General features: G+C 40.0%; 1 long non-coding RNA gene across 1 annotated transcript; it reads left to right on the top strand.

Moving 5' to 3' along the window:
- The first annotated feature begins 24,882 nt into the window (after positions 1–24,882).
- LOC120795026 lies at positions 24,883–35,587 on the top strand. The gene is made up of 3 exons (XR_005708191.1): positions 24,883–25,049; positions 30,711–30,932; positions 31,226–35,587. It is a non-coding gene; the product is annotated as an uncharacterized LOC120795026 (long non-coding RNA).
- The last annotated feature ends 36,502 nt before the right edge of the window (positions 35,588–72,089 follow it).

The following is a 72,089-nucleotide window of genomic DNA, read 5'->3' as shown; positions in this document are numbered from 1 at the left end:
TGGGCAGAGCAAATAGACTGAGTGTATGAGCCTACAGTATGAAAGAAAAGAAAAGGAGGAAATATGAGAAATTGAGAAAGACGAAAGAAAGTTGAGTTGGGAAAAGACCTTTGATTACTGAAGAAAGAGACTAAGGCTGCACATGTAACAACTTATTTCCACCAATTTGCTCAGATTTGTTTGCTTGGATAGTAAGGACGTATATATACAGGCAGCAACACACCAAACAATGGGTAGATTTGATCGGTCTTGTCACTGGACACGGCTTTCTTTTTATACCGCACTAAGTGCAAAAATGGTGAAAGAAATGGAAGAATAAAGGCAATTTTGGATGAAATGCTAGACGGAAAGATGTGGGCAACAAGGACAGTAACCTCTGCAGAAAGCTCTAGAGGTAAGTGAACTTTATAAATGGGAGGAACTTTAGCTGAACTTCCCCTCTACAGTGCATGATTATGAATTAATATTGCACTGCACGGCGCCGGATAATGAAATTACACACTAAAAGCCACTTTGGGTTTTGGACCTTTTTTTTAGGCTTCTTTTGGCAATTTCTAGCCATGCTACCTGTACGGGTCTAGGGATGGCAATGTCAGTTGGTTGATTAGTTTATCACTTTGGTCTAGACTGAAAATATCTCAATAACTAATGGATAGATTACCATGAAATTTGGTCGAGACAGTCATAGTCCCCAGAGGATGAAGTTTGCTGACTTTGGTGATCCCCTGACTTTTCCTCTACCACCACCAGCGGGTCAAATGCACAAAATTCTGTAAAGACATTCTTGATTCCTAGAAGGTGGAACTTTTCACCTAGCGCATTAGGTCCAAAGTTCTGTTACTAAATACCTGCAAAACTAATGACTTTCTTATCAGCCTCAGTCATTCTTTGTGTTTAGTGCTTATTAGCAAATCTTAGCATGCCAACACACTAAACTAAGATTGTTAACATGGTTGATATAATAGCTGCGAGTAAAAATCAGCTAGCTAGGAATGTCATGACAGCCTGCTGACGTTAGCATTTAGCTCAAAGCGCTGAGCTGCTGGCATCATGAGCTTAATCAGAGGGCAGAGAAACTCCCACTAATTCGATCCAATCACCTGTAATGCACAATTCTGAGTAACGATCGGCCCAAAAATCTTACTATGTCTCCACGCTGCCAGTTTGGAAACGAGAAAAGGTGTGATGAAAAAAACAAAAACAAAGAGAAGGCTGAGTCCTCAGATTTATGCATAAAGGACTGTAGTGGAAGGTCGTTAATGCCAACACCGCCAGGCTACTCTCAGAATTGCCTCTGATGTGATGGATGAGGTTGTCAATACTAGAATTTATGGCTGGAAATATAAGTGTCTGGGAAGCATGTGTGTGGTGTGGGAGTGGCTGTTAATCTGCAACAGTTCATCTCTGACAGGTTACATTTTTCCCCCTAGTCCTCCGATTCATCACTTCATCACCAAAAGAAATCACATGATCCCGATGCTTCTGTTACAACACAGCGTCAAAGGGACATCAAGAAATCTGAAGCTAATTACCTCTGTCGTCACTGCTCTGACAGAACTCGTCCTCCTAAAACTACAGAGGTGGTGTGTTCTGTGACATCTGCTAGGCCTGTGGAAAGTTCATGTTATTATGCTCTACTCAGTAATACACCCAAGAGACGCACTTGATAGGGTCCTTCCGAGAGCGCCAAGAGATACTGAATGAACAAAAAGGTGGGGCCGCTTTGGAGGCACCCAAAAAGGTGGAAAGAGGGAACAGCGGCATTGCTGGTGAGAAGAAAGGGCTTTGACAAAGAGCTGGAATAGGAGGTAATTGCTGTGGGTCAGAGACAAAGATTTAGGGAGAGAAAGAGTGTGAGAAAGAACATGAGAATCAAAGACAAGCTGTGAACGGAGCACTGAACACTAATAATTTAACAATGCACATGAACAGCTCCTTAATGTTCAGATTTATAGACTATGTTTATTACAGGTAATGCACTGGGCCTCTGCGCTGTATTCGGGCTGCAACTGCATTTGTTTATGTCACTTAGTTCATCTAATTAGGTTCGACTCAATATCATGCAAGCGTGAACCACAGACATGGAATCTGTAAGGCCTTACGGAGAAATAAAGATGGGGAAGGAAGGTTGTTGCTGTAAGAAAGACAGTGTTAGAAAGAGAAAATATACAGTGCATTCAGAAAGTATTCAGACCCCTTCACTTTTTTTCACATTTTCTTATGTTGCAGCCTTAGGCTAAAATCATTTAAATTAATTTTTTACCTCATCGATCTACACCTAATACCCCATGACGACAAAGCGGAAACAAAATTTTTTAGAAATGTTTGCAAATCTTTTAAAAAGGAGACTGAAACCACATTGACGGTGACAAGTATTCGGACCCTTTGCTATGACACTTGAAATGTAGCTCAGGTGTCTCAGATTTCTCTGGATAATCTTTGAGACATTAGTGCACCTTGATTGGAGTCAACCTGTGGTAATTTCAATTGATTGGACGTGATTTGGAAAGGCGCACGCACCTGTCTACATAAGGTCTAACAGCTAAAATTGTATATCAGAGCAAAAACCAAGAGATGTGGACGAAGGAACTCCCTGCGGAGCTCAGACACAGGACTGTGTGGAGGCACAGATCTGGAGAAGGATGCAAAAAAAAATTCTGATGCACTGAAGGTTCCCCAGAGCACAGTAGCCTCCATGATTCTTAAATGGAAGAAGTGTGGAACAATCAGGACTCCTGCTAGAGCTGGCCGCCTGGCCTGTCTGTCTAGGGCTACCTTGCTTACCCTGCTAAATTTGCAACCCAACGCCAGAGAGGCAGTAGAAGATGGATACATACAAAGCCGGATGAACGGTTAGAAAATTAATTTTGCAGTGTTTTTAGTAAGATATATATCAAAGCAATCCTTTGCATTTTATGAGGTCTGGTGTGCATTTGTTTTTGTCACCAGTCTCACCTAATTAAGTATCACTCGATAACTTGCAAACAAGGACTATAATGTCCTTTGGAGGGGGGGCTAAGAGGCATGAAAAGGGAAGTGGAGGTGTCGAGCAGGGAGGCGAATAGAGATGAAGAAGGAAGTTTACTTTACTACAGGAAGGAAGGCAAAGAAAGCAGAGAAAATATTGACTGCCTGCTCACATAAGTGACATATTGAACAATGGTCTTGCACTCTGTTTTGCACTGTATGTGAGATCACGCTACATTTGTTCACAACTCTCATCTAATTGTGCTCGACTCTCAACTTTTCAAGGTAACACCGAAGAGACCGACTCCTCCGGGTCCTTCAGAGAAGAACCAGGAGGCACTGAGTGAGGCAGAAAGTGGAGCTGCGTTGTAAGGGTCAAAGAGAGACAAAGAGGGAGGGAAGGGTTACCGCTGAAAGAAGAGACCTTCAGCAAAGGGCTGCAAAGCATCTAGTTGCCTTAGCCAGACTGAAAGAGAAGGAAGAGGAGGAAAAAGGATATGAGAAAACAGAGAAATGAGGTCAAATTGTCATCTGGCACATGAAACTGTTGACACAATTTAAATTTATGGAGTTATATGTCATTACTATTTTTATTGTCCTTTTGCACTGCATGTGAGGCCCCACTGCATTTGTTGGTGTCACAAGCTTCATCTAATTAAGACCCACTCAATACATCCTGCAAGCGATGAACTCCACTGGGTCGTTTCGAGGAGGCCAAGTGGGATAACGGGGGGGAAGGGGAATCTCGCTTCCGACAAGGAAAGGCCTTTAGTTGGAAGCTAGGAAGCATATAATTGCCTCGGCCAGACAGAAAGGCGGAAAAGGAGACCGAAAAGGGACAGGAAGACAAGGAAAGGGTGGGAGGACCAGAGAGGGGGAGATAAAGAGGAAGAGGTACAGAAAGAAATTAAAGAATGAGAGATCCACTGTATTTATTGAACTTGGAGGATAAAGTGATTCTGATTGTGAAAGAAAAGAGACGAGAGAGGTGGGAGACAGAGATACAGATAGAAAGAGCGGGAGAAAGAAGATAGAAAAGAGGCATGTCAAAGACAATAGGAGCCAGATGAAAGACAGCAAGACAGTTCCATTTCCAGGTCCTCTCTAACAGGAGGGGAGGGAAGGCTGGAACAAATGGACTGTAATTGCACACAATCTGTCTTCAGAGCTCAATCACTTTGCCCTGTGGGAGCCATTGGTGAAACACTTCTCTCCCACTAATCTAATAACCTTTTCACTCACCTTCCTCCCCATGGAGACGTTACCTTTCACCTCCAACACCAATGCTACCTAGTTGGAGAAGGGAGATGTTAATGCGATCGCTGGTGATCATTAATTGGCCACATAATAAACCTTGCATATATTTGCAAGCAATATCAATCACAGCGTGCTGTAACTGCAAAGTGGAGCCGTTTACTGAATCTGGAATTCACGTCTTCCAAGATATTTTTAGTGACAGACTTTTTAAGTAATCTTGTTGCTCTAATTGTTTGTTTTTGTTTCATCATGAACCCGGTGAATAATGAACATCGCATACATTTACATACAATTTATCAATCAAACCCCCTTCTAATTGCACTGGGGAGTTGTTTTCCAAGTCTGGGAATCACCTCCTATAGTATAGTTCTCCACACAGATATTTCTATATTTTTGCCTTTTAAGGTGCCCTGTGTTTGCTTGTTTTTCATTATGTATCTAAGAGCTTTTTTCATTTATTAATGCTTTATTGTCTGCAAGGCACTTAAATTTCACTATGAATTTTTAACAGTTTAACTATTATTGTCTGGCTGCAGATAATAATGTATTGAGAATGAGAACACCCTGTTCAGAAATAATGATACTTTCACAGCAATTGCTTATGTGAAACAGAAACCCATTATGGAAAAACTTATGAGTTGCAATGTATTTCAAGACTTTTCCTCCACGAATGATAATATTTTTGAAGACAGTGACAAGACTCTGTTACCATAGGTCAATTAATTGTAAGTAGGTAGGTGGAAAAAGTTTTAAAGTATCTATTTTAAAAACATCATCTTTAAAATTTGTAATTCCAGAAAATAGCAACCTGAATTTCATTAGTTTCTAATGAATGGAAGTTTTCTTCCTCAATAGTGTGGCTTTTTTGAGAAGCATCAGCTTTATTTAGCTAATAAATTCACTGTAACTCATTTTGGAATCAGTTCTTCATATATTAATGAATTAGTTTTGCAGTGCACACTCATCTGAAAAACATTCTGTCTTACCAGTGTATTAAGTCTTTTACTGAATCCTAAAAATGTTCTCATTAAGAGTGTTCATGTTCTTATTAACACTGTTTGTTTTGTAGTTTGGTGAAGGCATCTGGATTTTAACTAGATAATAACAAATCAATATACATCAATGTTAAAAACGTGTGTAAACATATGCCAAAATGAGGGAGGAGGCGACATCTGTAGCCTTTCACAGCCGTTACCCGCTGCAGCATTTTGTGAAATTGGAACTTTGTCGTCATTTTGATTTCAATTTAATTGAATTTGTTGATATAATTTATTAAGTGTCAGCATTTTGTGTGGATGTTTTCTGGTGTTAAACTTGACCACCTGCTGTGCATCACTGTCAACTGCTTGCTGGGTGGGTTGATATACTGTATGTGGGTGTACATCCATCTGTCCCTTTTTGCCTGTCTCTGAGCATGCATGCGAATATGATTTCCATTTGCCTGTCTGTGCCTGCGTGTGTGTGTGTGCCTGCGTGTGTGTGTGTGTGTGTGTGTGTATGTGTGTGCTTAAACCCATTTTTATGCATGCCTGCCGGTATAATCATGTGACTGTTTGTTTATATGCCGACTGGTGTGTGTATCAGGTTTTATGTGCACGTGTGCCTGCCTGTGTAAGAGACAAGCACATTTCACAACACAGTGTGTCTTTGTGTCTCTGTTTATGTGGTTGTTTGTGTGTCTGTGTGTCTGCCCGTTGTCTGCTTTTCCGCTCATGTCATTTCCCATCGTCTAGCAAGGGAAAAGGTCTTAGTAGCGTCTCCACGAAGCCCAGGTACTTGGGATATTAGGAGCAGTGAACCAGCAAGGGCCAGTCATGCGTTCTGACTACAGACACAAACATACATAGTGCTCCAATAACAATGTTAGTTCCTCCAATCTAGTGAAAATCCCTTGATGTTGTTTTCTTTGAGGGGCTGAGCTGAGCTGTGTCTTTGGTTACGGACCAAACCAGTCTCTGGTGCAAACCAGTGCATCAAATATGCACAGTTTTTAGTGCGTGCACTGGGAGACTGTATGGGTACATTCAGTGCAGACAGAAAACATGTGGAAGGTGAGACATTTTTGTTTATTTCGTTGTGTACTCAATAAAGGAATTAGTGCCAACCTGTTCTTCACACTACCTGCAAATACATATGTATATATTTGTCTTACATTACATACATGTATGTTTTTATTCTGTGTGTACCTGTGTGAGCCACGTCAAGGACAAATTTCCATTGCTTTGCAACAGACAATAAAGCTTATCTAATTCTGATACTGGATTTAAGATTATTTGGTAACTGAGATATTGCCTCGCTGACTTTTAGCTTTAATTTGAGAGTGTCTACATCCACATCCAAAAGTGGCACCAGAAATGTTTCTTGCTGGGGCTATTTAGGGATTGAGTATTTATTGGTGGGGTAATGAAAAGTGAAGTGAATACATTGCTAAACAAGACTAAAAACAGATGTGTGGGATTTGAAGGTCAGTCTCAAGTATCATATAGTACCTACTGCAAATACTTGCGATGAAAACACACTAACAATAACAATCCCAGATTTTTAACTTAAAGGTAATATTAATATTTAGTATCCTAATAGAACCAGAGCGCAGACAGGAGACGTCAGATGCAGAAATAGACATCAACTATGGAAAACTGACTGAAAAATAACAGGCAGATTAACAGAGAGACTAGAAAGCTTACGTCTTGACAAACAAGCATTACAGAAAGGGAGTGTAGGAAAAGTCTGCAAAGCTTTGCCTTTGGCGACAGAATATTCCAGTCAGGAGTCCTGCTCATACCAGCTCCGAATGAGGCTCCGTCGCTCCACTTTGTGAGGGTTACTTCCTCTAACATCGCTAATAAAACTGTCAGGAGTGAGCAGCACCAAAAAAAACCTACTACATCAGGTCACAGGTGGTCTCCCCTGCTGTTCTAACTCTCTCTCGATGCCTGCGTCCTCTTTCATTTTCACTACTTCCCAGTCGCTCTAGATGAGGTTGTTTTTACTTAAGTAAATACATCTTCCATGACGTAGGAATGTGAACTTGCCCAGGTTGACCATGGTCAGGCTATGGTGTCGAAAAAGACAATGGAAGTATAAACAAAGTAAGTCTTCATATGTGATATTTGGTGTCAAATCCTTTGCGGGTATCTTCCCTGGTGACCCTCTGCAGGGCCGTTACTGCATTAGTTTCACTTCTGGCCTGTGTTTGGGACTTTTTGCCTCCCTGGTCTGGTCTTCGGCATGTGAAACACATGATCAATTCAAGTCGTGTGACTGACAGCTGACAACAATACGTAAGTGAACACTCTCAGAAGCACTAAATTATATATGAATTTATTGTTTTCTAATGAGTAAATAAACACTTTTCCCTTTTTTGAGAAGCTCACTCGAGACTCTTGAAACCACAGGGCCGTGCGTGTCGTGTTGCTGCTCCGCTTTCATCGTTGTCATCACGTTAACGACTGCACTGCAGCTGCGGCCCATAACAGTGCATGTACATTTTTGAGCACTTACTAATGTTTTACTACATACCACTGTGCTAGAGACTCCTTTCCAGCAGTATTAATGAGGCTAACCCTCCGACCACCACCACATCGTGATCACCTAAAACACTAACACCCACACCACATATATGACACTGTTGGGACTCTTGTTGCATCTGTGAATATGCACTCGTTGTCGGGAGCACTGATGTCTTTTCATCCCAAAGTATTTTCACATCGATTTGAGAAATCCCCTTCATCTCCCCGAAGGTGGCTGTGTGGATGAATCCGTGGCAGCGCACGTCTCAGATGGAATGCTGATTAGAGACACTAATCTGCAATAAGGAATATTCATGCGTCTGTAAGAGATCGGAGGAGTGAAGCAGACATGCTGTTGTAGGTACAAATGAATAGTGAGACAGTCATTGTTTCTGCTGTTACTGATAGAAATGTACTCATTAAGATTCAGCCAGTTACCAAGTGCAGATGCCTGAGAACACTGTGTGGAGATTGAAGACTCCTGACTGTCAAATTAACTCCTGCTAAATACTGTTTGGGTTATTGCTTTGCAGGCATACCAGTATTTTTAAACAAACATGCATTACAGTAGTTTTTCCATTAGATACAAGCTAAGCGAGCAAAAATGATTATAGCTCCTAGCAAAGCACACTGGGATTTATTTTATACTGCTGAGTAGCTGTTTTGTCAATAAATTCAGTGTATTAAAAGTGTTTTAGTAAACGATTATCCACATCCATCCAACAGAAACACACTACAGTACACACACATTGTACTGGGTGTAGATTCAAGTTCCATATGTTTCACAGTACAGTAAACTGCAAGTAGGCAAAATAGTAAATGAGCTGGAAAGAAATCAAGACGAGATACAGGAGAAATAATCACACGAAAGCGGAAGAAATGCATGAGAAAAGAGAGAAGTTAAAGGATAAAGTTAGAACAAGACAGAGATGAAGATGAAGGGGAAGAGGAAGGCAGCTGATGTTGCCCTCAGGCAGTGAGACTCTTAAAGTTCACCTGGCCTCCCGTTCCCATATGTCCAGGCCCAGCCCCTCTCCTGTTGTGTTCAGGCCTATCTACCAGTCATGTAGTGCACACAGGCAAGTGGAGCTCAACAAACCTTTTCCATTACAGTAATGACCTTCATGACTGAACACCTCGGGAGCAGGAGCCAGTACAGGACTTCTTCCACGGCATGGCCATTAACTCTCTCCCCATGGATCCGCTAAGATCAGATCAGCGAAAGAAGAGGCTACAGCGACACTGTAGCCTACCATCGATCACAGCACCAGTACTAGAACAAAGAATCAACTTCGGCCAGTTTCCATTCAACTGAAATCGGGTGCTCAAAAGACCAACAGCTCCATCAGCAAAGTCACGGTGTAACAGTTTCGATTTATTTCTATCTTTCCCCAACTCCTAAAAGAAAGTAATCTTTTAATATTGCTACTATTGCTGTTCTAAACACCCCGGGTGTGGTAGGCCTTTTACTGGAAACAGACATCTGCTCTACAGGAGACGATGCAGAATTACTGGTATTTTTGAAATGAGGCAAGGAAGAAAAGGATTGTAAGCATATTTAATGATAGCCACCAGGAAAAGAGTTTCACCAGTTATGCATAAATCACTAGCTTTGTCTATAAAGTCCTTCCAAAGTTCTCAGTAAATACAAGCTAGTTTCAAACTAGTGATTTACTGAATTAGCTTTTGGGCCCCTTTTGACCACCTCACCTCCCACCCATAGATTTTGACACAGGGCCCATATCATAATAATACTGCAGGACCCCTGTAGTTAATTTTGTAATTTGTAACAATTTGCAATTAACCAAATGACCAAAATTCAACTGATACACAGTGAATCTATGGCTTTTGGGGCCCATGAGGATCTAGAGCCTCAGGGCAGTCGCCCACTTTGCCTGGTTGGTAATCTAGCCACGCAGTTAGCTGTAAATTAACAAATCTCTATATAAGAAGCCGTGTGTGTGGTGCAACCCCTTTAAATTTGTTGATGTCAAATGGATATCTCCATTTGGTACACACTTCCATTATAATGAGGTTGAGTTTGAACTAAAGAAGAGCTGCTGCAACAACCTGCAGAGTGCTACCTGCAAAAACTCCAACTCCAGCAATCACGGTAGAAATCCAGCGTTTGACTGGCAGGTGACATCTGAACAGTTCAGCGCAAAACCATCACAGCCGCGACTATTTATCATCAAGAAATCACCAAACAAAGGAAAAGGAAATGCTTGCATATTGCAACTGCATATACTGATTTAAAAGATGTCTCAATGCAATATGATACAGCAATTCTGTTAAGACAGGAAGTAAAAAAATAGTCTAATACTCAACGCATCCCAGCATCTCTTTGATCAAATCAGAAAAGAACGTAGGTGCTGTTGTGATGCCATATTTAGCACTGATCACATAAAAAACTCCTATGCAACCACAGAACTGCTGTGGGTTTTATGTTTAAATCAATTTGCTTCCTGGAGACAGAATCTGAAGCGTACTCTGTGTAAGCTCAGTAATGTTATGACACATTTTTATCCTGTTTTTTTTTTAATTCAGGAAAGGTTTGCTGAGCATGCATTCTCCTTTCAGAAATACCTTGCTTCAAATTGATAGTCACAGCACATTCATACCTGGTGGCTGCCAGCAACACCACAGCCTGCTTCTTTCCACCGTTAACAGCAAGACACCAGTACAGAAACTAACATCTGTCAGGGATTGTTGTAAAACCTAAGAGCCATGATAACAATGGCAATTATTACTAAACACATACCTAAGAAACCATCGCAAGTAAGTGATTTTTCTTCCTGTTGGACCATTTGGAAGGTTTATGAGAGGTCATCACCGTCTTATAGAGGTAAGAAGGAAAATGTTCTGAGTAGGTCCAATTTTGTCCCTATAATCTCCTAAAAAGGGAAAAGTGGGTGATATCAGTTCAGAAATTTTTGGGGAAGGAAGGAAAGTACAGTGATTTTTGCTAGAAAGATGTAGTGTTTGCCAGGCAGCAGAAAAAATATAAATTTACAAGGTTTTACTGTGGTCTCTAATAACATTCTTTTCACGTTGCTCTAACACTGATAACAAACCACCAATTAAGTACATTATCCTCATTCTTTGCCATTCGTCAGCAGTGCTTAGTCCAGACATCCTGGGGGTTGGCTTGAAATATATCCAAGTGTAAAATTATAGGTTTTTATTTTTATCCAATTGTCTAACTTACATTGAGGCAAGTTTAACAGCGAAACTAAGTCTAGCATTTACACTGTACACCAGTTAACATGAAAAATCACTACCCTCACTCAATGTAGCGTTTAAAACACTAGAACAAATGAGACATCAGATGAGCTTGGAGCCCAATAAAATGGGGTCATGTTCACCATGAACCATATGAACAGATCACTCTCTCTATCTCTCTCTCTCTCTCCCCCCTTTCTGCCAGTCATCTACATCGATTTGCCTCTCATGTTTTGATGATGATGTAGATACACAACGCGGGAGAGACAGCGTAGCCAATGCGTTGCATTAGCCCGGCAAACTAGCAGTCAGCAGTAGATGAGATAAAGCAAACACTTGCAAATAAGGACCTTCGTCAAATCCTCAATGATTTGGGGGAAGGCCATTGCACTGCGGAAACATTATGACATTGCTGTGACAACAGATAAAAAACTAAGACCTTCCTCCACAACCTTATCTATTAAAGAACGTTGTGATTGTGCCCGTGCAAAGTTCTGCTCTGGATTATAAGTGTTTGGACTCTTGTCAAGGTCATCGGGGAAAGACGTGTCTACCAGCCGCAGTTATCCTGCTTATACTAGGGAAAGCGGAGTTGATCTTCTAACTGGTAAGGCAGATAATTTATTATTTTGAGATGCTTTAGTGTTACATGCTGGTAGTTTACTACAATGTGTGCGTTGCAACTAAAAGTATCACTTATCATTCAGCAGAAGCTATATACGTTTTGTGCTGTAGGGATGCTGTTCCATATTCTGTGCTGGACTATTTGTCAGATTAGTTATTTTTTTTACGTGTGTGAGAAAGCCTTTCCAAAGCAAGCATATAACTTTTGTCTTTGAAGAAGAAATAACAAAAATATAGCCTCAGTCTCAGATCAGGTTTTGGTCTCAAAAACCAGTTGGGTGGAAAGGTGGGGATAAGGCCCAGGGTTGGGTGCCAGTTTTAGGGCCTGTGAAGAACTGTAACATGCGCGCTTGTATCCCAACAACAAACCAACATGCAACGGGGACATATCCCTTCACAGTGGCTCAAAGGAGTAAAAGGACTAACTTTGCAATATACCCAATTGACAGCTGAAGCCTCATATTAATTTCAGCTGACCGTTGGAAGGCATTTTTGCACAGAATGAGAACTGTGGATTTCGTCCTCCCCTCTTTTATAACCAAGCCTTTCTAGGAAGGGATCACTTCACAGCCAGTTCGGACAGGAGGAATGATTATAGTGGCCGGTAACTCTTTCAATACATAGCATGAGATTGTTGTATTCAAACAGAAAAAATTCAAACGTATCTTTTAAGTAATAATGTGACCGACAGGTCAAGGACAACACAGCAAAACTTACAGTTCATCGGACCATGTGTTATGAATCGGAACATTCTGCTTGTCTCATGAAAGAGCAGCATGTCGCATAACAACATGTAACTCAGCACCAAAGGTATCAATTATTTGACGAGCCGCTATTATCCCACTGCCACTGGCCTACTTTACAAATCACTGTAATGACTGAATCGTTGTATTGCCAAACGATCTCTGCAGCGTTGCCTGCTCAGACGTGCGTGGATCATGCCCAACTTTATGGATCCATTGCCAAATGTCAGTGCACCTCACCAGATAACACCTTGTAATCTGCACCTTTTCTGGGAACTTGGAACGCTAAAGTAGTACATAACATAATGCTTTGGTGTGAGCAGGCATCCTCTGTCTCCAGAGGCATTCCGATTGCTTTCAGAGCCTTGGCCTGCTGGCCACATTCAGCTGTTAGGTTGTGTTTGGAATAAAACGTCAGTTTTTGTGGAAGGCTTCATCAGCCAAGAAGCCTCTCTCCACGGTCCCCTGTGGAGCCTGATGTGCTGTTGCTCTTAACCAACACACTCACACCAAGACGGTCTCTGAGAGATGTTTTCTCTCTCTGCCGCTTTCTCACGAACCATTTCTCTCTCCCTGGCTCAACCCCTCCTCTGCCTCTCTCTCCCACTTCATTTCTATCTCTTTCCACTCCTCCCTTGATCTCTTTCCCTCTCTTGCCTCTCTTGCTTTCTGCCACACTCACCCTCTTGTCTCTTACCTTGACTTGTATCTCTTTTCTCTCTCTTTCTTCCTGCCTCCCTCTCATTCCTCCAACTCTCCAGAACACTTACATTGCAATACACTCACCATCTCACAAAGTCCAAGGGGAGGTGTTCAACTGGTACATTATGTCTCTTGAGTATTTCTCAGACTAATGGAAAACACTCAAAATGCCTTGGCATTCCATCATTCCACTGTTAGAAGAGAAACTCGCAGTCCACATATTGCCTCCGTAAGGGAAAGTTTTTACCAACAAGCTGCAGCAGTGAATAGTTTTTCAGACCGACTGTGAGCACTTTTTAAGTTTGTTTTCTCTTCTAGATTTTCGTGCGGGAAGCTTTCAAGAAAGGATGTGTTGTACGTTAACATGAAAAAAATCATTAATACGGTCATTTTGGGATATTTTTTTGCATTATCATATTATATGTGCGGTCATGCTTACCGCAAAGCATATTTTCACCTTGCTTTATTCAGGGATTTTAACTGTTTAAAATGTGTTTGTGATTAATGAACCCAGACTGCAACCCGCCAATTTATCTGTTGTACAAATGTTAGCTGTGACTACTGGTTAGCTAGCAACATTCACACTGAGCCTTTGTGATTTGTGTTTTTGTGTGGCAGGAAACATTCTTTTCGTTACCATATTTTCCTTCAGCACCTATCCTTTGTCCCCTTATTGCCTGTAGGTTCATGATGTTAGGTCAAATCTTTTGGGATTAGCCCCATGAAACTTTTTAACTTGCCTGTATGCAAATTTGAGCTAAAGGGCTCCCTTAGCCAGGTACGCTTTGCATAATGGGTTGGGGATGAGTGAAATCAACAGTTGCTAGCAGCTAGCTAGAAGTATAAATCAAGGTCTGACATGGACTAGCAAACGAAGTATGTTGCCTTCATGATATTTGAGCTTCCTTCAGGACCTTCCTCTCGTGTTTACTTTCTCGCCTTCGTCCCCAACATATATAACCAACGAGCAAAGTCAAAGCTCTCACGCGGCTTTTAGTGTTACATTTTGGTTCGCTGAAATTTTTTTCTGTGTGAAAAGAACACAAACAAAGGGGAAAATGCAACGAGTTAACAGTTCATCCACGGATTCAGACCGGAGCAAACGAACTGATGGGTCTGAAAACAACCTGAAATGTTCTTAAATGGCCAGCCTACAAATCTTTTTAGTTGTTTAAGCTTTATTCATTCAGGAAGTCTCCTTGAGATCCAGATCTCTTTTACGAGAGAGACCTGAGAACAAATTACATACGTAAAACATCACAACAAGACCCAAGGCAGAGTAATGTCATATTTGGATTTTTAGAATGAGATCTGTTGTAGATTTAGCTATGTCTTCATGGTTGGCCTGAAGGAGTATCAGCTGAGATCATTTCTCACTGCTGTCATCCATGTTTAAAATGTAATCCACTGAAGGTTCTGCAGCAACCTTTACTGCAAACAGCACCAAATAGCACATGTTATGTTATTATCTGACTCGGTGCATACATGGTTTTCACATTACTGTATGTCAATTCCACACATACACGACAGGGACAGCTGGAGTCGAAGTCACACCGGGTCCAAAGAGGACAGCCAGACACATACAAGTAAGTGATGTAAGACCTATGTGCCCTATTAACCCACCAGAAAACTGTATCCCCCTGCTGTTACAATATCTCATACTAATTATGCTGTAAAGCAGAACCACAGCTACTGCATATAGGCCACCATCTCGCTACTTCCCTTTGGGGATCATCAGAGTAAATATACCCATGTATCAGTAATTTTTTATGTGGAAGATATTCAAAAAATTAAAAGCAAAGATTTATTTTTCTATATTACACATGCGCCGATAAGCCAACATTAAAATGTTTTGGTTTTAATGTTGTGGCTGATCGTTGTACATGCAAGATTTTCTTAAAAGCAAAACACTGTGTAAGATTTTGAAATTTTCACAAACTGTGATCTCTTCCTTGATGGATATTACTACCAATTACACATTCCATTTTGTGGTTTTATTAAGTGCAATCATCTAGATTCAAATACGACATATTAAGGATAGGATTAATGTTATTTTAAAAACATTTTCATTCTCTTGTCAGATTTTAACCTGATTTCTAAACCTTTACTTGGATCAATGCTGATCAATCTGTTCTTTAGTTTGTCCTTATTTGATCATCTGCTGGAGACAGATCAAAAAGATTGGTGAGAAAAAATTTCGGGTGGATGACATGTGACAAAGGACCCGTATTCCAGATTCAAAAAAAGGACATCCTGGATACACAACTTGCATCTCAGCCAACTGAGCCACAAGGACGCCTCAGTGCATCCCTTTGAAGATTACGTTTGACTTGGAGACCATTTCTACAGGGAAAATTGAGGCTGTTTATCAGAAAGATAAAAGTGATGCTGTGGTTGGGACTTACTGTGATAAATGAAATATCCATGACAAAATGTTATTAAGATTAGGCATGTTGACAGATGTCACTTTATATTTATCTGTGAGACAGAAATTTTATTTTTTTATTTGTGCTTGGATAAACTGGAGTTGTGCGTGGTTGTTGATACTGACACTTCCATTATAACATTCCTGGTGGGATATTGATGTATTAAACTTCTTGTTCTACAATCACCCATAATAATAATAATAATAATAATAATAATAATAATAATAATAATAATAATAATAGGTTTTCAATGGGAGTTAGGTTAGAACTCATTGCTGGCCAGTTTAAAAGGTCCATCTTATCCTTTTCAACAATTCTTTTGTGCTGATGGATGTGTGCTTTGGGCCATTGTACTGCTGAAACACCCAAGACCTTCGCCTCAAACCTAGTTTCCTAAAACCGGGTAACACATTTCGCTCGAAAATGCCCTGGTAATCTTCTGATTTCAATATTCCTTTGATACATTCAATGCCTCCAATATCAGAGGCAGCAAAGCAGCCCCACAGCATGATAGAGCCTGCACCATGTCTCACTGTCGGTAGGGTGTTCTTTTCTTCATTTCTTCGCCTGTAAACAAACTGATGCACTGCATCCCCAAAGAGCTCTACTTTGGTTTCATCATTGGTCCATAGAACATTATCCCAGAAAGACTGCAGCTTATCGATGAAAGTTTTGCAAATATTGGTCCTGCCTTTTTGTGCCCTTCTTTCAATAGTGGTGTCCTCCTTGTCCTTCGTCCATGGAGCCCCACTTGGTTAAGTGTGCGGCGTATGGCACGGGCTGAAACCACCACTCCAGATTGTTCCAGTTCAGCTTGAAGCTCTTTAGATGTCAAGGGGGGGTGTTTTTTCCACAACCCTTCACAAATATCAGCAAAGGGTGCCAATAATTGGGTTTGGGGTACTTTTTGTGTTTATATTATTTCACTAGTATGCAAGTTTGTCTTTTTTGAATTAAAATGTTGATCAAACAAAATTAGTGAAGTTGCATTTCCTTCTGAAGATATTCTAAATTCTGTACTTATAATTCAGGGGTGCCAATAATTTAACCAAGACTGTACGGTAGTTTGTGAATACAATCCTTTTTGTCAGCCAACTCTTGTATTTATGATGTTGTATTTTCTAAACCACCACACAAATGTACCATCAGCTTTTAACTACAACTAATCTTGCAACTTCAACTGCGACAAATTTTCTTCGACGAATAAAAAACGTTATTATGATCATGATGAATGTATCTTGTGGTAGTTCTACCTGTGACATAATCGCAAGCACGTTTTAAGTCTGTTCAAGTTCATTTTCATGGTGTACCGACATGAACTGAAACCAATGGCTTCCTGGAAAGTACAAAAACACAGAATACACAATACTTTTGAATGTTTTGCAAACTTTTTGGGCAATAATATGAGAATGCATTTTCTGTGGGGTTCCTTGTCCAAACAAGGCAGGGATGAAAAAACTGAAACAAATGGACTTTTCTACTCCATTTGGCAAATGAGCTGTAGTTGCGATCAAACCCTAAATAGCCGATCCCTTTGGGATTTTTCTCAGTATTTCATGACATTATTTAGACTAAATCATTAATTTTCATTCTCCCTTTTATCAATAATAAAAAGTAATCATTGCATGCAGCCCTAATTTAAAGAGTAGGATTAAGGCATAAACTGAGGCATAACAGACAAAGACTCCAATATTCTATTTAATTATTGTGGTTTTATTACTTATTTTATTCAGTAAATCTTTTTTATGTTATTTTTTATTTTTTGTTTATACTGCAGCTTTACAGCTACAATCATAAAATGCTTCACAAATGACAAATGATTCTGAACTTCTGTACTGCATGAATGGACAAAGGGTACTACAAAATCAAAACACTGTCTGAAATAACCTTGGTTCAAAAGAGCAAAACATTAAAAAAAAAAAAAAAAAGTCAATGTGTATATTCTAGTATATTGTGTTTGCAAATTTCCCTTTTTCTGTCCTGCTAATGAGGCCCAATGTACACAATACCTGTTATCTCTCGGCGATTGTGCTTGCATAAGCTTTCGGTTTCACCAGGTGACTTCTCCAAAATATTAATACATCTAAAGAAGCCGAGGATGGGCAGAAAATCAGGCCAGTGCACATTTCTGCTAATGATCTCCCTCAGCGAAATCACACACACACACACACACACACACACACACACACACACACACACACACACACACACACACACACACACACACACACACACACACACACACACACATTACAGGCATACACATATACAGTGTAGGCATGAGCATTAAGACACCGAAGTAAGCACTGGCCCACAGACATATATGAGCATTTGCACACAGAAATACTCATGCACATGTGCAGACAACGCACACATGCACATACTGCTGATTAAAAATATTTAATACTTCTTCGTCACCACCTCCAGTGCATTAACATATCGTCCTCTAGCAGGGAAGCAGCAGCGTGGAGTCAGTCTTAGTTGTGTATTAATGAGGGAGGGACTGGGTCTATGATTCAAACCCAGCGGAGCTGGCTCATCACAGCCTGCTTTAATAAAGAGAATGCTCGACTATGACAAGGCTCATTTATAATCATCTGCCTGTCACAAAATGTTTTCACAGCGGTTTACAGTGGACAAGACACAATAAGAGATGGGGGACATAAATTAGGGTTGGACAATATGGCAATGTTCACTATTTGGCAATTTGTCTTTGTCTGATTCTCTACGAGTTTAACTGTTAAGCTAGTTCTTTAACATTGCTGGCCGTATTGTATTAGACAATTATAGGCGTTGCTGCAAATCACTAAGCTGCTTACTTATGCCAATATGTGATTTTTGCACCAATGCCATGAGGTTCATTTGTCAGGCATGCAATTCACTGGACTGGCAAAAGAAAGCCATTTCCAACAATTTAATTTCCTTAATAGTTAATATCTCAAGATGCATATCAAATTCACAAACATTATTACAAATTCCTCCTTCCCGACAACAAGGCAAGGGAAAGACAGTTGTCCCCTTCATAAGAAGTGCAGCTGAAGTAAGTTCCTGCATCCCCACAGTGATGGGTCTGTTGACAGATGGTGCGTGGTTAGGGTTAAGTAGTGCCACTTTCCTTGGATACCCTTGTGATAAACAAGTGGGAGAAGAAGCTTGACAGTAACATTATACAGCAAACAGGGTTAGAGTGCAGTCTTAGAAAATGTTTTACAGCAATTTTACTTATGTAGAAATGTTGTTTTTAACGTGTAAACTTGTGAAAGAGGGCTGTTGCTCCTCAATGTGTGCTGAGTATAAACAAAGGCCCAATCCTAATTCCCTGCCTTAGCCCTACCGCTAGTTTTGCAGTTCCCTTTACTGGGTAGTGGTCCTTAGGAACGGAGCTAAAAGGTGTAGGGGTTGACATCTTTATCTAGGAAATGGGACACCGCTCATTTCTCGTTTCGCAAGGCATTCACAGAATTTTCTTCTACCACTCCGTTTGGAGTCTACATCTGAAAACGCTTCATTCGGAGGTCTCCTCCTACCCACTAACCCTCGATCCCCAAAAGAGTAGGGACACCCTACCCTACCCTGGCAGCGCGCAAAATGGAGGGGTAGGGTAGCCTGAGTGAATGAATCAATTAATGAAGGAAACATAGTTTAAAGCATTGATGTCCCTAAGTACAGCTGTAAAAGTTTAAGTCTTGTTTTCATGTGTCCTCATGTTAATGATTACGCTCTTCTGGTGACAAAAAAAATGAAAAACACATCACAAAAATTTGACTGAATTGACAAAAATGTGATCAAAACTAAAGCTGTGGCAATTAAAACTCAGCTCCAAGCAGTATTTTGGAAAGAAGAAATAAAAAGCAAACCCAAATTAACCGAGGGCAAACTACAGTCACAACTGAAGAATCAATATGAAAACAAGAGAAGGAAAATTACAGCAAAGCTTGCAGAAGGGTCCATCATGCTATTGGAAGTGGAATGAAATTTGTTTCGACCACTCTGACACAGCTGCCATTAACTCCATATAATTTTTGTTTAGAAGCTAGAGTTCATTTGGACCCTTTTAAAGAAAAAAAATGCACACAAAGTCTACGTTTTTACTACGTTTCGAAAATGAGCTGTGGGTGCGATCAAACCGTAAATAGCTAAGATCAATATCAGGCATGAGACAAGATGCTCCTCCGATCAAAGCCAACTGTTGACACAGACAAAACGGGGCTTGAGCAGTTAATAAATGAGCAATACAGGAAAAGTTGCCAATCAGAAGCGGTACTTACAGGCTTTCTTTAGACAACAGCTGTGATTAATAAATAAATGAGCTCGATAGACAAAAATAATTGCTGCAATCACAGACAAAGTTCATCAGTCAGTAAAGACGCATCACGGCAAACAGAACACGCAGACTGACATGAAAGCTGAGATGACAGCCTTGTGTAGCAGCGTCTGGTCGGGATGGCTTCTCTCTTGCTGTCTTTATGTTATTAGCTTCCTGACATACCACACACACACACACACACACACGGAGAGACAGAGTTGATAAATGGAGCTCCTACTAGGGGTCTTAATCTGTCCTCTAGTGTGATCAGAGCAGAGACTTCATAAGAGCCATAGCCCCAAATGGTTTTATACTCGAAGTAACTGGAAAGAGGCAAAGTCAGATTTCAGGTTGGGGCTTATCATGAGAATATCAGCTATCTGCCACTAACACAAGCTAAGAGATCTATGAGATTCTAACTCTTTAACATTATTTAGCGTTTTCAGCTTTTATTTTATTACAGATGGAGGAAGAATGCTAATAAACTAACATTTAATCTGACTTTTAAATGCATATACATTATATCAGTGTCTCATAAGTAAAACTTAAATGCAGTTACTGTAATATTTACTTGAACAGAAGATTTAAATACTCTCCACAAATATGTCACGGCAGATAATAATAAAAAATAAATAAAAATATATTTAGGATAAATATTTACTGTAACCACAAATATAATACCCATAAGCAGCTAAAAAAGGGATATGAATGGCAAGAATGTATATCTATTTCTAAAAATGACTAATTAATTAGACACAAGTAAAAGTGTCCAACCAGGGTATAAATAGCTGTTACAAATAGTTAGCACATAGGGTCCGTGCCAACATTCAACCAGACCTGATGATTTTTAGTAGGCATGTGTATGCACAGTAGGGAGGTAAAACAGCCGCCAAAACCTTCAGTTCTCTCAGACCGTTCCAGTTAAATGGTGAGGAGAGAACAGTCAGCCACCGTTGGTGAACAATAAGGACAACCGAATTAAATAATGCAACATTTAAAGCAGCCTTCATTAGATTTGTTTAAGTATGTGCACGTTGAGTGTCGCAGCCACTCTTTCCTTTTTTTTTTTTTTTTTTTAGGAATCAGAGGGAGCATGACCTCTGTAAAGCACAGACACCACCACTAGGAGTGTGTGGGGGACAGATATTGTTGTGGGATAAGAGTACGGCCTGGCCTCTGGGTGTATGTTGGAGCCGACATTTGCTCTGTGCACTGGCAGGAGTGGGGGTTATTGGGGCTGCTGCTACTGGGGCTACTGCAGAATCATCCCCTACGTGGACAACCTCACCACGTTCTATAAAAGAGAGCGGATCTCTTTAAGAGATCGCCTCCATCCAAATTATGCATGATCTCGTCTTTTATCTATGAACATTCAACTCGCACTACATTCCTGCAAAGCATTCACCGCATGAAGGTATGAAATTGAGAATGCATCCTGTCTTCCACTTTTGATCTCTGCCCGCGTTCGACATTGCTGTACCGAACCCTACGCCACAAGCCTATTTCCTGTACAATGTATAACCCTGAAAAATAAATAATCATAAAACCCAAACCCCAAACAAGCTCTAGGTTGCAAGTAAGCCCTCCTATGTCTCTGGGCAAGTTTTATTTAACACACATGCTTTCAGATCCAGAAATGGCCTGGTGTTGATGCATTCAAATATCAGAAGTCTGTAATCAATTTAAATTTGATCACCTGAAACTTCTTGTATCACAGACTGACCTCGATATCCTGGTTCTGACAGAATCCTGGCTTAAACAGAGCATACGTGATTCTGGGGGTTCCTTGGAGGAGGGGTTGGTGTGGCTGTATATGTGAAGCCATGTTTGTCTGTTACTGCTTTAAACGCTGTCACCATACCTCATTCTTTTGAATTTATTGCTCTGAAAGTTAACCTATCTAGAAATAACTCCATAAATGTGGTGGGTGTGTACAGACCACCCTCAGCTGTCTCCGGTGCAATTAATAAATTAACAGACTTACTTGCTCGGCACAGTGACTCAGAGATGCTGTTTCTAGGAGACTTCAACCTAAATTGGCTGACGAATGATTCAACAACAGTCTACAAGAGATGCGTGGCAATCTCAATCTGTCACAGCTGACTGACGAGCCAGTACCAGACATATTTTAAAGGATCCTTCAAAATCAACATTGATAAATTCAATTCTGTGCTATAGGAGGGACAGAACTGCTGCTTCTGGGGTTTTTGTGCCCACCCTTAGTGACCACTGTCCTCTAGCCTACATTAGAATTGCTAGACTGGAAAGATCAAGCTCTAGGATTGTTATCAAAAGAAATTCAAAAGAAATTAATGAACAGGCTTCTCTCGGTGATGTTGCTAACAGTAAAATACAACTGTAAGATACCAGATGTAGAATTGGCATTGGAATATTTTACAAATTCATTACCCGCTATCATTGATAGACACGCATCCTTTAAAAAGCTTAGGGCTAAAGATAGATCAAGCCCATGGCTCTCCACAGAATTATCAATGATGTTCGAGGCGAGGGACAAAGCCTGGGCTCTAGAGAGGCATACTGGGGAAGCAGCTCATTGGCTCTTCTCCAGCTCCTTTACATAATCATCTAAATTTCGGAAAGCATTAAAAGTAAATAAAACAAAATTCCTCAACATCTATTCCTTCTTATGGTACATTTAATGACTGCTTAATAAATAAGTCATCAGAGATTTGCCAGGCTTTCAAAACACAGCTGGGAAATCAGTTTGATAGAGTGTACTCAGGTTCTGCACTTAAACGTCAGCCGTTGGCTCATGTACCCTCCGTAAACCATACGGCTCCGTTCACCCTACAGGCCTTCACTTCCTCTGCTCTTCAGGAGGCACTTCAAGCTACCAACTGCAGAAACGCAACTGGGGAGGATAAACCAGACTCTTATTTTTTAAAGCTCTATGCCCCATTTATTACTGAACAAATTACATACTGTATCTATTTAATCTCTCCAGTTCTACTGGAATTATTCCTCAGGTCTGGAAATCTGCACATGTAGTCCAATTGCATAAGGGCGGAGATAAAAATTATCTCAACAACTATCGGCCAATTTCCAAACTGTCCTGTCTCACTGAAGTCCTGGGGTCATTAGTTAATGATCAGCTCAAATCATTCCTCTCAAGAAATTCTGTGGTAAATCCACACTAATCTGGTTTCAGAGCTAAACACAGTTCTGTCACTGCTATTCCTTTTGTCAGAAATGATTTTGTATCTACTGTTGACAAAGGGAAATACTGTGCTCCCCTCTTTGTCGGTGTAAAAAAAGCATTTGATACTGTCGCTCAAGCTATGCCCCTGTAGAGGCTATGTGATCTTGGTTTTGATTTTAAGGCCTGTGAATGGATTCAGAGCTACCTTTCTCATAGACAGAAATGTTTGGTCTTGGGAAATTATATTTCTGTATTTTTTTTTCCCACTGTCAAAGGGGGTTCCACAAGGTTCAATACTCGTTCCTGTCTTGATGGCATTTTATATTAACAACATTACATCCTATAACAAATCGTAACACTCTTCTTTATGTGGATAATACAGTTCTGTATCACTTTACTAATGCACACTCAGCCACTGAAATCTTACAACAAGCCTTTGACAAATTGCAAGATGCATTTTTTTATTTGAAATTAGTCCTGAATGCAAACAAGACTAAATATATGCTATTCTCTAGGGCCAGAGATATTGTGGAAAATGATTTGCATATTACCCCTGGAAATTGCCCTAGCATTGAGATGATCTTTCAGTATAAATATCTTGGTATCTGGTTGGATCAAAAACTTAATTATAAATTTCACACTGACACATTGACAAAAAAAAAAAAAAAATGGACACAGCAGGAAGCGGATAATTGAGGCCGTCCTCTTGTCTGTCCCAGATTATGGTGATGTTATCTATAGACATGCCTCTGCCTCCAATCTTAAACCGTTAGATTCAGTTCATCACTCCACCCTAAGATTCATTACCAGTGAGAGTTATTCTACTCATGATTACATCTCATATGAAAAGGTTGAGTGGGCATTTCTAACAGCTAAATGTGTGAGGGATTGGTTTCTATTTATTTATAAGGCCCTAAATGGCAACATGCCACCATACATCACTTCCTTATTATACTGGTCCCATAGTCATTATTTGACCTGTTAAAGTGACTAGCTAATGCTCGAAGTCCTGCATGCAAACACTAACTTTAGGAAAACCGCTTTTATTGTTTTGTTTACAACACACATTAAAACTAAACACAAGTGTATCTCTTGGTCAATTTAAAACCATGATCACAAATTACGCCGCTCACTATTCTGTGTTCTGCTGTTGTTTCACACACACATATATATAATATGATATATATACATATATATCATATTATATATATGTAATATTATATATATATACATACACACTTACATACATATACATATACATACATATACATATACATACATATACATATACACATATACACATATATACACATATACACACATATACACACACACACATACACACATATACACACACACACACACATATATACACATATACACATATACACATACACACATACACACATATACACACATATATATATATATATATATATATATACACACATACATACATATACACACACACACATACACACATATACACACACACATATACATACACATACACACATATATATACACATACAGACATACACATAAATATACATACATAAATACATATACATATACATAGATACATATATATACACATATAAATGTATATATATACACACAAAGACATATGCACACATATATTATATATGCATACACATATATATAATATATACACACACATATATTACGTATACACACACATATATATTATATATGCACACATATACACACAAAAATAATAAAAAGACAGTTATAATATTATGCAAGTGGAACACAAACTCTGTCTTCACCTGAGTACACACCCACACAGTTCTTCTTTGCACTCTAAACTGAATACATTTCCAATCCTGGGGCCAGGTCAGAAGATTGCAACATCACCATTACAAAGGCCAGGTCAATATGTACTGTATGAAGCTCCTTTCCTCCTCTCTCGTACACACACACACTTCCTCTGTGTCTCTCTGCCTCTCTCTCTCTCAGCCCTCTCATCACCGCCAGCCTCAGGCGTCCTTCTTTCACCACTGCATGGACACCTCAGCAGCCATATGCCATTAGGGAAGAGCCCACAGGAGCAATACTCATAAATATTGACTTGGTTTCAACATATCCCTCAGGACGTGTTTTAAACAGCAGGTACTGCATTAGCACACCAACAGCAAACACAACCCACAGTCAATACTGACGAGCCGCTGCAGCTAAGCTAACTCTCTCGCCATTCGCTCTTGCAGAAAGAACACGAGGCCCTGCAGTAGGCCTGCGGGATGTGAGGTGTTGTTACGGAAAATATTTAATTAGCAGCTGCAATAAATGTCTCCCCGGTGAATGATCACAGTCAACAGTTAAGCATCTTGCTCATGGATTTCTTTAGAGGAACAGTGGGGTTTTTTTTGTTTTTTTTGTCTTGACACACAAGCAGGAAATTAATTGCTGTGGCACCTGGAGAAACTGGGCTCAGAGAATCAACCCTGCTTCTCCTGAGCTGTAGTGTAATGTTATCAAATGAAACACGACTTTTCATCACACCAGCACCTGAACACATCCAGTTCAGTAGATTGTATTCTCTTCTCCCCCATAGGTATGGTTAATTAAGGAGGGACTGTGTTTGCTCATTGAGTCCAAGAGATTGTGTGCAGCCCTCTTTTAATCTGTCACGGAAGTCTCTTGTTTTAGGCTTGTTAATCAATCTTATTTGGGTGTTAACTGATTACATTTTCACATTCTAGAAAATCAGGGACAGTGAATTATTCAAGGCAAAGCTGATTTCCTGAAGGTTGGGAGAGCGCTCAGGTGGAAGAATTAAGTCATTTACTAATGTGATTCGTTATTTTCACCCTGGTTCATCCGTTCCTGCTGAGCTGTGATGGATGGTTGACCTCAAAGAGTCCACAGTCCAACATGGGAATCAGGGGTTGTGCTGGTGTGTCAATGATGCTTAATCAACCAATGATATTTTTTGTGCCTGCGCAATAAATTGCTATGTGCTAACGACCCATCCACATGTAACCCTTTGTTGGCTTCAACATAGAGCAGGGAAATCTCCTTTTACTTTGAAATGCAAATACTCAGGCCATACAACCTTCTCTCTAAGAAAATACATTTCCGTAACTTGTTTAGTCAAGTACATTTTAAAGGAAACTTAAATGCACCACAAATTATGTTCAATCAGCATCAAGTCAAGGAAGTGCCACGTTCTTGTACCACACAGAGACCTTAAGGAGGTGGTGGCTATATAAAGCAAATGACGTGAAAAACAAAAGAAAGAGGTTCTCTGAGTGGAGATCAGCAACCGGCCGCGAACCAAAAAAGATTCCAACAATGGGTCATGTAGTGCATTGGGTTGGGGCTGTCTTGTTGCATCAAGCTTCGGGCTCAGGTTGGGCTCAGATTGGATTATTTTCAAATGCAACCGTGTAAAGTTCTGTTCTGGATTATAACTGTCTTTACTCTTCAGTTCATCTGGTAAAGAAGTTTTGAGTTTACCAGCCACATTCATCTGGCCCATACTGGGAAAATGCAAAGTGGAACTACTAACAAGTGAGGCAGATTTTGAGAGGTTGTAGTGTTACATACCGGTAGTTGACTGCAATTCTGTGTACTGCCACTAAACCTATGTCTTATCGGCTAGTAGAAGTTAAATATGCTTTGTAGTGGTGGGCTGCTGTGCCATATTCTGTGCTAATCTTTTGCTGGAGTCAGATTAGTTATATTAAATGTGTGGGAAAGCCCTTCCAAAGCTAGCATAAAACTTGCAGCCTCAGGTTGGGTTTGGATCTCAGATCAGCAGTACCATTCGGGTTAAGTCAGGTTGATTTGAAAGGCGCAGTTACTGGCCTGGTTTGGGTCTCAGTTTTATGCCTGTGCAGAATTCTATTTCTTACTCTGGAGTCCACATATAGTTTGGTTTAGGTTGCTTATACACTTAGTTAAGTTAGAGAATCATAGTTGTGGTTTTGGTTATATATTTGGTTAAACATTTGAAAAAGTAAACACATCCTATCTCATGATGCAAGACGGCCTCTATTTGCAGATATGTTAATTTTTAACGATTCTTCAATGGTTGATAAAAATTTAAAAATAAATCTGGGTAGCATTACATGTACTCCACTGCTCAATACAGACTGACTTGTACAGACTCGCTAAAGAAAGACTGACCACATCTTAGCCTTTCAAATTCAGCTTGCGATAATTGGATATGAGAAATTGATTTGAATAACTTCCATAGTTTCCATGCACCGCAACATTTTGGGGCAGCCTCTTCTGAAATAAAGGTCACCTCCGTTAACATCAGATGACACTGATACTACTTTACACTGACATAAATCATGTTAAATCAAGAGTGAACACAATTGCTGCACACAGAGCTTGCACATGCTAGTCAGTGTCTTTACTCCAACCACCTTGCTCAGATCAGAACTAACTGAAAATGACCTTTTTAATATAATCAGACTCACATTTATGTTAAGTTACAAACTCTAATGTTGTTGTCGATTAGCTTTTCTTACATTTGACAGATTAAAGTCGAAAACATTTTAACAGCAGAAGACCTAAACTCTGCCCTTCAAATGACCAACACTGAAATGCATCACTCATCATTTGCATAAGGTTGTACTCAGCTCAACTTTTATGTGTTGCTAAGTCATTGATATCTCTGCACCAGCTGCCTCTTCACACTCTGTCACTCTTTGAAATGAATAAGTGTCTATCGCTGTATTTCTTTCTGTCACTAATGTTCAAAGTTTAAGGTTCAACTCCAGAGATTTGGGGTAGTAGGTGTATAAAGAGTTTAGAGGAGGAAAGATGGAAGATTGTGAAGCATGGTTCAGTTCATACATAAAATAAAGATCAAGATCTTTGCCTGTCTAAATCTTGTTCTGGTGTGGCGTTAGGGATCCAGATTTTGACAAGTTAATTAAACCCTTGCCATTGACCATTACAAAATTGTAACACATTGAGCCACATAGTAATTATAACATTTAAATAAGAAAAAAAAATTGAAACATTGTGACAGCAACCAAAAAAAAGGATGTTTTCACATAGCAGCCAACAAGAATGACATCAACCGACAGTCTGGCTATTAGTGTTTGTTCCAAGATGATTTAGGTGATATGAAGCTAGTTGCGCATTCCTTCCAACCATTCAGTGGCTTCAGAAGGTTTTCAGACTCCGTCACTTTTTGCACACTTTACTGTGTTGTAGATACACTTTTAAACTGATAAAATTAACATTTTTTCCAAACACTCTACACTCAACAACCCATAATGACAAAGATTTTATTTAAAAAAATAAAATCTGAAATCTCTCATTTCAAAAAGTATTCAGACCCTTTACTGTGCTACTCTAAATTGCGGTACGGCGTGTCCTCTTTGCTTTAATTATCTTCGAGATGTGTATAGAACATGATTGGAGTCCACTTTTGGCAAATTGAATTGATTGGACATAGTTCAGAAAAGCACACCCCTGTTTATACTGTAAAAGGTCCCACACTTCACACTGCATGTCAGAACAAAAACCAAGCCATTAAGTCCAGGGAACTCTCTGTAGACCTTCACTATAAAATTGTGACTAGGCATAGATCAGGGTGAGGGTATAAGACCATTTCTAAAGCTTTGAGTGTTCCTAGTAGCACAGTAGCGACAATAATTGTAAAATCAAAGAAGTTTGGAACCAGAATTCTTCCTAGAGTTGGAGAAACTGAGTAACCGGGCAAGAAGGGCCTTGGTCAGGGAGGTAACTAAGAAGCCAATGGTCCCTCTAACAGAGCCTCAGAAGTCCTCTGCAGAGATGGGAGAAGGGCAACCATCTCAGTAACACTCCTTCAATCAGGCGTTTGTGGTAGAGTGACTAGATGGAAGCCACTGAGTAAAAGACATATGACTGCCCACTTGGAGTTTGCCAAATGGCATTTAAAGGACTCTGAGATTTTAAGGAAAAAGATTCTCTGGTCTGATGAGACACAAATTTAACCCTTTGGGTAGAACTCAAAACACTATATCTGGCAGACACCAGGCACTGCTCATCACCTGGCTAATACCATCCCTACAGTGAAGCATGGCGGTGGCATGATGCTATGGGGATGCGTTTCAGCAGCAGCGACAGGCAGATAAACCCCAAAGAACATCTGTGGAGAGACCTGAAGATGGCAGCTCACAGATGATTCCCATCCAATCTGACGGGGCTTGAGAGGATCTCGCAGGAAAAATGGGATAAACTGCCCAAATCCAGGTGTGCAAAGCTTGTAAAAACTTGCCCAAGAAGACTTGAAGCTGTAAAGCTGTAAAGCTGTAAAGACTTGAAGCTGCTGCCAAAGAGGCTTACAGAGTACTGATTTAAGGGTCTGAATACTTTTGTCAATGAGAAATTTCCGTTTTTGATTTTTAATAAATTTGCAAAACTCCCTAAAAACAAGTTTTCACATTGTCATTGAGAATTACTGGGTATAGATTGATAATAGACTGGATATTGCAATTATATCCATCTGCAATTAAATCTACAACAATAAAGTGTGCAAAAAGTGAAGGAGTCTAGATTCTTACTGAAGGTACTGTAGGACATATCCTGATGGCTTCTAATGTAGATGACAAATGACAAAAAACATTTAAAAAACTTCATGTGTCGACAAGGAACTTGAAAAGCAGCTTATTAGGGTTTGTCTCCCTCTTTAGAGTTAATTAAACTAAATGTTTAAAAATATTTCTGATTGTGCTGTGACAGCTGGTATCTACATGAATCTGGCAGACAGGGGGAACACACTGATGTAGGAATGAACTGAAATAACAAGGACCGAGATTTATTTGATATTGTAGTTTTTATTTTATTTGTTATTTAGAAATCATCTGACTTTAGTGTGTTATCGGTCTTGCAACAACAGCAGGGTTTGTGTATTTTGCACATTCCCTCATTAATAATTGACCCAAACTGTAGTTGAGTATTGCCTATTTACACTCTTGCCTCCTCTCTGTCGTGGTATTCTAAGCACATACCTTATGGTGCAGAGAAGAGATTAGGGCCTTCAAGGATTCCCACTCCTTCAGAAAACAGTAAATAATACATCTTATTGGATTTGAGGGAAGAACATCGCACTTGGCAGAGGAAAATATCGTACGTCAAATACATGTGACGCAACAGGCCATGGCAGGGACACAAAGGGATAAAATGAATGGTAAAAAAAATGGTATCAGTGGAGCTTCATGTTGTCATTACTAGCAGAGATAACCGTGCTGTCCTCTGGAGCTAAATACATAATGTCATTGTTCCTCCTCTTCCTCCCTTGAACAGTCTCAGCTGCTGCATAATTGAATGTGAAAACAGTGTATTATTCCGTCTGCAGGGACAGGTTTGAAAAACATCAGAAAGCTGGGAGATGGAATAACATTTCGGACCAGTCTGTGTTTTTTTTTTTTTTTTTTATTAAATTCCTTTATGTTTTGTTAAGTATGACCACATCACCGAGCAATTGTAACCCGGAGATCCAGAGGGCTGACTGCTCAAGCATGACGATGTCCTCCGCTGTCTCTCCTATCCAAAGAACTGTCCTGATTTATAGTCCTTCGCTTGATGTGAGGAGTCAAAGATGGCTATACACTTTTCACCCTCGTGGTGGGAGGTGAAGGGGATGCAATAGTATTGTTTGTGTCTGTGAGACCAAATGTGGCCAAGAATGATTGTTTGCATCGGCTCAGAAGTTATCTCATTATTTGACTGCGGAGTGGGAAAAAGAGACAGCGAGTGGGAGAATGGGACTGGTGAACCAAACCCTAAACTCACTGAACTCATTTTAATATTTTCATTGGACAGACGGGTCTGGTTGTCTCAACTGCAGTGGCTCCGGTTTGTTGTGTCTCTTGATTTAATATCAAAGGCAATCCATAAAACTTGGATCCTGTGAACTTTCCATGGAACGTGAACTGCATCATCATGGACTATACTGGCTGTACAGCGGGATGAGAGCTACGGAGTTAATTATACCAGATAGTTTATTCAAAGTGGACAACAGTCTAAATAAACTACTTCAGTATGGTATGTTTTCCATGTATTGTGTATTTATTTTACTTAGTAAAGATACGAGGGTTCTAAAATACTATTTCAAATGTCACAAACCACTGGATGGAATCAGAGAGAGGGACACACGGACAGACACTTTACTAATCCCAGAGTGGAAATTGTGTTGTTACAGCAGCTACGTATATAGAGATATAAAGCAGAGACACATATTTAATATATTTAATACTGAATTGTCAACTCTGAACTGTGCTTAGAATGAGATTAAAACTAATTCTTGTAAATTCTTTACCAATTTTCCATTTTCCCAGGTTAGCCGGCCATGGACCTCAGTCTGAGAGCCACAGAGGACTGTAGAACTCCTCCATACTGCATTGATGACGGTCCCCAACCGCAACGCCAGCGCTTCAACATTATTGAGCCAGATGGCCATGAATTTTTTACTCTTTTCTTGGCAAAGATTGATTTCTGACTTCATTCATTAACAAGAGAAAATGCACATTAGGTATTTATATCCAACAACAAGTAGCCTAAGATTTAGAAATTAAAAAAACCTAAAACATATCTAATGTATGCTTTTTATTTTTTTACTTTTTGCGGTTCAATTTAAATTTGAGGTATCCTGTATGTGAAAGGCTGACAGGACAAGCTGAAAATTGTAGCTTGCACAAAGGTTAAGCACATTATTTAAGTTAATGAAATACTTTGTTAACAACATTATTTGCTTGTCATTTGTGTTTGTTGATTATTAATTTCATTTCTCAAAGCAAAAACATGTAGCTTTTGGAATGTAAGAGTATATTTGTTACACTTGGACTATGTTAAAGAGAAACTTATGTAAAGTGAAAGCTGACGCAACAGAAAACAGAAAGTCTAATAGACAAAAACACCCCTCGTCGCTGCTCTTGTCTAAGTGTTTGTAGGTTAATGTTAAGGATTTATTTGAGAACTTAAGGGGAACTCCAGCAATTTAACACATCAAAGTCTACATGTCCTGGGGAGTACAACTGCATATGTGTATACAGTAAAACATTTTGTGGCTCCAGAGGGAGCTGTGTGAAGTCTGAAAAACACCCTCAAGTAATGTCACTTGAGTCAGCATCGGTTGTTGTTGAAGACTAAAAGCAGAGACGTTATAAGAGGAGACACGCCACTTAAAGCATTTCGAATAGAAAAGTTCGTAAGGCCAAGATGGCGGTTGTATGACACACATTCTGCCATTTCCCCCCAAAGGCCATTTGTCTGCTTTATAACAGCCGAACCGGGAAACATATCTAGGCAATTGTGTTGTTGCACTGATGCAAGCGAAACCTTGCACATGCATAGTAGATGTATAACCTGTGGAAGAAAAGCGTTTTATGAACCTTATTTTGTGGAAAAGTCACCATACTTTCAAGCAGTTTTTATCAGATTTGACTGGTGATTCTATACATGCAATTGCCCAGGGGCATTGCCAAGATGGCTGCTGAGTGGTGAGACTTGCGCATAAGGACTGCTAAAAAATTGGGGGGTGTGAAGTTAAAAGAAGTGAGCTTAACAGATCTCAGTGAAGCACTTTCAGTTTTGTCCGGGCTTGTTGTGAAAGTGTTGCTGCCTGTAGTTTCGGTTACGTACAATACTTCTTGGATGCAGACGAGATCTAATTGGCTGAATTAAATCTCAACCACCAAAGAAAGTTTCTGGAAGGTTAGCCATCTCTTTAGCGTGTTAGCAACTTTGAAAGGCAACAAAGAAACTAGTCAGAAAACATACAGCACAAACTTTTAAAAACAGCAGTGACAAGCTATTCATGACTCTAGTTTTCATGGCCTTTTAGTGTCTGCAGGCTAGCAACCTAGCTTACGTGGACAGTTATACACCAGTGTGGCTAGTTTTAATATGGAAGGTCAGCTATGCTAACCAACTACCCCCAACTGACATTGGACCTTTAGAGAAGCTCTGCAATCCTTAAAATGTTTGTGGAATTGCAGCTTCAGTTACACAAAAAAATCAACAACAGACACAATACAAGTCTCTGTATATGGAATAAACTGAGACGTGGTTCAAAAGTTATAGGCGAATGAAAAGCTACAACAAAGCTCTGAGAAGTGTGCTTTTGATCGACAGACCCGCATTCATTATTTAGAGCCTGAGTTCTTCTTTAAATTAAAACACATTATATATTATAATTGAAATATGAAAGTGCTCTAGAAATACATTACTGTAGACTCAGAGGCAGTGGGAGGAAGCTTTGTCTGCTGCATACTTTTCACGCTTGTTTTGTCCATTAACACATCCATGACTCACTGATGAGTGCACAAGTGTTTTTTCTTTTTTACAAAGAACATTGAAATGGCAGGACTCAAAAGAAAAATTAGACATGACTTGACCTTAATGATGCTATATTTTTTGCTATCAACTAAATTGATTTAATTGAGCTCAAGTTGCATCTACATATTTGGGGTAACACTTTCTGTGTGGATATTCTAGAAGTTCAGATAGCGGCTTTTGAGCAGAGCACTCAGACAAAAGGATGTGTAACTGCCACATCCTATTTAATCATACTCGATTAAATAGGATGAAGACGTACTGTGACATACTGTGAAGACGTACTCTGAAGTATGTCTTCACAGCCGGCATGTAAACTCTTTAATACCACCCTACGCTCTCTGAAGGGCCGTTTTTTTTCTTAAAACAGCCAACCACAGCACTAACAAGCCTTTAAAAGAACATTAGGAATTATAATTTGAGAACATTATGTGCTTATTTCTCCAGGGGCAACTCTAGTAGCCAGATTGTGCATGGCTCTGTGTGAGGCTTTTTTCATTGCTTCCCTCTCCACAAACAAAGTCACAACAGAGTGAAACAATAACCTTTCTTACTGTGCAGCTGCAGCCTATATTTTTACACTGTGGTGAGTGGGAGCCCAGCGGACTATGCTGGCAAGTCAGAATCGTTCGAGTCACTTTTAGTCTTAAGCATTATTCCGACAAGGAAGACACTTATTACCACAGTCAGGCAGTTTCCACTCAGTCAGATCTCCGGACACCTGCCTGCCCTACAGGACATTATTCCATAAATGTAGCTTTGAAGCAGCACACTCTCACACGGAGGCCCAGTAAACACACAAACCATGAGATACACATGCATACATAAAACATACATGAATGCACGCCCAAATGCACAAAAACAATCCCTCAAAGACACACACAGGCTCATATGCACACACAGAATGAGCACCGCTATTGCAAAGCAATCCCCAACCGCAGTGAGTCTCTCACATCTCACCGCGGGAGGGTGACAAATATATTTACTGCTTTTAGAATGGATCAGTCATGGAGAAGAGCTACGCCGAGCACAGAGGCAGTAAAGCTACATTACTTCAAACAGTGGCGTTTTCACACTGCTGACCACTTCTTCAACCACAGATACTCCACATCTGCTTGACACTTTTTTCCGAGTAGATTTACAGACTATAAACCGCGTTAAGCTACATTTGACAACTAGAGGGCACAATTGTAGACTCAGCTTCAACTTCATCATCAATACTTTGATTATTTTTACCAATTTCTGCCGAAAATAACCGTTTTTTTTTTTTTTTTTAAAGGAGCAGACTGATTTTTAAATGGTTTTCACTCGCATTTTATTGACCCATGCATCCAAAATTAATGTTTGTTCTGATCTTCTGTATCAAAAAGACTACAGTGTGTGAGCACTGTAGGGCTGCAACTTGCATTTATTTTCATTATCAATTAATCTGCCAATTATTTTCTCGATTAATTGTTGTCTATAAAATGTCAGAAAATGTATCTATGGTTCTGGAGAAAGTAATTTCATCTCAATTGATGTCTTTTATTAACAGTAATAGTGTTTTTAACAGTTTACAGTCATCAGAGCACTTCATAGTACAGAGATAGCGCTTGTTAAGGTTACTAATGACCTTTCGCTAACTACTGACAGAGGTGACTACTCGATTTTAGTTCTTTTAGATTTAGGTATCGCATTTGATACAGTCGATTTGGTCCCCTTAATTCCATAAGCACTGTTGGTGCTAATCTTGGATGTCTGTCAGATAATATAAAGCAGACTACTAGGAATTTAGGGGAAATATGTGGTGCTACGCTCCCTCCACCGACTCCAGTTGGTACAAAATGCGGCTGCCCAACTCATTACCGGGATAAAGAGGCACAACCACACACCCCCGTGCTTGCCTCCCTACACTGGCTCCCTGTTAGATTTCGAATTGATTTAAAAATTGTATTGCTCATTTTTAAGGCCTTAAATAGCCTTGCTCCTAAATACCTCTCTGAGTTACTGACCTGTTATGTGCCCTCTTGACCATTGTGATCCGCGGATGGAGCCCTGCTGGTAACTACCAGATCACAGTTTATCACAAAGGGTGACCGGGCTTTCACTATTAGAGCCCCCACACAATGGAACTCTTTGACTACTGAACTCAGACACACCAATTTTCCAGGGTCTTTTAAATCTCTTGTTAAAAACCTCTATTAAAATTTCTCCTTGTGAAAGCTTTTGGAAGTGGTTGCCATAGGTTTTTATTACCTCTGCAAAGAAGGCTATTTGATTGTCAGCAGTATTACACAAAACGTACTGAACTGATTTGCACCAAACTTGGTGGAGGGATGGGACAGGGGCCAGGGAAGAACCCACTTCATTTTGGTGCAGATCCAGGCAAGGGGCGGAGCCAGGAATTTTTATTTTTTAATTTTTTTTTTTATATCACTTTCCTCAACATTGCAAGACTTTTCAACATTTTCATCAATGTATTAAAAATCATGTATGGATAATGATGTAAAAAAAATCACATTAATCTTGTTGTGATCTGTGAGTTTGTATAGTTTGGTGCTGATTCAGATAATAATCCGGATCTGGTGAAAGAAAACGTTGAATCCACATCACACAGTCTACTATTTATCACTTACTATGTTTTATGATAAATAAATAATTTATCTAATCAGACTACTTCCTTTTATTTCTCTATTACAAGAGCTAGACGGACATGTATAGAATTGTTGAGGTATGCGTTCCATAGAGTGCCAGCCTAGTTATTTTTATTATACAATATGGTACGTACTGTAAACTTAAGCCTATGTACCTTTTCTTTACTAAATGTTTTGCCTTAAATTCTAACTTTCAGTAATAAACAAAAGCCGCTTTTCTCATGTTTGTTCAAGATGTCCTTTGTAAAAATAAGGCAAAACATGAAAAGAGCATCTTCAGTAGTAAATATGTTTCCTGCAGCTCTAGCTGCAATGCATTAGGGGGGGAAATACCCTCCACCTTTCTGAAGTTACCATGGCATTTACACTTCAGAACCACCCAGGTGGCTTTCATTTTAGCTGTGATTACAACTGACCCCTATCATTCGGAACAACACTGACTACAGCCTTCTGACAACTTTAAATGGCACCTACCTCAGTACAAGGAGCATGTGAATGTGGCACTGTACACTGCAAGGTGAATCATATTAAGTGGGAAAATCTTTTGTTAACTGAGCTGCAGGTAAAATGTTCACCTTAGAAACTCTAAATCGCGCTAATTCACTGTGAACATGACGAAATGAGCAAGGTATACATATTTCATTTTGTGCATGTGCTCTTTTATTGAAACAGTTTTTAGTGTGCTCCGAATTAAAGGCTCATATACGTAGCATCAGTGCAATTCATCCTTTAAAACTACAGTTGTTGGAAGAGTTAAGCAGGGTTAACAGCAGAAGATTGGTGCAGCTAATGTCCTGGTTCCAATGGCAGATTAAGAACTCACAAGATTGCATTTTTTAGAACAAATAGGGATTATTTGTACTGATTTGTTCTACCTGCTTCTCTAGGACCGTCCTTGACAGTGATTTGAGAATAGCGACTCAATATTTCTGCATTACTCATACCTGCAAACATATAACCCAGTGTCCTTTGGAAAATCAGCCATATACAGTATAGCCAATTCTGCGATACATAATTTACCTCTAAAGCCAACATTCAGGAACATTGCAGAAATAGTGGGACACTGATTTAGCACAGAAAAGACACTAGGGTTCATGTTGGGTCTAATACAAACTACGGTAAGAATCTTGTGATTCCAGGAGGGTGCATATTGCACTTCATCAGGTGGACAAAACCCCGACTCCAGCTGAATGCTAATGTTGTTCAGTGTTTGCTAGAAGTGTAAGTAGGCAATTGTTTGCTAGAACAAACACTAAAATGCAGTAATATTTCAGGCTCCTGTCATTTAGCTTTTATTTGTTCTTCTACCCCCAAATGGACAAAAGACATAAAAAAAACAAACAGATATTGTAGAAATGTTTCAGAGAACCTGTCATTATTCAGCATCAATGTTCTGTTTGTTGAGTGAATTAAAAATATAAAAAGCTGGACTGAAATGAACCATAGAAAACCTGTTACATAATATTTGCTCGAAAAAACCATTGAAGCATTTTCCAAGAATCTGATCACTGAGTTTCCTTTCTTTAGTTCGAGATAATATTTAACTATAATATTATCTGCTCCAAAGCAAACGTTAATATCCGTCTGCTCCTGTTGAGAGCTCTGATTTAAATGTGACTGATCTGGGATTTCAATGCTAGTTGCTGTCTGCAACTATGGAAGTTTGTTTTTTTCTCCCCAAAGAAATAAAGAAACTTTTTTTTTTATTTTTTCCCCCGTGAACAAGAGAAGCTGCACAGTTTGCAGCGACAGATAATGCAGCCTAATGCACATGGCTTTGGACAGATGATTGCCTAGCTGTCAGTGGGTTATCTGATGGAGGTTCAAACTGAATCCTATGAGCAGCACAGAGATGCGCTATTTTTTAAACATATATCCCATGACATGCTTTATAAACTGAGCAATGTTTGGTTCATCTTTATGCTTTTGATATGGTGTAGAGTTGGTGCAGTGCCCAGTTTTTCAGTCACTGATTGCAGTTAATCCATTTTTTTTTTAAAAAGCATCTGTCAGTTTTTCTCTGCTTTGTTTTATTTTTAATCTTTTGCTGCTACTCGTCAAACAAAAATTAAAAAAAAGTTTTGAATACCATTTCTCTCCCCTTTTTTGCCTTGTTAAATCATTTCCATACTAAGGCTTTTTTACAATGCCTGTGCGTTCCATTTGAACAGAGCCACTGAAGTGTGAGTTGAGGATTAGAATATAATCTCTGACTCCTTGCAACTTCTGTGCAGTGCTATCATTTCCAACTGCACAGGAGAGGGGTTTTTTCTGTTGGTGGCGGGCCAAATCCATTGCGTTTCCATTTTTCAACCTCTCCTGCTGCCCTTATCCAATTCAGGGCTTATGACTGTAATACTAAAACAGAGCGAGTTGTCAGACCAGAAACAGCAATGATGAATGCCCCGCTGCTCTGTGTGCTTGTTTGTTTTGTGGTGATGTGGGGGGGCAGAATTGAAGTTTATGCTTACTTGTTGAGGTGCATTTTCTTGACCACAGCTGCTCTGCTGTACTTTAGCAGGCAGCATTGATTAAATGGAATAGTTCTATTATCTGGATAAAAAGAGGAGGAACATGAGAACGATAGTGGGCAGGGGAAAATAATGAGTTCTTTCATCTTGGCAGTGAGGGCCTCTGCGTCTTTCAGACTTCCCAGGGAGATGTACACAGCTTAAAGAAACGTTTAATTAGAAAATGTCAACCTTGTGTCTGCATGCTATGTGTGCGGAATAATAACATTTTTGATGTGGATATGACAGCACATTTCCTTTTTGCTGCTTTCAGACCAACTCAAAGACATGCAATCAATTGATTCTGAAGAGGGAGAAAAAATAATTACCCGCCTATGCTACTGCCACTGCTCTGAAGAAGACAAGTAGCTGTTAATGATTCTTTGGCACTGGATGTTTGCCAGATTTCATATCGTATCAGACTAAGTGATTGTCCTGCACCAAAATTCTCCCAGTCCATATGTATGTGGGTGAGACAGATGAGACCTGGTGGTGTGGAGTCATGGAAGTGCCATAAAAAAGAATACATCTGAAAAAGGAAATAAATGTGCAAATATAAAGAAGAACAAATAAAAGAATAAATAAGTAAATTAGAAATTTGTGCAAACATAAAGAGAAATAAATACAAGAATAAAAAAAATATTTAAAAAAATTAAAATATAAAAGAGTAATTATAAGCATTTTCATTTATTTTCACATTTATTTGTTCATTTATTTCTGTAAATATATATACACATATATACATATACATAAATATACATACATATACATATACATACATACACACACACACACACACACATACATACACACACACACACACACACACACACACACATATACACACACACACACATACACACACACACACACACACACACACACACACACACACACACACACACACACACACACACACTCACACATACACACACACACACACACACACACATATATATACATACATATATACACATACACACATATACACATACATATATATACACACATATATACGCGCACACATATATACACATATTCACATACACACATATTCACATACAAACATATACAGCTATATACACATATACACATGCTTCTATATACATATATACACATACAGCTATATACATATATACACACACACACATCTATACACATATATATACATATACATATACACACATATATACGTATACATATATACACATATACACACATATGCATATACACATATACACACATATGCATATATACATATACACATACACATACACGTATACATATACACATACACGTATACATATACATATAGCATATAAATTACTCTTTTTTTCTGTATATTTTTAAAAATATATTTATTTTTATGTAATTTATTTATTTTTATCCCTTTATTTTTCCTTATTCCTCCTTATTCTTTTTTTTTTTGTTATTCCTTGAAAGGGCCAAGCTGTCAATCAATTGGCTTTGGGCAAACATTCCTGCCCAGGCTGAGTAGTCAATCCTGCCGTATAGGGAGCTTTTTAGAACGGACAACAGGAAGTAGACGCGACACAGACTTGCACGGCGTGAATGTAGTAGCGGTTTATGTCCGCATTTATTATTCTTTTACAGATTTATTCCTTTTTACGGCACTCACATGATTCCATAAGTTGGAGAACATTAGCAAAGCTGGTCGACACCATTAGCCATAATGACTCATGAGGATGATGCGCTTCAGAAAAATATTATTACCCGACGTTCATCTTCCCACGTGTCTAAATTATAAAGGATCCACTACTGGTCAAATCTGTAACCCATCACAATTATGAAACCAAAAACTCGCTCTGAAAACTTTACTTTGATTAAAAAAAATAAGAAATATGAGTAAAATATGAATTAATATAGAAGAGTAAATAGTCTGTGAGGCCCTATGCCCCCCCAGCACACCCCCTCATTAAGACACAAATGTTTGAGTCTGCACCTGCACCGTGGTTTGATCATAACGTAACGTGGCTAATTGTGCTGACTGCTGGCAGGGTAGATGCTTTTTCCTCAACATCAAAGCTAAATCTGGATACCCAAAAAAAGAAAATGAAAGGAAAGAAATAAAAATGAAGGAAAACAACTCATGACATATTTGTGTCAGGAGAAAGGTTAGTTTGCTAATGCCTGAAGACTGCTATAAGCTAATACAGCCATTTGTGTGGTAGTTACTCGGTTATGTATCTTGCAGTCTGAGTGGCTTAGCTTGCAGATACGTGAGTGTATTTACATAACAGTACAGCACAAGGAATAAATGCAAATTATCAGTCTCTGTTTGGACCGAAGAGCGGAGAGGACAGAAGCTGAATTCAGAAAAGTGCAGCAACACATAAATATTTATTTATAAAGTGCAACAAGAGATGTGTCCATTTAACACTAAGTTAATAATACTGTGGTTTGAAATACAGACTGGTGATCACATACAAGAACAACTGCAGAGAAGGAAGCAGCAGGTTCACCCTCCATCTAAAATGTGAATCTCAACAAGTTATTCCAATTAATAGTTTCAATGAAAAGGATACACCAATTTAAGCCTCTTCTGTTGAATACTGTGAGCGTGTTATCAATTCTCTGTACTTCAGAGTAGCTCTTAAAAATGCAAAAGCCTATTATATGTAGGCTCTGATATTTATCTTTTTCCAGCATAGGTGCAAGTCTTATACAACTGCCTTCTATAAAAGAGTCCAAAGAGCCAAAAGGTGCATGTATAGCTGAGAATGATTTTCAAAAGATAAGCCGGAGTCCACAAAAGGCCCAGAAGTTTGTGATATATCCTTGAACATCAAAATACATATTAAAAATGCTTCATATGAGATTGAAAATTGTTTTTTTCCCTCCTATCCGACTTTCCAGTTGTGGTCCTGCGGTGTGGTAACTGTATTTGCTCTTCAGATCCATGGGGGCTTTAAGATGCTGGCACAGGTGAATGCTGCTTCCTTCATCTGCCTTGTTAATCCTTGCTAAAACATACATAGATCACAATTAATGGGTGTTGCCTCTGCTTTCTCTGAATCCCTTTTTCATCCACTTAGCCGGGGTGACTCCATAAGGACCTGTCCCTGTCAGAAACACTATTTAAATTTGTTTTAGCCCGGCTTAATCTAGTCCTCAACCAAGTTAAAGGTCTTTGAGGAACCCTTAGGGGTTCTTTGGAGGACAACCACGGGGGAGCTTCAGAAGGTTCCTTAAAGAATTTTTTAATCAATGATTAACGATATCTGTTGGGGTTTCTATGAATCTCTGACGTGGATGGAATTAAAGAAGTACATTTTTTTGTGAGTCAGCTTGGAGAGTCGAAAATCATATTTTTCAAAACATTTGGAAAATATTCTTTTTTGATGCCAATGAGAATATCAATACAAGGACCTATCTTAGAATTGGTGCTAAAACTATTGATAAGTCCATTAGTTAATTGACGAAAAGTATTTTGATGACTTGATCAAGTCATTTATCAGGCAACAATGCCACGCAATCACTGGGTTACAGGATTTCAAACGTCAAGATTGGCTGCTTTTTCCTGTTTCATATTACTGTAAACTAATGGCACCCAGGGAAGATATTCTGAAGATGTCATCTTGGGTGCAAGGAGAATATGAAGGTCATTTTTCAATACCTTCTAACGTTTTATAGACCAAACCATTGGCCAGTTAATGAGAATAATAACTGACGGATGAATCAACACTGACAATAACTGCTAGTTGCAACCATACTTAGGAGCGATCGCAGCTACAGTTGGGCTGACGTTGCACAGTGCCAAATATGTGCAAGCAGTTTCTACAGCATCTAACGTCCTTCCTTCCAAGTCAGGTTGTAACTACCTGTACAGATGATTCGATCTCACCCACATTTATAGCCATTTTGCTGACATTGTTTATCCGTTTTCAGTCATTGTGCTAATTCAGTAATTTAGTAAAACAACAGTGTGATGTTTAAATTTCTATTTCTTAACATACAAACCTGTAAAATAAGACAGTTTTAGAGGTGTCAGAAGTTGATTTTTTTTTTAAATCAGCTTTGGCAAAGCTATACCAACAGTTTTCTCCTCTTCCAGCCTTTTAGCCAAGCTAGGCTAAACACATTCGGGGCATATCCCTGAATTGGACGCACTCAAATTTATAGCCATCTTTTCACCTCACTGTGGCATCACACTAACGTATTTCCCAAAATGTCAAAGTGGTCCTTTAAGGAGCTCCTAAGCTCTATAAGGATCTTTGATGACCCCCCTATGAACCCCAGTTTTGTAAAGTGTGATGTTTCCAGACACAGCCTGCTCCCCTGGCCTCTAAAACCAAGTTAAACACGGAGACAGTGGGAGGTTATTTATTGCCTCCATAAAAGCTGGTGAGTGCAAAAAGGAGGAAGGATAGAAGATGGAGGACAGGGAGAGAGACGGAGCAGCTGCAGGCTAGGCTGTCTGAGAGGCAGTAGTATGTTATCAGAAGAGGATGGAGCATCACACAAATCAAAGCAGGAAGCTGCATAGGAGGGATGAATTCACCGACACACATAAAAACACATAAAACACACGGCCACATGTAAGTGAATAGTAAGGACGTTGTCTAAAAGATTTTACTTGCAGAAAAGCACACATAATCACACAGACACACACCTACAGCCAAACATGATGCAGACAGACATACACTGTCAGTATGTGATTCATACTGTGCTAACAATTTCACACTTCCTCATTATGCCTCGGCCACAATCACGCACACACGGATACAAATTCATACACTACAGCACGGTCAAACAAACAAGCATCGATAACCACAAAACAACACACACACACACAAACGCAGTCACCCACACACCACAACACCCCCTTTCATACAAACATTTTCCCACTTACCACTTTGCCTCAGCCAATTTCATCGCAAAAAAAAAAAAAAAAAACAAAACAAAACACCAGTCCCTGTTCAGTAGCTGATAGTAAGTGCATCAAGGCTTCCAACAGCCTGAAGATGAGAAAGTTCAGCTGAGGTTATTGGATTAGTCCCCCTCCTCTTTGTAGTTTCGTGTTCTAAACTTATAGTGAACAGTGCTGAACGGATCAGACTCTCCATAAAGAGACAAGAAGGCAGCGGGTCAGCTTCTAAGTAGAGTTTAACTTGTTATAACCTGAATGCCCCCTGGTTCGTCTGTAGCGCTGGCAGTGGGACAACGGTTTTTTTGTCGCTTCAGCATGAACAGGAGGGCAAGCGGTGTTGCATGTTCAGCGCTTATTAAGGCTCCATTCGGAACAACATTCACACGTTGAGATGAACGAGGAGGCTGCAGTTTTTTATTATGAGACCCCTGCGTTGGCACAGAAGGGGAACCCGGAAAAAAATGCAGGGTTGCCCGGCTGAGGCTGGCGCAGCGCAATGCAAAGTCATCTGACTGCGCAATGCGGTTGGCGGTCGAATATGTGCAACCGTTGGATCTGTTAAAAGAAGCTAATGCTGGACTCCAGGAACGAATGAAAATTGCTCACCCAGTGGATGAGCCAAAGGAGTTTTCACGCTTCCTTTGTTGCTTTCACATTGCACAAACTAGTGTTTGTCTACCTGGCCTCACCCCCTCGCCTCATAAACTTTACACTGTGATGATGTCACACTCCTAAAAATTGTTTTATAGGCTCTGAGAAAAATTTTTTTCTGCATGAATAAAACCTTCGTGGTTTAAAAATTCCACACACAGAAAGTAAGAATTTATTTTGTTTTCAGTTGGAGGTGACCTGTCAGCAGTTTTACAGAGGTCTATTTTATGATAGTGGCTTTTTGGGCTGCAGGAGATTTTGTTGTTACTGTGTCACGGTTGGCAAATGAGGCAAACTGGCAGCAAGCCTGACTGCCAATGTCGTATCCATCTCCCTTACTAGACCCGTGGTGCAACCGCATGTGCAATTATATCAAGACAGAGGAGCAAATGATTGTTGCCCTGGAAATTTTTCGGGGTTTGTAAAATCCCATGTCATAGTCTTATAAATTGCTATGTGTGTTTTGGGCTCTGGTTAGACCTCGAATCACGAATATGACTACAGGCAAAAGTGTTTATACCAGTTTTGACAAAAAGCTTGCAGTGGTAGGGAGGGGGCGAGAGCCACTGACGCACACTTTTAGACAGTCTCCCTAATTTTTCACCTCCACACACCTGACGAATCACTGTGCATGACTGATTGTCTGTTTCAGAAAGCTACAGCAATTGTCAGACACAACTCACCTAATTGGGAAAGGTGTGTGCGTGGGTGTGTGGGTGTGTGTGTGTGTGTGTGTGTGTGGGGGGGGGGGGTTTCCGATGCTGTAAGACGATATGACAAGATCTTCATTCGAAAAATACTTTTGCCTATATGCTGCCAACAACTCCCACACACAAAGCGAATTGAACATACAGTGTTAAGTGGGCGATTACATTGGGTGCGCTTTTAGCAGCAGAAAGCACCTTTTTCTAATTGATTCCAGTGAAGTGTTTCACATGCCGCTTATGTGATTTGGGTATGTGGTATGAAAAAATCTCTGAGCGGGGGAAAAAAACAAAAAATGCTTCACAACATCGCAGCTTTTTTTCTGCTATCCGGTCGAAAGAGTAAAGGGACTGGTGTTCCTTACTGAACCGTCAACTAAAATGAAGGAATTTATTCATTCTGTTTTTTTATATATATTTACACATGTGGTGGAGAAAACACCGTGTGTATAGTCATGTATCATAATCAACGGTATAATTCCAGTAGTATCGCACTTTATTAACTGGATAATTTTCAATGTTTTCCAGTGGCTGATTCAAATAAGACAACGTACAACCTTCACTATTCACTATTTCACTATCTAGTTACTAGTTAATACTAGTTACATTTTGCAGCTGGAAAGGGTGTAAACCAGGGATACGGTATAAATGGTATTTCACTATTTCGTGACCAATGGCCACAAAAATCATCAAGTTTCTGTGAAAAAAAGTTGGTAAACGTCACTTGAACCTACAGCCAAATGGCAATCTTTCCGTTGTTGTTATTTATTGAAGTGGGCTGGACTGACTGACTCAGAACAGACCCCTGCCTTGCACAATCTGCAAGGAGAGCTTTATCACATTATGCAGCGAGAGAGCCCCAGCAGCCAAAGCTAAATGGCTGTTGTCAGGAATGTCCCAATCACAAAGATAAAATAAAGTTGCGTGCTGCCAAAAGTCTACATCCAAAGCTCGGCTGTCTGACTTTTCACTTGACAACTTGACACAGCTCGTAAGAGTTTTCAGTGAGGAGCAACAGTTCAAAAATCGAGCAAGAAGCGCACGGACTGAGGCGCTGTAGCGATTGGTGTGCTAATGATGTGTCTTTTGTTTACCGCATGACGGCCTCACACTCAAGTGCACACGCACACACCACTTGGACACACACAAACACACACCCTTTGATATTCACACAGAGATCCCCCCTGTCAAACATGGGCTCGTTTCATTTTTAATGCCAAATGTGTCGGGCTGGAGTTTTAACACTGTGACAGCGCTCATGTCACTTTGCAGTTTCTGACAGCCACACTGCCAGCTCAAAAGTAGAACACCCAAACCTACCATGTTTAAAATACAATAGCACAGAATTAAATGGGCCCAACAGTGATTATTCATTCACTAGTAGCCATGTAAAAATAATCATAATCATAATCATAATAATAGGCACTCAGTAGTTTACAAAGAGCAGTGAAGTGAGATTTTCACACTTCGTTGTGCTTCGTCAGTGACAGGTGTAGGGTCTAAGCTGTCATTTCTGCATCTATACATGATGTGATGCATAGCATTGTGAATTGTGATTAGAATAATGTCCATGAAATGGACACAATACTTCTTTCATTCCATGGCAAGAATCTTTGAGAGCAATATTTAACACGCTCAAAACATTCAAAAAAAAAAAAAAAAAAAATGGCAGACAGTAGATACAGTACACTATATAAATAGGGAGTGATAGTGACACACACGCTTCAATCAGAAAGAGAACTCCGAGTCCTACTTTTTACAGTTTTTCAATTTGCCCCTGCACTATTACACAGCAAAAACCCTGCAGCTCTAATGAATGACAACTGGAAAACACAGCAACAAAAAATAAAATACATTAGAGTTAGACAAATACGGGTTTTTGACATCACTGACACCACCAAACGCCAGTAATTCATATCAATAGTCATTTCTATGATCAACACCCATAATGATTATAGGGAGTCTGTGTTTTCTTTAATCATTTACTTGAAAGGAAGGAAATAACATTCACGCGATTAATTTTTTTTTAATCCTTAATAATAAAAAAAAAACCTAAATCCTAAAGACTAAAAGTGAATGCAGCTTTGAGAACTTTAATAACCTCGGCATCCTGTTTAATCATATACATCATTTTTTGCAACAGATGTATTCTCTCTTTGACCGATACCACGTTGCCTATAATCCTGTGCAGTGTAGCCGTGGCAGTCATTACAAAGAGGTCTGTAATGTTAGGAAAATCCCCTCTCAGCCCCTCAAAATATGTATGACAAGTACAAAGCAGCCCTTAAAGAGCTTTATTTGTGCTTTAAAGTGCAGCGTTGCAGTACATGAATAATGGTTATCGGCTGATTTTTTAACAAAAAAAATCTATTTAATTATTTTGAATGTGATTCATGGACTCCCAGGCAGCTGTCACAGTTTGAACATTGCCTCACCCCAGGCTGTATCTCATTAGCATGGCAGACGTCTCGTTTTAGATACAGGGAGCGAGCCAGCCTAAACCACCTCACAGAGAACCAATCTCACACTCCTGTTTCGCCACAGTAGCCCATCACCTGCCGCCAAGAACCCTTTCAGGGGGATTTTTGCTGCTCCAATGATGCATGGTAAGGAGAACTTCCCCCTGGGTTTGTCTGCCCACTTCTCATGGTGGAGGACGTCTCTTTTACAGAAGAGCCTTGCTGCAGAAAGTGCCTGACTTAACAAGACGACACTTGAAATAGGACGGTTTGTTTCGAAATGTTACGTGCGCATTTGCAGGAAAGTAGGTCTATTTTTGACTTAAATACCTGACAATTTCTGAAAAATCATTTTCACAGTTTGATATTTCAGTCCTTTGTGGGTTTTTGAAAGAAGTATTCAAATCCTTTACTTAAAGGCTCCAAAAACGTATTGGTTTGTTCCGGATAAGAGTTTTTCTTCCCAGGTAGAATAGTATTGGTTATTTCACATTCTGTTCTGTCTGGGCTCTTCTCACTGGTTTATAGAGGACTGGGCAAATGTGATGGCAAATTGGTGGGTTATTAGATCATAGTGTCAGACCACTGCCCATTAAATATGATCAAAGTACACCCACACAGTCCTGATAAAGCATATTAGCTGAGATTTCAATAAATAAATCAGAATCTAAGAATATATTTTTTAAAAACTTTAATTGTTATTGTTGCATATTTAGTCATTATTATCTAAAGAGTCTATGGAAATGCTCGGGACATGAAACCAAGTTCTCAGGGGCTTTAATTAACAGTAAAGAAGCATTAACATTCAGTGCATGATTCATCAATTATGAAATTTGACATTTTGTGGACGTTCCTGCTTTCATGTCAGTTAAAGGATTCCATAGGCTATTACATTTTTACCAGACGACAGCAATATTTCATGAACTTATGACATGTTAAATGTAAAACCAAAGGGACAACTGTGTAAACACAAAGCCTTTAAATAGAGCGCCTTTCACTAGACACCTAATATACGGAATATTATCATGGATGTGTTCAAATGTTGCAAGCAAGATTTTAAGAATACAGATTCAGCTTCCTCTTATTTGCAAGGTCAGTGGTTGTTTAGTAGATGGAGGTAAAACGTGAAAGGAACTCGTGTATGGATAGAGAGGGATCAATGCACGAACTTTAACTTTTAATGATATTGGATCACATCATTTAAAACCCGACTGGCACTCAGCAGAGCGCATACCTCCGCCAGGGCCAAACAATCCTACACGTCTGTCCGGCTCTTACAATAGAAATAAATAAAAGGAAAGAGGAAGCAGTCTGGTAACATTAATGATTTATTTTCTCATAAAAACAGAGTAAGTACAACTCTCTGGGTAACGTGGTTTCAGCATTTTCTTCCGTCAGATCCAGAGTATTATCTGGATCTGCACCAAATGGTACAGACTCACAGATCTCAACCCAATTAATATGTCGGACTGTTTACCATCAAGACCCATACATTATTTCCTGAGAAAACGTCGAAAAATGCCCCGTCGGGCAATGTTAGGGAGGGTGATAAAAAAAATTCCTGGATCCGCACCAAAATGTAATGGGTTCTTCCTTGGCCGATGCCCCATCCCTCCACTAAGTTCGGTGCAAATCGGTTCAGTAGTTTTTGTGTAATCCTGCTGACAAACAGACATGGGTGAAAAACAATCTACTTGGCGGAGGTAAAAATGATTTGTAAATTAATTCATTTTTAATTAAATGAATAATTGAATGTGTTAGCGCAAGGTGACATTGGCCTGAAAATGAATGTGTTTTCTTAATTCAGATTAAGCTCTCTGAGTCACACATCTGGGCTTTCGGGGAAATTTGTTCCCTGGGAAGTGGCTGCCTCCTCCTCTGAGGCTGCTAACAGTTGTCACGCGGGCTTCTGCGATAACGTCAAAAAGCAGGCAGTATCACATATATTTCAATGAGACCTAAATGACACGGTGCACAAGCCATTCTGAAGACTGAATGAGGAATAAATTATTGGACCATCGCTTCACTCACCAAGTACAATATCCAGTACCAATATAGAAATGGGTCTTGTTGACAGTGTTACGTATATTCTGAGTTAGGGCTGTGATGAGTAACACAGTACATGACACGCATGTGGTGGAGGGATTACAGGATTTGGCAAAAAGTAGACTAGCGCAATTCATACATCCCTGCCCGACTGGATTCAGGCAGGTGAGGAAAGACGCGTTAGAAAGAAGAGCACTGGAGCACAGAAGCATCAGTGCAACAGTGTAAGCTTCGTACGTGTGTGTCTCCGTGTGGGTCTCTGTGTGGGTCTTGCACTGGTGCATGTTCATGCCTGACTCATTCAAAAGCCGAACATGATCAAAGCTGGGACTGACTGAGACGGACAGACGGTATAAGACAGAATGAGACAGAGATGGATCCAGTCCAGTGCTCACGTTAGATGCCTGTGTGTCAGGCAGACGAATGATTGGGCTCACACCTGATAAGATGCAGACTGCATTAGGACTGATGTGCATTTAAATGTGATGCGGTTTGTTAAACTATGATTAATGCTCTACTGGCTGATGCGCTTCGTGTCTGACCACTTGTTTGTTTGACCACGTACGGCATGAGATTTTTTTGGTTTTAGTGTGGGACCTGCTGGCAGCTTCCAGTTGGTCATTTAGGTTCGAAAGAGGGGGCAGACTTGTGATTTTTGGGTGACAAATGTAGTATTCAGTTGTGACTAATCACAGAAAAAGACAAGTAGTGATTCACTGTAGTGTGCACAGAGCATGTTGCGTTACCTTTTTTTGTTCCCCTGCTCCTAATACGACCATGTTAATGAGGAAAATCGTGTTCTGACAGATTAAGAAGCTTATAGGAGCATCAATCAATTCAATTAGACCTAAAGTGAATAGCGCCTTTTGTGTAAGTTAGTGCTTTACAGGTGACAGAGTAATAAATGTATGACTATAAATACAGTAAAGCAATGGGATATTAATGCATAGTGTTTGCACACTAGGCCTCAGACGTGTGTGTGTGTGTGTGTGTCGGCAGATGAATGAAATAGAGTACAGGGGAACCTCAACAGTGTGCTGACCCACAGACCCCTTGTGTTTCCAATCTTTGCCCATCTCTATATTACCGGACAGTAATACCACACTGCCCTGCAGGGGGCACTGCTCTGCAGTGATATGTCAAGAGGAGACAGGTTTCATCAGTTTTCTAGTTGCTTCCATCCTTTAAATGTGTTTGCGTTTCATTTCATGAGCAAATCATCTCAGTCAGTGGTGGGGCAGTGAGTTAGACTGGTTACTGTTGATTGAGGTTCAAATCTCAGCAGAGACGTTTCTATTTAGTTTTATATTTATGCTCTATCCTTCCAGTAGAGGTCCACAGACGTATGTGTTTGTGTGTGTGTGTGTGTGTCTATATGTACTCCTCTCTACTGGAGGGATGAGCACCTTATTCCCTCATTTGGTGTTTTGATGATGGTGGTGGAGAGCGCTGTCTAACACGCCGGTCACAGCGTATGGTTCCCATCATTTTCATACTACCATTCAGTGACCCCTCGTGCCTTATGGAAGGTGGGACACTGTCATCCTGTTTCTCCGTTCACTTTTCTTTTTTTTCTTTAGATTTTTTTTCACAACATTAAAACCAGTTCCCGGTTTAACGTTGAGGCCGATAAGTGTATGTGAATTATTCATGTCGTCCAACGATGATATTCTTTTCGTGTGAACCGTGAGGAGGCCGACGAGACTGTTTGACTTTGGCATGAAATATTTTCCATTCATTTTGGTAGCTCCCAAATAAGGACTGTGTGTGTGTGTGTGTGTGTGTGTGTGTGTGTGTGTGTGTGTGAGTGTGTGTGTGTGAGTGAGAGAGAGATAGAGAAAGAGGAAAAATAAATCATTGGCACTCACTGTAATAATATTATGTGTAGGTGAAAGGGAGTCATGTAAACAGAAATGTTGAACCAATTTCCTCACACTAAATATAGCTGCAAAAAGTAACCAGCAACCGCTCTAGTAGAGCGCTACGCTTAAAAAAACGGCCCTATGTTTCAACAAGGATAATGTTTTATACATCATTCAGAAATATTAATTCCATCCGGCACAATATTCCGCCCAAAACATAGTACTGCTACAGCACGGAGGGTTGCACGTTTTGGTTGTGCAGGTCAGCGTCTGTTCAGCAGACTTTTTCTGTCACTCTCACATTCCTGCTCTTATCTTTATCCAACACCTCATCCATACGGCAGACGCACGCACGACGCCTGTCCACCGAACATGGGACATATGAGGCAGCTGTCACAGAATTAATCTCTGGTTGCTATCCGTCAGCACGGATTCCAGTCTGCGGTGTGGTTTTTACACTTCGTCGCTCAACCAAAAAAACAAAATTGCACAGAATTACACTGGAAAATTAGCTAAATAAAAGTCAAGCTTTAGTTTCACTTCTCCCCCATCCACATGAAGGCCACAGTGTATTGCAGCAGGTTTAAGGTGTGTGTGTCTTATTAAGCGTAACATCCGAGTGGATCCTAGCGGACCTGTTATTAACTCGATTAAGTGGTGTGTGATTATCTTGCAGATTAAATATTTTTTATAATATTTTTCTTTGAGGAAAGATGGAGAGTGTGAACAGTGAAGTGCAGGGAAAACATCTTGCATTGCTAATCTTCAGTCATGCTGTAACTGGGTACTTTTCAGATCAGGTCGTGCTTTTTGAGATTAATCTATTCATGCTAGGTTCAGTTTCAGATCAGACCCAAGACCTTCCCCTTTTGCCACGGCCTCCCCACAGAAGCCCTGCACCCGCAGAACACTAGAGGGCATTTAATGTGAAACAGCTCCGGTAGACGTTAAAACTTAGACACCAAGGTTTGTGATCCATTGCTCACTCCTTTTTCAATACATATTTGAGAAGCATTTTAGGCACATTCTGTTGCCTTTTCTGTCTCTATGTTCTGCGTATCAGTTTCAAACGTTGCGAGAGAGAAATGGATTCACATCTGAACCGGTTAGATAAAGCGCTGCTGGCGGACGGGCTCTCACTGCATTTCCCGTGCCGTTGCTGTTGCACAGGAACCCGCTTGGTGCCATGCCAGCATTACAGGTTGCAGGTACAGTATCCAGCCCCTGATGGAAAATCGGCTGTAGGTCGACCCATAAAACACATGTATGTATGTCAAATTAAGTTGCCTGTTCAAGCAAAAAGCCGGGGTCAGATTTTACATTCATTGGGCAAATAAGTAGGACTTTAGTCTAACTTTGCTCTAACTGAAATACAAACTCCACGTTAAAAATTGTCACTTTGCCCAGTCATGACCTGGTAGACTCATCCATATTGTGTGCTTTAATCCGATTTAAACGTCCCTGATAGACTACCCCATTAACTCCATCTGTAGCACTTTGCATTGTTTAATTTAAATGTGCTTTGCATATCAGTACTTCATTGGCAGTGATTATATATGATGTTGTTTGTCTTGCCAAAAGCCAAATTACCCGTCAGAGACACTAAAGGTTTGAACTCTAACTCCACTGCAGTGAAAGTCTGGTAATCTGTATGCTTATCTGCTTCAAAAACACCCACTAATCTTCTTAAAAACACCTTAGGAGTTAGACTGAGCAGTAAACCTCTATACTGTGCTCTTTTGGGCAGCTTTTGGAAGGTGAGAGCTTTTCAGCAGACTGAAAACACAGCCACCGTTCTCATTATCTGCCCTTCACTTTTCTGAAGCACTTTGAGAGAATTTGTGTACGTGTTTGTGTGTCTTGGCCTATCTTCCTGTTGTTCGTGTTGGTTCACGCTAATCTGAATGAATAATTAATTTGGCTGTGAACCAGTTATAAATGAGGGGTTTGGTTTTCCTTTTGCTGAACTACAAATGTGCTTTGATGTTTCGCACCAAGGCTGACTAAGAGCAAAAGGAATAAAAATAGAAGAGAGCTCCGTTACAGCAGGTTCAATGACTGCGCTCCCTACAGAGGATTTTAGAGAGGGAGAGGATTTGAAGCTAATCCGACCAACAGAGTACACTATGAATGAGGACAACGGCATGATCCCTGCTGCATCTCAGAAAAGTTGCTCAATGACACTGCTGTCAAAAGCTCTTAACTGATCAAACTGGCAAATTGGTATTTAAGGCTAGCTGTATTTATAGGAGCTGTAAGCCTGATACAGATTGACAGTGAAGAGCCTGCATCACGATGGACAGTGATTTTTGCAAATCTCCTACATTAGCAGCATACCCCCCCCCCCAGGCACAATTGAAGACAATGCATTTCAATACGGCTTTTGTCAGCTGAAACCAATATGGCTCTATACTTCTGTTTAGATTTAAAAAAAAAAAAAAAAAAGGATGTTTATCTTTCGTTCCCAGACGTGTCCAAGAAATCAAACTTCACTGCTCATGTGAAAACCTACAATTTAAATGATTTTCACCTGTTAACTACAATTTAGATAGGCTGCCCATATTCCTATGGATTTAGAAAAACCTTTAAAAACTCCAAGAGCACAATAATTTAGCTCCTCGAAAGCTTTCATTTAAACCCTGCCACAGTGAAAGAACTTTTTTTGCTTTTGTTAACTGCATTAAATTATGGCAATCTGATATGGTAAAGTCTGTGTGGGTTTTTGAGCTGTTTAACAAAACCTCCTTCAGACAGGTAACTTTTACTGTACAATATGGAATTCCTACCTTATGCAACTCAGGATTGATAATTATTAGGTCCACGGGAAAAACTGAAACACACTGAAGGATAATGAGTCATGCGGTTATTGGCGACCGAACTTAGCTCTCTCTCTCTTCTCTTTCATGTCCCAATGTTGTTGAATGTTGTTCTCTGAACATCTGTTTTTAACAAAAGCCCAACTTGGGATTTAATTACAAATTAATTAACTAATTAGCTTATTCTTTGAACATCATATGTGGCATCAGAGTCTTCTTGAACTTTCTATGCTTAAGTATCAGGCACTATTCAAATCATTTTTTTTCCAACTCATATGAGAAACAATATTTATACTGATCAGCCACATCATTAAAACCAGTTACCAGTTTTAATGTTGTGGCTGAATAAAGAGTATGTATATATTATATCATATCATATAATTGATATATATATATATACACACCCCAACTTTGAATGGTTTGTTTACAAACAGCATCCAACAAATCCTTTAAGGACTAAGGGGGGTGCACAAAAATATGCCGGGGCAATAATATTCTGTAGGTGTTGTACAATTATAAAACAACGAAGCAGGTGGCTCAGTTTTTAGAGGGCCTGTCCTATATTTCATTTTCTGTTAGAGCCAGTGTTGCATCCATCATCAGCTATGTGCCCTGTCAAAGTGCCCTTGGGCAAGACGCTTACCTCACAGCATGTAGGTCACTCTGGATGAAAGTGTCGAATTCACGGTTTAATTGTAGTAGACACAAAGGAGTATTAAAAATGGCAAGTTCTCTTTAACAGTGTTTAAAGTCCACAGCTAAGCGACGCCCCGCTGTAGTGAAAGTCTATAATGAGCCACAAGCAGACTCAGTCATGATGAGGATACCATTATTGCTCTGGTCTTACACCTCCTTCCTCTCAATGCTGCTTTAGCCCTCGACACCCATCACCTTGAGTTGTTATCAAAGTCTGACAATGATGATACGTTCCCTGGGCGGGAGATCCTGGGAATAGACCTTATCCATCACCCTGCTCTCTTGTAATAAAATCCTTTGCCGGTAAACACAACAACACAGGGCACTGGACAAAAGAGATTTAAAACCTACGATTCAAGGATAACTAGCTCTTAGTAACCACAAAAAGGAGCTACAGGCATGCTGAAGTCATTAAAGGCCAAAAATCCCACAAAACTAGAAACATACTAGAGGAAAACACTCAAGTAACAAATTGTTGGTCCTGAAATCCTCCTCCTCCCTAAAAGGAAGGAAGGAGGAAGGTTTTAACAACAGAACATGGAATAAGATTCACTCCTCCTGTTTATGAATGCTGCTTTAATGAAACATGCAGATGAACCTGTTGCACAAGCCTAAAATTTTTACTGTGTGCTCGCTGAACTACCAGTGACCTTTTCATCAATTCTCAGGAAGAACCTTCTGAATCTTTAGGAAAACTTTTGAGAACTTGTGGGAGGCCACATTAGAAAGATATGCAAATTCTTAGGAGGGTGTGAAATGTCAGTGTTGTTTGAAAATGGGTACATTTTGCTCTGCTAAATAAAGTTACAATAAGACTGAAAGTCTAAAATGTCCTGTAGCAGACTTCACAGGCTGCAACTGTATTTCTATAGTTACACCCTATAACACAAAAGTGTTGGACAAGTGAAAAATATACTGATGATTCTGCTATTAGCATAGCCTTACCATTAGTGGTGGTATAGGGGTAAGGTTTTCATGACATCCGAGTAGAGGTAAGGCCATGGCGTGACTAAAATCAAGTGTTTACCCTCGGAAAACCATGGATGCACTCGAATTTCGTGGCAATTTGCATATCATCCATTCCATCTGTCCATCCATTTTCCACAGCATATTCTCGTCGCAGTGGCCACAGGCTTAACAAGGTAGCCCAGACATCCATTTCCCTAGCCACATCCTCTAGCTCCTCCTGAAGGGGATCTCAAGGCATCCGCAGGTCAGGTGGGATATGTAACCCCTCCTGCATGTTCTTCAAGTCCAAGAACTGTTGATGCAAAAAGTTACAGCGGCTCTTGTCAGATATCTGGGCTCTTCCCCATATTTCTAAAGCCAAAATTATAAATTTCCACATTCGGGCGGCTGTGAGAGAGGGCAAAGGTGCGTGTGACGTACAGTATATTTCCTTATATACCCATGTCTGTGTGGACCAGTTGCATGCAGGCCAAAATTTATGACCGTGCGACAGTATACACTGACCATACATTCTGAGAAATGTGTGAACACATCCATGTATGCAGACACCAAATGTAGTATAAACCATGTATATGTACACTGTCCATGACCATATCCCCTTTGAAGTACATGCAATATATTAAGGATGATGCCAGCCAATCTCCAAAGGAAACTCATTTCGTCGTCTTGTATTTGCAATCTCATTTGTCCATTGTCCAATAAAAGCCAAAAGCTCATGACAGTAGATAACGCAAACCTACTGCTAAATTGAAAGTTTAACCTTCATGCTCCCCTTGGAAAAGAATATTTGCATATTAGGTGATGACATATATAATGTGCAAAGTTGGCATTTAAGTCCAACAGTGGCAGACAGGGGTAAAGAAAAGGAAAAGGCTTTGATATTTCTATACTACACCTGGAAATTCTGACTTGGTAATGGTACTCAAGGAAAAGTAAAGAGGTTGCTAATAAAAATTAATCGGAATTCATCCTCACGTATGTCCATGAATAATTTAATGAGTGCGCCGTCCTTTTTTTGTGATTTTTGCTTCTGGGGAATCAGCACCCTTCTACATAGATCTGGGTTGGCTGTGTTGATTTATTATCAATTTCATCCTCTGAGAACCACAGACATACACAGTAAATTTCATAGAATCTGCCCATTCGTTTTTGAGATACTTTGTCAGGGATCAAAATGTCAGATTTTAGACTGATGGTGGCACTAGGCAAGAGGCCATGGGGCAAGACGGTCATTAGGAAACATTCTCTGGGAGCCGATGTCTATACCAATTTTCACAACCGTCTCACACTTGTGGATTGCATTGGACCATTCCATTAGGAGGGACACACCAAGTGTCCGAATGATCAACTGATTTGCCATCGTTTAGGCCCAAATACTAGCAGGATAAAAAGAACTTTCTGTTGCATAGATACACCAAGTAAGGCCCCCTTGCTATTTTAGGCTTTTAAAGTTTTGCCCATAAATTGGTCCACAATCCACACACAAATGACACAAGTGAACCATTTTTTTCTAAACACAGACAGTAGTTGGTAGGGTTTAATAGAGCTTCTAGAGCACAAATTCCCAAACTCTTACAGTATCAATTTTCAGAACACAATCTGCCATATTGGACTTGCCATAGAAACTTAATAAAATTAGTATTTGTGCTCCCACATCAGGCCAGCTAGAGAATGAGGACCATTTAGGGTTACAATAAAATTATATACTTTTCTATCAGCAGATTGAGAGGTGTTCTGCAATGCATCGGGGGTACTTTCTTCCATTAGAAGCCACAAGAGATGTTTGAAAAAATCTTTTACTAATAATAACTGCGCATAATTGAGGAGGCTGGGAGCTTATGGCTCAAGTGTTAAAACCACTATCTGAGCTGCATTTAAATGATGTACATGGAATAAAGTATTTGAATCCTCCAAGGCCCAAGCACTGAACATGCAGGCCATTTCATGTTGTTAATTCTTTATAGACACATTCAAATGCATAAACATCACAGACAGTGAATGGTGACATGCTTAATTTTGGTCATCTCATCATGGATGAATAACTGAATGGAACTACAAGGCACAGGGTCAGGTGCCCAAGGTGTAAGAGCCTCTCTTTAACATTGCTGTTAACATTTTGTTGTGGGAATGTCAACAAAACGACCACAAACAGATGGTAAAATTACCACATTAAGACAGTAAAATTACCACATGGAGACACAAAACAACCAGAAAGACACAAAACAATCACAAACTGATGCAAAATGACCACAAACAGATGCAAAATGACCAAAAGATACCTAATAACTACAAAGACAGACGAAACAACTGTACAACCACATTGTTTGTAGTTGTTTTGTGTGTCTTTCCATCTTTCTCCTGTGTAGGAGGGGTGGGGGGCCTCTTTACAATTCCGTGTCAAAGTGTTTATTTTTTCTCATAATCCATCTGTGTCTGATGAACAGAACTATCAACAGTCAGGAAGACTGTAGGAGTGTAGTTTGTAGTTTTGAATTTAGTCCACAGCGCGGCAGAGCTTTAGTCCACCTGAGGACACAGTGACCGGTGCACAGAGGGCTTTAGAGAGAGAAAAAGCCGCTGCAGATTGTCGGCTGAACTATCAATACCAGTATCGTTATTGGGAACAGTGTTTCACCACTTAGACCTTGGCTGTATTTCAATGTTTCTGGCATCCAGTAAACCAGTGCTGGAGTTACCTAAGTCAGAGTTTTCTATAACCAATATTACACCCTGAGCAGTACCAAGGTTTTTTATTTTTCTGAATTTTGAAGAGAAATATTTAGCGTACATCAGTTTAAACTTATTTTTGATCAGTCGTTAATGTTTCCACACATCAAGTATTTGTTTTTACTTGTTGCCACAGTTAAAGTTTAAAGCTCAGGTTGTGTTTCCAATAATAGAAAAGTAAAGCATAAAACAGGGAGAGTACATAGAGGTGGTATTAATTAAGCTGCAAATCAGCCAGGGTTCCTGAAAGTAATTAAAATTAGCAATCAGACTCTGCGGCAAATAGTTTTTCTGTAATCCAATTTTCACCTGAATGTGTTCCTATTGATTTTTTTCAGCCACATTTAATAAGTTTCACATTATTAAAAATAAACTAAATAAACGTAAAATTAAATAAATAAAAAAAATACTGAGCTTTAAGATTAAAAAAAAGTATGGAAACAAAGAACATTATCGTAAGAGACATATGGTAAAGATATACAAAAAAAATAGGCAAAAAAATAATTCAATTTGAATAGTTAAGGTAAACAGTGTCATGCATTAAAGGGTATGACGGTATGTATAAAATTGTACAGAATGGACTAAAATCCCAATACTTCATTGGAGTCAATTGGCATGATTTCAGAATAAAAATGAATGCTCTAATGGACCGCTGCTTTCCATAGCAGAATCTAGGTCTAAAGGCTCATGATTTGATTGGAGTTCAGTGGCACATTATCAAGAACCATTTAGCTTTAAGAGTCTTTTTAAAAAAAAAAAAAAAAAAAAAAAAAAAAAGGAAATAAGCATTCAGCTGGGGTTTGTGAGAGCATTTTCATCTGTAAACCCTGTGGCAGCAGGAATCTGTTTCAAAGGATTTTACAAAGTTTCGACTGCTGATGCTCATCGCCAAACTGTTATATTGCCAATGGACAGGTGTTAGCACTTCCAAGAGGGCTGCATTCTGAAGGCGAAAACTTTGGATTAATAAAGCTTAACTATACCAATCCTTTGATCTTATAATATCAGTGTTATGTTTCTCCAAGGGCCCTAAAGTCCCTGCAGTACTTTTGCAAAACAGATTCTAAAATATTGGGATGTTGTATTACTGCACACAGCATTGTACATATGTACGTATGTACATACATACATATATGTGTGTGTGCGTGTATGTATAATATATACACACACACACACTTTTTTGAATATTTTAAACAAGATTACTTTTATTTCCATTTACAAAAAAACAAAAAACAAAAAAGACCCGAAACAAAAGTTTGGACATCCTGAAAGGTCAGTACTTAATAACACACCCTTTGGCAAGTATCACAGTTTGTAAATGCTATTTGTAGCAGCTAAGAGTCTTTCAATTCTTGGATCGTCTTGCATGCGCTGCTCTTTTGAGGTCTAGCCACAGATTTTCAATAATGTTTAGTTCAGGGGACTGTTGGGGGGGAGAAAAAAAAAAAAAAAAAAAAGCCTGCGCCTCTTGAGGTGGTCCATTGTGGATTCTGAGGTATGTTTAGGATCATTATCCTGTTGTAGAAGCAATCCTCTTTCCATCTTCAGCTTTTCTTTTTTTCTCTTCTTTTTCTCTTTTTTAAACAGATACTGTGATGTTTGGTTGCAGTACCTGCTGGTATTTACCTGAATCCATTATTCCCCTTTCCAGTGCAATGTTCCCTGTGCCTCAGGCTGCAACACAAGCATGATCGCTCCACCCCCTCGCTTAAGAGTTGGAGAGGTTTTCTTTTCATGAAATTCTGCACGCTTTTTTCTCCAAACATATCTTTGCTCACTGCGGCCAAAAAGTTTTATTTTAACTCTATCAGTCCATAGGATTCGTTTCCAAAATGCATCAGGCTTGTTTAGATGTTTCTTTGCAAATTTCTAACGCTGAATTTTGCGGTGAGGATGAAGGAAAGGTTTTCTTCCATGAAGGTCATATTTGTGCACGTGTTGCTGCACAGTAGAAACAGTGCACCATCACTCCAGAGTCTGCTGAATCTTCCTGAAGGTCTTTTGCAGTTAAACGGGGGTTTTGATTATCTTTTCTAGCGATCCTAGGAGCAGTTCTCTCAGAGTTTTCTTGGTCTTCCAGACCTCAACTTGACTTTAACTGTTCCTGTTAACTGCCCTTTCTTATTCCATTAGACAGCTACCTGGAAACGCTTTTCTATCTTCTTATCACCTTCTCCTGCTTTCTGGGCATCAATTATGTTAATTTACAGAGTGCTAGGAGAGAGAGAGATTTTGATTCTGAAATTCTGAACCAGGGATGCCTAAACTTTTTCATGCCGCTGTATATATGTATAGGTATATATTATCTATATTATCTACAAAAAATACAAAATACATAAATATTATTTACAATCTGTAGATAAAATCATTAATAAGATCAAATGATCTAGAACATATCGATAAATTGATGCTGCAACGATTAGTCGATTAATATACTCAATTGATGAAAAACTGATAATTGATTAATTGTGTTAGTAATTTTTTCTAAGCAAAAGCTGCCGAATATCCACTGATTTGTTTCAGCTCGGATTCATTACCTTCTGTGAGGGAAAAGTCCACATCCAATACCAGAGTTTCATTTTGGCAAAAAGTGGGAATGGGCTCTCAAACACTAATAACTGCAGTGATGCACGACACACCCTTCTCCATCTTTGTGCTTTTGTGAAATAGAGTGTGTTGTGTGTGAGGAACAATGGTGGTGATGCCCACTTTAGTTGCTAATGAGATGCTGCCTTTGAGAGCCATAGTACTGTATTTGTTAAAATGGATCATTTCACGATTTCAAACTAACAGAAAACCTGGCAAAAAAAATAAAAAAATAAAAAAATAAAAAATAAAAAAAACCCCAAATGTTTTAATGTATGTGTTAAAGGCTCCATATTTAGCATTTTAGGAATAGCACATTTCCAAAATGTTTTTAAAATATGATGTGAATGTTTGTTTCCTTCAGCTAGACTATAGAAGGGACCAGTAACTAGTACATATGACATTTCATTTCCTACCTTCAGTGGCATTCATGTTACTCTAATGAATCAATTCTGTCCACATGCTCAACATGGCATTTTTGTCAGCTGCCATGGGAATAGAGAGGAAGATCGCATGTAATGTTGGATGGCATGTAATGTCATTTCCTCTCTGTTGTGTTCCAGCTAGATTCAAACTGGAAATGTCGTGGTGATGCGCGTTAGACCTCCAAGCCTGCGAGTGTGTTTATAAAAAGCACCCTCTGTGGGTTTGAATACATCACCTTAAAACTGATAGGTAAAATTAGTGTACAGATTTACCCGCCTTGTAAACACAGCCTAAGACAAAAAAGACATACAATCATCCACCATCCTCAGCAACAGCCTGCCAGTGATGAAAACCCAGCATCCCCCACTGTCACACAGCGAACACATTTAGGCAAACTGTCACTTCACAGCTTGCCATTTTCACGCCACCTACTGGGCGTCACCTTGCTCCTGAAATTAAAAGGCAACAACACGCAAGTCTGAGCATGTGCTGTGAGGCCTTTCTGTGACAACAAGCTGTCTGAGAAGGGCAGGAACTATCTCGTCAGAAGCCTCGTCTTCGACCCTCGCTTGCCATTTGTTTGAACGTGAAGGCTGAGAGGTTTGATCTCAGTGGGTGAGTTCACTCCGCGGGCCTTCACGCTCCAATCTGAATCACCACTGCCACAGGACCCGATTTTTGAGATTCTTGTTCATGTCTCTTCTGGGATGTAACCCACATCTGCTAACACATTAACTGACAGTGGGGGGGGGGGGCTTGCAAAGATAAAACGACATCTGTTTGTATAGCTACCTGCTCTACTACACACCCGTCCATTCCACTCAAAAGTTTTCAAACGTACTTCAGGTGCAGTACATGTTCACTTTTGACTGATCTGAGGCATTTCCCACACGCCAGTCAAGTTGGCTGTTGGTTCCCTTTGTACCGAGTCTCATCCTTCATACTTAAGATGACTAATTCAAGCTGCTGTCAGTGCCGATATCATGGGAAGGCAGTAGGGGTGGTTGATATGACCTAAAATTTATATCATTGTTTTTTGGGTTGTTTTTTTTTGTTTGTTATCACATACACACACACACACACACACACACACGTGATAGTATTATATCACAGTATTTACAAAATTAAAAAGGGATACTCCACTCAAAACATGATTCTACCTCTTTTCACACTATTGGCAATGTAAGAGGACATATCTCAAGAAAGAAAACAGATGTGTTTATTGGCTCGAAATAGGAATTGCATGTGTTTTGGGAGGAGTAGCCTCTAAAATCTTAAACCCCATGAAGAAAGTTACTCAAAATGACTCCTGAACACAACACACTGAGGCCAAATGATGGTTCCAATGGATCTTGACCGCGAAAAGAAACTGAGTGAGTTTCCCGAAATGCTGAACTATTCTAATAAATAAAATACATCACTCCATTCATACTGGTAAGAGAATACGGATTTGTGTCACACGAGAGGGAAAAAGTTTAACTAAAGACACATTTAGGTGCAGTGTGAATATTGTGTCTGCTCCTCTCTTAAAAAGGTACCGTGGGTGAAAAGAAGAGAAGAAACCAATGAAAAATTAAATCACCAGCCACGATGATGGAATCTGCAGTGATCAGCGGTAGATAATATATAAACAGCGCTGTTCAAAGACATTCTATCTCTCCTCGTTGTGATGTACGAGTAGTAGGAGAGAGAGGGGTGTTTTCTTTATCGATTTATTGCTGATCGTGGCCAACTATACAGTGCGTGAACTTAAATTGTACAGGAATTCATTATCGAGCTCAGTGAGTCGGACTCTTTTGGGAAAATGTGAAACTGACAGTTTTCACTGGGATCCTTCCTCATGGCATTCATCTCACTGGGACCTGCACTGCCAGTGATGTGATGTAATACAGAAAAGATACCCAGGTAACATGCTGGAAAAACTGCGATAAAATGCGACTGGTTTGGTGCTAAATTGACTAATTCTGGTTTAGAAGATGGAATTCCTATCATGGCATACCTGTGCAAATCATACAAATCTTTCCTGACATAACTCCTATTTTAAATTAAGAACTGGGGTTGGGAAAAGGGTGGCACCACCTTATCTAGACAGTCAAAGGCAGAGGAATTCAGAATGAAAACAGGGGGTGCGTTCACTGTGAAAACATTGTGCACCAGTTTCCAACATTGAACATATAATCTCCTGGTTTTCGCATTTTGCCACAGACTTTGAGGTATGTTTGCTCCTCTTTGGTGCATAAACCAGGGATGAAATATAAAAACAGAGCAGTGGTATGTTACATCAAACACAGACATTTTAAAACATTTGCTTTCATTGTAATCTGATTATTACTAGAAGGGGACCAGGATGTGTCGTATCCCTCGTAAGGGAGAAACTAATTACTGCATTGCAAGAACATTTTGACAGATTTTATAATGCACCACCGCTTCCATTGAATAAACATTTTGTCAAGTTTTTGGCAGCCACTTCTCAGGTATCCTAATCTTAAAATCGCAATCCTTGCCAAATAGCAAACAGAAGAAGTGGCAGTCTGCCTTAAAGTCTCCAATAAAAATGGCATATAGGATCATAGGATCTGTGTGTGTAACTTACATCTATTAACCTTTCAAGGTCTACCATGTAAGGACAGTTTTACTTGTCAAAAACAGGTATAACTGATAACATTAATGTGAGCACAAGGGCTCACCGGCATGACTTATTGGCTCATTTAAACCGATCACTAATTACTGCTAGTGGTTATTCCTGTGCTTTTCCTGCAATGACAAGTCAAAGGGTCTGCCTTGAGAAAGGTCTGTTACACTGCAACAGGAAAACTGTGCGCACAACTACACTTAGTACTGTAGTTAACGAGACTAGGCGAAAACCTTGTTTATGACTGGACCGCCCTTTATCTGTTCGTTGCTTTCCTACTCAATGTGCTCACGTATACAGTAATTTAATACAGCCGAAATTCCTAATCAAGCTATTCTCATGTTCATGTTTTTCTGTTTGTTGTCGGCCAACGGAACAAGTATGAAATGGTGACTGAAACACAGCCCATTAAGACGAGATGTTAACCAGCAGTCACTCCCAAGCCATTTCCAAGCTGCTGCTCTGCACTGCCAAAATCCTGATTTTATAATCACGACATACTCTGACAAAATCACCAATCACTTAAGTTAATGTCAACGGCTGTGCTGTGATTACGGCCATATTTACTTGTAAAATGATCACTCAGAGTGAAAGTTAGAAGCTCATTCACATCTGTGTCAGCTGCTGTGCGGTAAATTGGATGATAGGCATAGAGAGGTGTCTGCGGAGGCAAAGCTCGACCTTGCACTAAGGGCAATACCGCCGATTCTCTTCTACGGAAGGTAGATAAGGTTTGTCCAAAAAGTCGCTAGATTTGCCGCTAGGTGCTTTTGTTGCTAAAAGAGTGTGAAAATTCGTTAAATCTAGCAACAAAGACTAAGTTGGCAACACTGCCTGTAAACACTCCCCCGATGACGCAATAGAAACTGTTTGAGCCAATTCATTTTGAAAGAGAAACGATCAACACTCAGCAACCAATGGTGTAACTTCATCAGTCAGTCAGTCAGTCACATTCGCGTTTATAGGGCTGGCCCTGCTGTTGCGGTTCAGCTAAAAACTGAACCAGGACTTTGGTCTGTAAACTGTGATGTTTACATCAGCCAGTTTGGGCAATAATTATACGGTGCAACCTATTTTCTCCACCAAATAAGTTTGGCTCAGCTGGGTGTTTGTTTACAACCTGCACTACTGTCTGACCGTTTATGTTTCTTACCGCATCTGAATTCTTTTTAACTGATGCCATGTTCCCGGTCCTCAGCAATTAACTTAGTGAGTAAAAAGTTATTATATCAAATTGGAAAACTAAAAAAAAACAAGACCCAAGTTGCTAGAAACTAAACATGGCTGTGAGAGAAGTTGGTTCAAAAGGTCGGCTGTTAACTCAATTACCTTCTTTCTTCAATCGCACATGCAAGACTGAAAGATAACTGCCACATGCCATCAACACTTGAGTTGAACTCCAAGTGATGCAGTAGTAGTCAGTCCCACACAGTTCCCACAGGTGCGAGTTGAAAAGGCACATGTTCAGTCAGTTTTTGAAGTTACTGGATTATTGAACTTCCACTTTTACAGCGTGCTGGTTGAGGTTAAAAAACATCCATCAAGTCGCATTCATCACTGTCAGCTGTGCAAATGCGAAAGATCACGTAGCGATGGCGCTACTGAATACATTATAGAAATATTTTTAGCAGCTGTAAAGTTACAGTAGATCAGCTCATACTGTATAAAAACTTCCATCATACTAATGCTAACAAAACCTGAGTATTATATTCCTCAGCTGTGATGAATCCTGGCACTTGGCTGCATTAGAATACATTAGAGATAATGAAGTCCCCTCTCCCGTTTTTCTCCATCGAGCAGGGCCGGCCAACGAGTGAGATGGTGGAGTGACAAGGCTTGCAGTTCTCTGCATTCATATTTTTCCTTTTCATGTGGAGAGCAACGCTGTCACGCTTGTGCCTCGCAGACAAATGAAAAATATAAGGTTGGTGACTACTTTCCCATTTGTTTCTCCGTACTTCCTCCCGTGATTCAGAGACATCCATCTGGGATCCCGTGTTTGCTACCTGTTCATTATTATTGCTTCCCACATTTCTAGAAGATTACAGGTTTCTCATGCAAACAAGACAACTACACAATACAGACAGACGGATAAGCTAAAAGGAGGCTTGAAGCTGTCATGAGCAGAGTTTACCAACTAATTTGTTCCTTTTCTCCCTCTCACACACACTGACAGTCAATCACATCAGGCAAGTCACGCAGGTTTGCTCCGAGCTTTCGTCCCAACTTCACCCCCTACAAATGCTGAATTGAATACTGCACCATCTCCTCCTCTAAGCCCTTGCCCAATGCAAAATACAAAACAAAAAACAAAACAAAACAAAATACACAACAGCAATGTTTTGCTTAAAGTTATTTTGCGATGAGTTTGTCCATGTGTGAGGATTTGTTTTCCCTCTCCATGCTGCCTTACTTTGGCACAGTGTGAGCATGTGAGGATTTTCGTGTGTGTGCACGTGCATGCGTGTATCTGAGACAAGGCCATCCATCTCAGACAGTCCCACCTGCAAGCAACAGCCTTGTTTACTTATCCCTCAACCAGAGAGCAGCAGCATCCTGACTCCACAGGTAAGCCAGCAACCAGCATGCAGGACGAGCTGGGAGGAGCAGGAGGAGGAGGGGGGTCGGCTTCCGTCTTCATCCTGGAATAAATCATTCTTTACATCGATGCCAAACTTCCACACCTTTCTCTCTACTCACGCCGTCTACTCATTGCGCCAAAGTCATCCTTTCTCCTCTCCTTTTCCCACATCCTTAGCCACTCTCTCATTCTGGTTTAATTTACTCATCTTTCCAAAGCAATCCCTTTCACCTCACCTCAGTTTTCCTCTCTTCATTCTCTGCCCATGCCCCCATCTTTTCACATCAGTTCCCATTTTTCTCTCTTTACCCCCCCTACACCTTTTCCTTTGCTCTGTCGCTGTCTAGTTATCTTTCCAAAGCAATCCTTTCCCCTGCCTCCGTCTGTCTCTCTCTTCTCCGTTCTCCCCTCTCTGACCATCCGCCCTCCCAAGTTGTCTTCCTCATCTAGTCAAAGTATCTTTCAAGCCCAAGCCTCCCTCCTCAGCCCTCACTCTCATCACCATTTTCTCGACCCTGGTCTCCCTTTCTGTCTCTAGGGAACAGCCAGCATGAAGCTGATGGAGTGAAATAGCGCCCTGTGATGAATATTCATCCCGTCCCACCAGCCACTGTCCCCATTCGCTGTGTCGCAGAGGCCTCCAGCCCACAGATGCCACCGTCTATTTGTCACAAGCGAGACAGGACCCACAGGAGGGTTTCTTGTGCCAAGGCTGAGGAGGGAACAACTGAGAGAGCCCCATTTAGTTAGTCTGAACCAAAGTCATAAATCTGTGCCACATCAGACAAGTGTTAAAAACAGAGAGAGAATGACAACACTGTCCTTGACTGTTTTCCCCACTGCCCATCACAAATGTGAGCGCAACCAGAGCAACAGAGGACTGACAAAACATTGGATGAGTGCCTGGTTTAAAGGAAAGAGTTTTGTTCTTTTTAAACAGTCTGGTTATGAAGGCATCAACCAGGAGTCAGTGGAGAGCCAGAGAAAGATCAAGGAGGCAACTAAAAAAGCTAAAGACTACCTTTCAACAGAGACGGGGGTTACAATGATTATAATGGAGTATTGTTAATACCTGTTATCATGTGACTTAAGTTACATACGTAGGTCACTGGGCCATGTCCAAAAAAAGAAAACTCGAGGTGCAGCTGAAAGCTTGGGAAATAAAGATAGTAAGTGCATCTTGAGTTTGGGGCTGCAACTGACGATTATTTTCATTAGCAATCAATCAGCAAACAATTACTTCTACAATTAATCATTTGGTCTCTACCTTGTCAGAAATAGAGTGAATTTCTTTACTCTCTTTCATTTCTAATACTTGGGGACTTAGTAAGGGTCCAACAAGGGGAAAAAAAGAGCAGCCAGCTGATCCGACAGGTTGTCAACAAAACTGCATTTTCACCAAACTCATAATAATGAGAAAACAAAGGCAATTAAACTATTTCTCAACCTGCCCTTTGTAAACGTACATTAGATTTTGCAGACCACTTTTCTGGCTGAACTTTGACCTACCACACTTCTTTTTAACTTTTACGGAGTGTGTGCTGACTTTCAATTTCCCCTCCAAATAACTGGTTTAGATCACTGGTTACAAATCCTTTTGGGTTGTGACCCTTTAAAAAAAAACTGTCTACTTTTGACCCCGCTTCAAATGTTGCATATTTGCCTCAGATGTGATTTTCACTTATAACTTCTAGGAGGGCTTCTTTTAAATCCTTTTAGAAGAGATAAGACTATCAAGTAAGTCAAGACAAAATGAGAGAACAGTCAGGAAAAAACATAATTCTGTGTAACCATAGGTTTGATAACATGGTTAACCTGGAGGTTTGTTTAAAACCTTTGTGATCCTTTGCCTGCTTGTGTTCTTTGCCTTGGTGCGAAAAAAAAAAAAGACCCAGTTTGAAAGAACTCAATTTTTCCTTCAAAACTGGCGTGAATAGTAAAAATTTTGCTAAGAGATTCTACTTTAGCCCTGCAGATGATTTTCTCTGAGGGCACTCTGGACAGTGTGGAATAGAAATACTGCTAATGGATAAAAAGAGAGCTGGGTCAGATGGGGGGAAAACGTGGACATGATTGAGGTTCCTGCCCAATTAACTGGAGATCACTTAAATGGTTGGCGAGCTGAAGGGGTCATTATCCTGAAGAGCTCTGAAGAAACCCATTAAGGCTTTCCAAAGCTGGACCCAAGACTCCTCCACTTTGTTTTTTTGTTTTTTTTTCCTCCAATAAAAAAAGACACACGGCGGAGTCTGGTCCATGGACGATGCTGGCCTGCTTGTTAAATGCTCTACCTTCCCTGATTCTGAAGAACATGTGCAGTCATGCATGTATGTGTCTACGAGCTCATTCATCCATACACATATCATACATTCACTTCCCTCTAAACTACAACACCTGGTATAAGCTTCATACTGAGCTAAGCTAAGAGAAAAAGAGAAAAAAAAAATCAATGTTTTCCACAAACTGAGCACTGCACACAACACAACTCCAAGAAATATCGACTTTCACGTTAGCCCTGCGAAAGAGATGGTAAACTAAACAATGTTCAAATCTTTCCCTGAACAGCCAGAGAAACATGAATTGTGACATCAGTATATACAACTGCAAAGGGAATGGGTATATCAAGGCTTTTTCAACTGGATTACGCACACAGTTTGCGGCGATCGTCCATTCATGTTCCACAGCTCTACATGATCACACTTCTCCGTCCGTGAACATCATAGCAGCATCTCCGATATTAGTCGTGCCGTCCCACCAGCACGTTCAACGTGAAGCAGTCTGTCTAAACCTTCCCCGGATCCCCATCATCATCCCTTCGCCCACATCAGAGTCGAAATCTAAATTTATTTATATGGGCTTCCTACAAAATAGAGCCATTTAAGAGAGGTTTAAAGAGCATAAAAGGGGCATAAAATCAAGATAAAATGAAAGACGTGCATTAAAAAGTTTAAATTTGAGGCCAGTGTGAGAGAGCTACTAATTTGTCACCCAACTTACGCAGGGTGGCTCAAATTCACCAGGATTTTCAAAGACAGTGGAAAGCAAAAGTAACCTACACTCATTCTACAGTTATTGTGTTTTTTGTCAAATATGCTTCAACTTGTCTGGGTTGCACAAAAAGCATCACGGTGCAAAATTAAATCATGCATGTTGCAGGGCAGGGCTGATAGATAAAACTTGAGGCCTCAGGAATGTGGTGCACTGAAAAGTAATACAACAACCCAGCAGTGGTGAAAAGTAACAGAGACCATTTACTCAGGTACTGGACAGAAGTACAGTTTGGAAGAACTTGTACTTTACTTGAGTATCTCTATCTTATGCTAGGTTATACTCCAACTTTACAACGTTTCAGGGGCAAATATTTACATAACACCTATTTAACTTTTTGAAACAACTTACTTTGCAGATTCAGAGACGAAAACCTATAATGATCTTGTCAAGTATGATGCCAAACAGTTTGTAAAGTACTTATAGTAAACTCCGCCACATCGAACTACAGCTGCAATGATTAGTCGATCCACAGAAAAACAATCTGCAACTATTTTGATAACCGATTCATCTTTTAAAAAGGAGCACGTGTCACTCCGCTGCTCATCAAGTCGCTAATGCTCGCCTACTGAGTGACCCCCTGGTCCGCACCCATCTACCTGATCTCAGTCACACAGGCTTATGCTCCTTCTCGGCCACCGCGTTCCTCCAAGGAACGTCGTCTGGCATTGCCGTCCCTGCACACAAGGCAATCACAGTCCAGGCTGTTCTGGTCTCGGGTTCCCCGATGGTGGAACGAGCTAACAAGTGTCATCAGAGCAGGGACATCCCTCTCTGTCTTCAAGAATCTCCTTAAAACTCATCTCTTTCAACTCCTCTCCTAACACCTCTAACACCCTAACATGCCTAACTAGCACTTACTTCGCATTTACTGTGCACTTCTTTACCTGATCTCCTTGCACTTTGTCTTACTGAACAGATTTAGCACTTAGCGCTACTGTCTCTTCCTGTGCTGAAGCTTTAGTGTTGTCCCTCACTTGTAAGTCACTTCGGATAAAAGCATCTGCCAAATGAGTAGATGTAGATGTTTTATTCAAGACCATTTACTCTGAGAAACTTGAATGGATATTTTTCACTATTTTCTGATTTTTCATTGACTAAACAATCAAATAATTAGCAGACTAATCGATAATCAAAACAAGTGACTGCATCCCGAATATATTAGACAATAAAAACACTGAGACACACCAGCCTCCTGCATAATGAGCACTCTTATTTGCAATATGTAAGCACATTTTGCTGACAATCCTTCTCTACTTAAGTTTCAAATGTAGGGTTTCTAGTTGAAGGGGTAGTATTCTCAGCCTGCGGTATTGCTACTTTCACTCACGTAAAGGATCTGAATATTTCAATTGGTTAAAAAGTTTTAAAATGAAGTACACAATGTGCAAATGTGGAGAAGAGCAACTACGGTTAAATGTAAAAATTGGTCACGGAAAGCAAAATGAAGCAGGGTTAACTTGTAATGGAAAGCGCAGACACAGACATTTCATGGTTATTAAAATGACAGCATCACGATAAAAAAGGGAAAGACTTCACATTTCACTCCTCACTCATCTGTGGGCTAGAGTCCCAGTGGGGTTTGGCCTCACAGAGTTGCCTACTTCACTTATGCCTCATGCCAGTTGTTTGGCATGGCTCTAAGTAGTATTCGCTCTGTTGGTGGAGTGGCTTTACTTAAAGCTCCTGTTTAAACAGCTGATCAGCTTATGTTGATGATGAAAAAAAGAAAAAGGGCGCTTTTCAAGAAGGTAACTACTTCCTTCAAGAAGGAATTACTACTAATGCACTGTTCCTCAGCATTGATGGTGCACAGTAGTGATGAGCAACATGACTTCATAGTTTGCCCAGGAGAAAAGGATGAGTGTCAATACTGAAGGTGACGTATGGCATTATGTAACTTGACTTTTCACAACACTTCCGTAGAGCTATCTTGTCTCAGCTTTCTCGAAAGACCAGTGCCTATGTAACCCATATTCTTCCAGGGACGCGAAGCGGCTCAGGCAAGTGGCACACACACACACACACACACACACAACACACACACACACACTATCATTTAAGCAATGCTACAGATGAATGTGGTCCCAGGCGCCGTTGGTGGAGTGGCTCTACGTAAAGCTCCTGTTTAAACAGCTGATCAGCTTATGTTGATGAAAAAAAAAAAAGAAAAAGGGCGCTTTTCAAGAAGATAACTTATTACTACTAATGCACTGTTCATTAGTATTGATGGTGCACAATAGTGATGAGCAAAATGAGTTCATAGTTTGCCCACCTTTTTATTCCTAACCACATCTCTCGCAGCAGAGCCCCGGTAGAGACATTGCCATATGACCCAATTACCCCTCATTAGTGGCCTCAGTAATTACAGGCCCTTTTACAGCTCCATCTCCTTCTGCCTCACATAGGAGGGGATTTCAATTAGGCTTGCCTCGCAGCTCTGCCTGCCTCGTTTTCACAGCTAAGCCACACTGTCACCTGTGTAGCCAAGCATGGCCAAGCGGCAGGCAGCCCAGCACACATGGAAAGCTCCCACAAAAGGATATGAGTGTTTCTGCAGCTGGGCTGTATTCATTCCATATCACGCGCCCATCAATGAGACATGACAACAAGACAGCTTGAAGCGGTATC

Source organism: Xiphias gladius, chromosome 10 (assembly GCF_016859285.1).
Source record: "Xiphias gladius isolate SHS-SW01 ecotype Sanya breed wild chromosome 10, ASM1685928v1, whole genome shotgun sequence".
Taxonomy (NCBI): Eukaryota; Metazoa; Chordata; class Actinopteri; order Istiophoriformes; family Xiphiidae; genus Xiphias; species Xiphias gladius.
Note: the sequence above shows the minus strand (reverse complement) of the source record. Positions and strands in the feature narration are given on the sequence as shown.